The 72,089-nt window shown below is 38.2% G+C and overlaps 1 protein-coding gene and 1 long non-coding RNA gene across 8 annotated transcripts; one reads left to right on the forward strand and one right to left on the reverse strand.

The window, feature by feature from the left end:
• Window positions 1–1,571: 1,571 nt before the first annotated feature.
• LOC141566512 (uncharacterized) lies at window positions 1,572–33,163 on the forward strand. Of its 2 annotated transcripts, XR_012489339.1 has the most exons (6): window positions 1,572–1,640; window positions 12,409–12,494; window positions 13,703–13,825; window positions 30,828–30,922; window positions 31,485–31,547; window positions 31,927–33,163. It is a non-coding gene; the product is annotated as an uncharacterized LOC141566512 (long non-coding RNA). The 2 variants fall into 2 exon arrangements; XR_012489340.1 differs by lacking the exon at window positions 31,485–31,547 and having other exon boundaries at window positions 13,739–13,825.
• Window positions 11,342–44,527, reverse strand: BRPF3 (bromodomain and PHD finger containing 3). 6 transcript variants are annotated; one of them, XM_074311124.1, is made up of 14 exons: window positions 44,248–44,527; window positions 39,898–41,347; window positions 37,647–37,803; window positions 34,813–34,944; window positions 33,721–33,849; window positions 32,944–33,256; window positions 31,893–32,177; window positions 30,033–30,536; window positions 27,974–28,078; window positions 27,240–27,333; window positions 19,410–19,507; window positions 17,411–17,508; window positions 14,749–14,903; window positions 11,342–13,769 (listed from the first exon to the last, which is right to left on the reverse strand). In XM_074311124.1, the coding sequence occupies exons 2-14, from the start codon at window positions 41,301–41,303 to the stop codon at window positions 13,586–13,588; spliced, it is 3,660 nt and encodes a 1,219-aa protein (XP_074167225.1). In that variant the 5' UTR covers window positions 41,304–41,347; window positions 44,248–44,527; the 3' UTR covers window positions 11,342–13,585. The 6 variants fall into 6 exon arrangements, with proteins under 6 accessions (XP_074167225.1, XP_074167226.1, XP_074167230.1 ...); XM_074311125.1 differs by having other exon boundaries at window positions 30,033–30,533; window positions 44,248–44,526; XM_074311129.1 differs by lacking the exon at window positions 31,893–32,177 and having other exon boundaries at window positions 30,033–30,533; window positions 44,248–44,525.
• Between the last annotated feature and the right edge of the window lie 27,562 nt (window positions 44,528–72,089).

The raw sequence follows: 72,089 nt of genomic DNA on the forward strand, positions 1-72,089 counted from the left end.
CTAGGAGCAAAGTTCTCATCCTTGAAGTAGAAAAAGCAAGGGAGACTAGAGTGAGAGAAAGAAGGGCACAGACAATTTCACCCTTCTTTCTCCAGAGTGTTTTCAGGGGTTCTATGGAAGAGAAGCTTCAGGTCCTCTATGAGTTCACAGGAATATTCTGAAATGTCTAAAGGAGAAATAACAGGAGCAGCATTTTCAATCCTAGAAACACACGTCTAGTTGGGGAACCCTTCCAGTTTGACTGATGCTGGAGTGGCCAGAATGACTTTATATGGGCCTTTCCATTTTATACCCAGAGGGTCAGCACCTTGAGGTTGAGGTTTCCAAGATTTTAAGTATACCGTGTCCCTTGGATTTACAGAGGAAGCTTTCTCACATGATGTCACCTGACTGAGTGTTGTCAGGGAGCAGAGTGACAGGTTAAGGGTGTGACACACCAGAGAGTCAGGTCAGGGGTGTCCAGCAGGAGAGCCTGATATCTAGTAAGCTTCCCACTAGCAGCCACTGATGCCCTTTGGCTTCTAAAATGCTCTGAACCCAGAGCAGGGTAAAAACCTCCAATGGCTGCCTTAAGGTGGCTTTTGAGGCTTCTTCAATTAGAAGGGCCATAGCAGCCCCACTGCTCTAAGGTGAGAGGGCCAGCCTAGGGAAACTGAGTCAAGTTCCTTTGAAAAGTAGGCCACCAGACTGGGGTCCAGTCCAAGGGCTTGGTCCTGCCTTTCATCTACATTCAGAGTGAAAGGCTTTTCTAAATTAGGTAGAGCCAGGGCAGAGGCAGAAGCCAGTTTGGCTCTCAGGGTCTTAAAATGTAATGTTCTGGTTTGCTTTATGGAGGGCCTTCGGACCAGCCTTGGTCTCAGCAGAATAGCCAGGGATAAAGTCCAAATTCTTTATTATCTCCTTCACAGTGTCTCCTTGCCTGGGGCCCGGGCCAGCTTTCTGGAGGTCCTTCAGACGGGCCTTGGTCTCAGTGAAGAAATGAAGGAGAGCCACCAGGAGCCTGATCAAAGATGAAATGCCTCTCATCCAGTCCTTGGGGCTGCAGACCAAAATATCATCCACATATTGGATGAGACTGCTGTTAGCAGCTCCAAATACCTTAAATCTTTAGTCAATGCTAAAAGTTTGTGCTAAAGATATTTCTCAATCAGGGGTTGCCATCCTTCTCTAGCCTCTGGCTTTATTGGGTATTGGCCTTTATGGGGGAATACACTGGGGTCCCACAGCCTGACTAAGGCTGGGGTGGCGTGAGTGGTTCGCCCAGGAATTCCTTGGTCCTAGACAGAGGAATCTATTTTCTCCCACATTTCAGAGAGAATATGGGAGGGCTTTGAAAGAAGCACAAAAAAGGTCACCTGGAGATCTGAGAAGAGAGATTTGCCCAATTTCACCATTCAGTCATGCTCCAATAAGGGAGCAGGACAGGAAGGAATAATAAGAAAGGTGTTTTTAACAGCAGGTCACCAAACTGGCAAGGCAGAGGGAATGTCTTAAAAAGAATTCTTACGTTTCCCTTCAATCCCCATTATCTTATGGGGGGAAGGGCAACATTCCAGAATGTTGAAGTGAGACAGAAAGAGAGGTCCCCATAGCAAAAAGAAATTCAATGGTCTTACCAGCTGTATCTGAGGATAGTCAAGGTTTGTCTGTCATAGTGGATTAAGGGGAAGCATGGCCAAATCCCAAAATCCTGTTGGAGGGCAGGGCATGGGGAGGAGAGCAGCTTGTCCTCTCTGGGCAGACTCTCCTTCAGTGCTCCTACTGGTTGTACTTGGGTCAAGGACTGGAGAGGAAGGGTGGTTTCCTCTGAGAACAGTTTTGGCCTGATGACCCTGTCCATTATACCTGAAGCACAAACTCCTATGGTTCCCAGATATGGCAGCAGCTAAAATTTGGGACTGTTCTCCATTTCTCACTTTAACTTTGCAGTCTTCCTCCTTTGTTGTAGTTTGGTCCCTATTATTAAAGACTCCACAAGCTGTTTCTGAAAGCTGAGCTGGAAAAGTTTGAGGGCCTAAAACTGGCTTCTGCAGCTTCCTCCGTATATCTAGGGCAGCTCATTTAATGTTAACATCTTCCCAGGAAAGATCAAATTGGAGAGCCTTAAACCCCACAATATACTTAGTGAGGTCTTCAGAGTAATGACCAGGTTTTTCTTAATCTGGGAGAGATTTGACATTGAAAATGTCCTGAGTGTGCCTCCCTGAGAGTCAGTTGCTTCTCTCAGTGGGCAGAGGTTAGAAGGGGTCCCTGAGGATCCTGAGGAGGAGAAAAAGGAGTCCCATTCCTTGTATCAGAGGGATTGAGTAGTGGGGGGTAGGGAAGTCTCAGGATCTGGTTCAGAAGGCGAGGAGGACAGAGTTGAGGAAATATTATCAGACATAAAGACCAGACTTTGATAAGGAGATGATTCTGAAAGGGATTCACAGGTCTCCTGATAAGGACTACAAGGGGATGCAGAGGAGGGATCCTATGTTCCTAGAGGAGTGGAAAGGAGAGAGTTATTAAAAGATTAGTATCTAATTTTGATTTCCCTCTAGTGAATTTTAGCACCATCCTGCAGTGCCGTTTTAATTTAAGTTTTTTAGTTTTGAGATCTTTTTGGCCAAATTTGTCTCTGTTTTTTAAGAGGCAGCCTAAGGGAGAATCCTCAGGAATAGAGACAGAATTGGATTGTCCCATTTTTTGCCACAAATCTTAGATTTTCCAGATTCTATAGTGCCTCATCCTCTTAGGCATCCCTGAGAGGGAGAGGTGATAGAAGTTCCCCTGGTTAAGGGTACTTCTGCTAAAAGATGTAGGAATTCCTAGTCTAACTGTCCCTAGTCTGCTGAGCATAGAGCTCCCGACAGACCAAACCTTCCCAGGTGTTTGGGTGTCCCAGCTATAGAAGAGATAACAGAGGCAAGAGGAAGCTTACCTCTGCCAAAATTTCAGAGATTCCTGTAGTGGACCACCAAATATTGAGGGTGAGAGATGTGATGGGTATCTCTTACTCCTCATCTCTCACCCTCAATATCATCAATAGTGATGAGGGTCCCCCAGGCTGGTGTCACAGGTTTTTGCAAAAGAATTCTTAGTCCCAATCTCCAGGTGAGGTTTTTGGCAAAAAAAAAAAAAAAAATTATTACACTGAGAAACAACTTCCCCAGTGGGCCAGTTCCTGATAGGAATTAGCAAAAGTTTGGCTACAGAATCTTGTCTTTTATTAGCCTTTTATGGTTTGGGGCTAGGGAGCGATTAAGGGCTAATTTTCAAACCAATAAAGGGTGGCGATTGTTTCCTAGACCTGAGTGATTCCCAGATTAATTGGAAGTGGGAGATTTCCAGGGGAAACAGGTAGGAGGATGGGGATCACTTTTAGGAATTTCCCCAGATCAGGTGGCCCACTCTCCACAAAGATCAAGAAGATACAGTTCTATACATCAGAAGCATTCTCATTATTTTAAAAACTGGAACTAACCTAACATGTCCAGTAAATAAGGGAATAATTTAATTAATTGTGTAATGAAGTAAAATAATTGAATTAAGAATAATAAGCATGAGTAATATAAAGAAATTAGGAAATATTTTTAGATTGCAAATCATGCAAAGTAAAACAAGCAAGCAGAAGAACCCAGAGTACATATTTACTCTTTTATGAAAAGAAATGGGAATAAATTGAAGTTCTGATGCAATACATAACATCTTTTCAGTCCTCCTTCTGGGGACCAAGAAAGGACTAATTGAAAAAAATGTTATGCTGTTGAATACTTTGAAATCTATGTATTTAAACAGAATAGTTGGAAAGCAAGTTTAACTATTTTTGCCTATGCTTTAAATTATATATTTTTAATTTTAAAAAGGAGATAGTTGGTCAAAAAGATTAGGTATAGTAATGTAAGTATAGACTGAGCAAACAACAATTAAAAGGTCATTAGGGACTCTAGGGAAAGGTGTTTCAATAGAAAAATGGAGTAGGAAGCCAGATTGTAAATGGAAAGGAAATGAAGACAGTTTAAGAACAACTTTGAGAGACGAAGTCATTTTGACTATTATAAATATACAAAATAGAAATAAAGAACACATGAAAGATGCTATCTGAATCCAGGGATAAAACTGATAAATAGAAGTATATATAAAATAAATTTACATCTACATACCTATTTGTATCTAATGGTAGCCATCTCTAGGGTGGGAGAGGAGGGAGGAAGAAAAAAAATGAAGAAAAAAATTTAATTTACATAATAAATGTGTTATATCTTTGGAGAAAATAGCAAATTGTACATGGTAGATTTACATATTCATGTGCAATCATCTATTTTATTGCACTGCGTAATGGAAATACTTGTTTTATTCCATGAATTGACATTTTTTAAAAAAATTAAATTGTGGAGGGTCAGTGAGAACAAATAAAATGGATTTATTTATAGAGGAATATGCTTGTTGTGGAAAAAGAAGTAACCAATAAAGAAGGAAAGGTTAATAAAACAAAGAGAGAATGATAAATGAAACAAGGTATTGGAAGGGAGGTCAAAGGCATAAACCTTAGCAAAGAAAAGATTAACATTATCTGAGATGAGACAGGAGAGAAGAGATAAGGATTTATTTATGCTTAGACATGGAATCTCAGTGATGGTATAATTATTGTAGATAATAAGTACCATTTATATCATGTTTTAATTTATGATTTGCAAAGCATTTTAACTATAGCATTTCAGTATACACAATTCATTCACATACACATTACATTTATAACAGCCCTCCACGCCTCATATAAGTATTATAATATCTACAGGTGTGGAAATTGAGGATCAGAGGGGAGAAGAAGTTTTCTATGATCACATGACTAGCAATCAGTAGAAGTGATCTTTAAACCCAGGTCTTCATGATTCTTTAGACAGCTCTCTACCCATTATGTCCATAGAGAATCTGCTCAGTGCCCTAGAAGATTGATTCTGGGTCTTTTAATATTTTATGAATACCAGTTTTGACTTGGGCACCATGACTGATCCACTTTCTTTTCAGTTAACATGTCTTAGATGATGACTTTTACACCACTTGTCACAGACAATCATTGTTAATATTCTACAAACTATGTGTGTCCTCCATGGAACTCTCCATTGTCCTTTGAGTAGATCAAAGTAGATTCTTTGAGATATGTGGTGTTCTGAGTTACAGCTATGGGTCATCACCAGGAAAATACACCTTTTTATAAAAATAGACTTTTGTTACAAGAAACATTTTAGGATCATTGAAAGTGCTGACATCTTCCCTCCCCCTTCAAATAAGTCAGTCCAGTATCCTCCTGTTCTGCCCCTCTGAAATGACTTGTTTAAATTGTCATGCTTTAGGCACTCCATTTCAACTAAGCTGGCCTATGACTAATGGTTCCCCAAACCCTGTATAATTCCTATCTTCTGTCTGCCCACCTGTGCACAAATTTCCCCCTCAGCCTGAATGTACTCCCTACTCATCTTTGCCTCTTTGGCTCAGGATTTGGCTCAGGGTTTAGCTCAGGAGCTGCTTCCTATAGATAGCCCTTCCTATAGGGCTCTATGAGTGTTCTTTATCTCCTAAAATTTTCTTGTATTTACTTAAATGTTCACATCTTTTATGCTGCACAATTAAATATACCTTCTTTGAGGACAGGGACTATTTTGCTTTTTGTCTTTGTAATTAGCAGAAATGAAGATCAGAAAGAAGATATAAATTTAGATACACACATATACATACACAAATATCATAAAGGATAAAATTTATGTAGAAAAGATAATTTTAGATGTATATGTAATATGTATTATATATATAGATACAGATTATTACTAAAATATATGTGTTCATAATGTATATTTTAAATATATTTATGATACATATGGGGTAGTTGGTTAAATATGAGTCATATGGTCCCAGGCAATGTCTATTAAGTCATATGTAGTATTTCATACAATATGTATTTAAACTGAATACATACATATATATATATATATATATATATATATATATATATATATATATATATAGAGAGAGAGAGAGAGAGAGAGAGAGAGAGAGAGAGAGAGAGAGAGAGAGAGAGAGAGAGAGCAGGCATTTAGGTGATGCAGTGGATAGAACACTGGACTTGGAATCAGCTTCCTGATCTCAAATCGAGCCTCAGATACTTAATAACTATGTGATCCTGAACAAGTCACTTCACCCTGTTTGCCTCAGATTGCTCATCTTTAAAATGGGCTGGAAAAGGAAATGACAAATCACTCCAATATCTTTCTTAAGAAAACAAATGGGGTCATAGAGTCTGAAACAAATAAAAACAAAAAAACACCACTTAACAGCAACAATAATATAAAAGAAGTAAATTAAATACCACAAACATCTAATTCAAATAATAAACATTCCAAATACAAAGAAAATCCAGTAGTAAAAGCATGTTCTATCTCTATACACAAGAGGGTGCCTCTTCCCCACATAAAATGGATGAACTGAAGCCTCCTGGTTAACCTTGAGAATGAGCAAAGTTTTCCTCAGCTCATGGATAGTCTGGATGAGAAAACTATTAATAGCGTTCTCTAATTAGCATTATATACTAACATCAGGGGGAACTCAGGAGAAGATGATCAAAACCTGGGTTTAAGTTTACCCAGATTCTGCCCCAGGCTTCTTTTCCCTTGGCTTTGGCAACTAACTCCACTCTTATTTCCATTTCTAAATTCACCTACCTGTTAACTGCCCAGGGCTCTTTGAGCAGGATTCCATGATGACTGAGCCCAGTGGTCTCTTCATTTCCCCAACTATGTAAGTTCTTTTTCTTTCTTTCCCATCATTCATTAAACACCACTTTTTTTTAAACATCTACATCTTGTTGAATATATCTTTCCCAATACCAAAATTCTAATGTGGTGATATCACAATATTCTGCAATCAGATATACAACCTTTTAGACATTTAGTTCAGAGAACTTCCATCACATGATGTTCTCAAAGCCAATTGTGTGAGTGACCAATTGGCTCATTCATGCCCACTTTGTTTTTTTAAATTTTTAAAGCATTTTATTTTTCCAAATACATGCAAAAAATCATTTTTCCACATTCACCTTTGCAAAACCTTGTATTCCAATGTTTTCTCCCTCTCTCTCCCTTTCCTTCTCCTCAAGACAGCAACCAATCTGATACAGGTTAAACTTGCGCAATTCTTCTAAACATATTTTCATAATCATCAATTCATGCCCACTTTAACATGAATGTCAAATTAAAGTAGACAAAGCTTGTTTTCAGTGTCCCTGATCCTCCCTTCTACCTTTCAGAAAAGGGAAGAGACTCAGTGTTCACGAGGATCTCCCAAACCAGGAATAATTTTGTTTGTTCCTCTCACCTGTCCCATCAGAACCTCCCGACCTCCTGTATCTTACTAAGTAATTGGACTTGGTTAGATAAGAAAATTTTACTCCAAAGTATTGAGAGATGCTTGTGGATTCAGTTAAGAGTTATTACACCAGTGTTATCAATACCTATCCTTAATTATTACAACTTTTTAAAACTTAAGATTTAGAAAGCAAAGGGATATTACCCCTTCACTTTAGGAAAGCTGAAACTGAAGTTCAGATTTGGAAGATAATTGTCTTTCTTTCCCCCTCCCCCATAGTATTTTTTCCCAATTACATGTAAAGATAGTTTTCAACATTTACTTTTATATTTTGATTTTTTTCTCCCTCCCTCACTCCCTTCCCCCCATCGTCAGGACTGCAAGCATAGATTACATTTGTACAATCATTAATTATAAGGAAATGTGATTTTCTTAGGGCCATAAAATGAGACTGTTTTTATGAAGCTGCCTTTCTTGCTAGTTGGAGCGCCCTCATGTGTCACATACTGTAAGACTATTTTAGGTCTTGTAAAGGACATCCTATTACTTCTCATCATTGTATCAATATAGCTCATACTAGAATATTTTTTCTTTCCATGTTCTCCAGAACTGCATTTAGCCCTAAGAACACACTAGCCACTTGTAGCTTGATGATATATTTTCCTTGATAATATATTTTTAACGTATATTAAATGCTTTCCCCCAAGGACCCTAACAGTAGGAACTGCAGGAGCTATGATATCTTGAGTTGGAAGGAGTCTTTCCTGGTATCCTTCAACCTATTCCATGTATAGCCAAAAACTGAAAACAAAGTGGGTGCCCATCAATTGGGAAATGATTAAATAAAAACCTGGCTTTTTTGTTTGTTTGTTTTGTTTTTTATCTAATGGGATGTTATGATGGGATGAGAAATTATCAACATAAAGAATTCAGAAAAATATGGGAATCAAATATGGGAGACCAAGTGGAATAAGGAAAACCACAAGAACAACATTTTAGATTATGATAATATATGTGAAAATATGATTCAAAATGGACTTAAAAGGTAAGGGAACTCAGATTTATTGCAATTACAAATTTTGGTACCAGAGAATAGATGAAAACTTTTCTCCTCTCTCTATAGGATGAAAGAGCAAGGGGATTGCAGGTTGTAAAATGTTGCATACAAAGTCAAATTTAGTTCTTTTATTGGTTAGTTTGCCGAACTATTTTTTTCATGAGGGAAGGGCAAGGAATACATATGTAAAGAAATAATTGTGGAATAAAAAACACGTAATACTTTTTAAATAACCATATCATGTACACAGCTGCCAAATTCATCTAAGCAAAGTCAGTTGGTCAGGGATTTAAAAATAAAAATAAGAGAATGGGAAGGGGGGTTAGGGAATAGCTCTGTAGAGAAAGCTGTCTAATCAATCAAAGCCATTTTGACCTATGAGATTGCTTTCAATTGCTTTTGTCCTCTTCCCAAACCCAGAACCAATGACTGAGTATATAGGTCACAATCCTGGAGTGAGGGATACAAGGTAAGAAATCAAGGCCTGAGAGCCTTTGACTGTTCATCCTTATTGGTAATAAGAGTGTGCTATTGGAAGTAGAAATGGCACAAGGTTTGCCATCACTATGACTTTAAGCTAATCATTTTCCACTCATCACCCCCCCCTTGTTTAGATAAATAAGGATTTTAGCTATAATCCCATTTCCTTCTGGAATAGTGCATTACAAGTTCTCTGCTGTTTTAGAGTAATAGCTGCAAAAACATTGTGTTATTCTATTCCTTGGCACCTGATTTTTTTTTTTTCCTGGCTGCTTGCATTATTTTTTCTTTATCTGGAAGTTCTGAAATTTAGCTATGTTGTTCCTAGGAGTCTTCATTTGGGCATTTCTTTCTTTCTTTCTTTCTTTTTAATAGCTTTTTATTTACCAGATATATGCATGGGTAATTTTATAGTATTGACAATTGCCAAACCTTTTGTTCCAATTTTTCCCCTCCTTCCCCCCCCTCCCCCAAATGGCAGGTTGACCAATACATGTTAAATATGTTAAAGTATAAATTAAATACAATATATGTATACATGTCCAAACAGTTATTTTGCACACAAGAATTGGACAAAAAGAATCGGACTTTGAAATAGTGTACAATTATGGGCATTTCTTTCAAAAAGTAACCAGTGGCTTCTTTTTATTTCAACTCTGTCCTCTGGTTCTAAGCTATCTGGGCAGTTTTCTTTTAAGATTTCTTGAGATGGAATGTTTGGGCTCTTTTTTTCTTTTTGTCCCAAATTTCAGATAGTCCAATTATTTTTAAATTTTTCCTCCTTGATCTGCTTTCCAGGTCAGTTTTTTTTTAAGATTATTTTTTTCAGTCTTTTTGGCTTTGTTTTTAATGTTTCTTGTTGTGCTTCATGAAGTCATTAGCTTCTATTTGATCCATCCTAATTTAAATGGAATTTGTTGCTTGGATTTTAATTCCTTTCCAAGTCTTTCTTCCATAGCTTTCATTTCTTTTGTTTTACTTTTCCTCAAGCATTCCATTTATAAAAACATTTTAAAAATTTTACATTTTAAAAACATTTTAAAAACTCTTACTTCATTTCTTCCAAGAATTCTAATTTTTTTCCTCAAGCTGTTTTTTTGGGTTTTTTTTCCCTCAGAGGTATTGCTTGTAGATGGTTTGAAGTCATTTTCTTTTATCTGCATTTTTGTCTTGAGCATCCCTGCTACCATAATAGCTCATTATGACAGAATTCTTTTTCAGTTTGCCCATTCTTCAAGGGCTGTAAAGTTCTTTTGGAGAAGTCTAGGCCTGGTTCTATTGCTGCTTTTGGGGGATATTGAGTGTTATATTATTTTAAAATTTCAGAAAAAGGCTGGGGATTGTAAGCTTTCAGTACTGACAAAGGAGAGTGATTCAGGAAGTCTTGCTGTCCCACTGAAATAAGCTATGTAAGTTTCTGACCTCGGTTTGGATCTGATCAGGGACCAAGTTCTGCTAAACTCTGTCCCTAATTAACCAGATGGAAAGCTTTGTTAGTTTAAACTGGTAGAATTGTAGACTCATCTTTGATTTGGGATTCTTACTTGGTTATTCCTCTGCAGGTGGGACTAGATAATGAAAGAGAGACCCTTCTCTGATTTTGAAGTCTGAGCCACACCACTCCTGCTACTGGTTTCTGAACTTCCTCCTTTCTTGATGTACCATCTAGGTCTTCTACTCTTCCATTTTAGCTTTCAGAATGGTGGGACCATTTAATTCTAATTCCAACATTGCTCCAATGTACCTGATTTTCCCTACTCCCTCCAACATTTATCATTTCCCTTTGGTCATCTTTACTAATCTGATAGGTGGGAGGTGTAGAGTGGCCTTAATCTGTACTTCTCTAATTGTTAGTGATTTGAAACACTTTTTCATGGTTGTGGGTTGCTTGGGTTTTTTCTTTGAAGACTGTTCATGTATTTTGACTATTTTGTCTTCTCTAATTCTCTTTATTGTTTGTTTTGGTCATAAGTTGTACCTCTATTCACAGATATGAAAAATAATTTGTTCTTTGTTTCTCTAATTTGCTTATGATGTCACTAACATCCATTTGTTTTAATATAGTGGGAGATGTTGGTCTATTTTATTTCTAACTTTTTGCCAGACTTTTCTAGTCTTTTGAGCAATCCTAGTCAATGGGACCCTCCCATCTCATGGAGTATTTCCTGTCTCCTGGTTGTGAGTTCCACGAGACAACTCTCCCAACTCTATTTTATATTTACCACTTCTGGTGTCTATTGTATTTTTGTCATTTTATTTATTGTCATTTTGTCTTTTCTCCTAAATAAACCTACCTTTTGCCAAAGAATGGCCATTGTGAATTCTTCACATGACTGAACTCCAACCTTTGGTGCCTATAATCTCATCATTTGGTATTAAATCCCAAACACATCATTTGGAACGGGTAGTTGCTCTCCTAAATCACATCAGGGTAAAGCATCAATTGCAACAAGCACCACACAGGTATTGCTGTCCATTGGAACATTTATTTCTCAGGGAGAAAAAAAGTTTCAGACAGTCATATTATAGTAGGTAAAATTAACTTTTGTCTTCTTTACAAGCATAGATTTTTCTCTTTTTTTAATTACCTCTCTTATACCATCTGATATAAACAATTCTAGAAAGCAAATAAAGTCACTTTCTACAATAAATAGAGCATCGTGTGCTTCTTCACAGCAGACTCGACAGTGACGCACAGGCCCCAGTGCCACAGCAGGATCTGAGCCAATTCCCATTCTAAAATATCATTTTTAAAAAGAGATAGAGACAAAGAGACAGAGAAAAGGGGCAGGGGAGAAAACCCCAAGATCTTAAAACACAGGTTTAGACACAGGTCACAAAATCCACAGCAGATCAACTACCTGGGGGAATGCATTGGCTCCTTTCAATAAAATGGCACTCACTATGTGAGTTTAAAAGACCCAGCCACACAATTGGGGGTTAGGGAGGTGGATTGGGACAAGGGTGGGGTGGGGGAGGACTTTCAAGAAAAGAAACAATAGGCCTGAATAATTTAGAACAATATCTTACAACTATGTACATCACGTCCTTCCCTATCCACACGGCTCTAAGCATTATAATATTATTTTACAAAAAACCCAACCCCAGCCATCCTTTCAATGGCACAGACCTGTTCTGTTGGTTTACCCTTAAACTCTGGCTCATGTCCCAAATATATAAGTAGTGGTGGGTGGGTATTTTGTTTGTTTACTTCCCTTTTAAAAAGTTGACTGAGTAGAAATGGCAGTGATCTCCCCCAGGATTTCATTTCATCCAAAATTCCCCTATGAAAAAGTTAAAACAATTAAAAAGAACAACAGGTTAAAAAGCAACGCAGTGCTTGGTGATCTGCAACCAGGCCCTGTGACTTTGGTGCTAGAGTATAGAGGGAAAATGACTGAGGGTTGGGGATAGAGAACAGATATCAACACTTGTGGTTGACATTCCCAGTTCACAGTTTTTTAGGGGTTGGGCGGGGGGGTGAGGGAGACAGTGAAAATGTTTTTTTTGTTTTGTTTTGTTTTGTTTTGCAGGATTTTATCCTCCCCTTCACCTGAGGATTCTGCTGCAGGAGTAACAGGGAGGAACAAGGCTATGAAGATCAGAAGAGGAATAAGAGGTACTGCTGGCATAACTTGAGGGCCCAGCAAGCAAGGACCCTATCCACAATGGAGGAGGAAATTTGTGAATAGAGAGGAAAGAGGTGACTGAGAAAAGGAAAAGAGTATTAGGACAGATACAGCCAGAGAGTAACAAGAAAATTTAAAATGCTAGTGACATCCAGTGTCTACCAAGAGAACATTCTTCCCTATCGTGCTGTTCTTCAGCCATTAAGTTAGAAAGTGGAGAAGTCTATCACTGCAGCCTTGTGAGAACCTTGTGTAACCTTAGCTACCTCAGAGAAAAAACCTCACAGGATGCTAAGACACCTGTACACCTAGGGGTCAAAATAATGAAGTCTTTACCCAGAGACAATATGTCTATTTTCCTGATTCTAGGTTTTCCTGGAGATTAAGATTACAGATGTTTTGCTAGCTTCTATCCTGGTCTCCTTGATAATCTAACCTAGTGATCCTGCTCTTTATAGCAGCCAGATCTATATGGAAACTGGGACTTTAAAAATAATTTAGTTGGTGAGAATTTCTAACAATTTGGCACAAGAGTAAGCAAAGGAGCAAAAATGTGAGCAAGTGACAGAAGAAAGAGGGAGAAGAGGAAATCTTACAGAACAAGTGATAGCGAGCAGCAGAGGGGATGCACAAGCGGGGCTCAGCAAGATTCTCCATGGGACCCTGGTATATCTACAGCACCTCCGGGTTCAAGGTCAGGTCCTTGCCCAATCTGAGGTGTCAAGTGGGGGTAGTGATGGTAGCAACCCCTTGGGAATCGAGTCCAGGAGCCATCTTCCATAGCAGGTTTATCTCCCCAGCAGGGCCCACATCCCAGCTTCTGTCCCTGCCTCTAACTGGCTCTTCAGTAAAATATTCTCTGAAGGAGCTCAGCTAGGAATTTTTGGCACATGATAGGGCCGACCATGGGAGTCATGCTGTTGTCCACAACATGACTTTCCCTATGGACTCTTCAGGCTACAGCCCCCTATCCTCCACAGCACCAGGGAGAGGCTGTCTGCCATTCGTCCCATCATGGGGAGGGGTAGGGTTCCTCACTCCAAGATTAGAGGCAAAGGCAGGCAGGCCACATCCCATTCCTTTACAAGTAGCCAGAAGTGACAAAAGGATGGTGGCCCCGAACCCGGCTTAAGTGGATCATGGCACGGTCATAGGCCACTTGCACAGACTTGCGAATGCTTGTCTTGCGGCCCTCCAGCATCTTCAATTTGTCCACGGTATCTTCTACTCCGAGGGGGAGGACTTTATCCCGAGGAAGCCACTGCCTGAAACCCAAATACAAGACCAGCCCTGCTTACCAAGAAGCCCAGGTCATAAATAGGTACCTTGATATATATTACCTATGTATATATATTTAGCTATTTTTAATTTGGAAGGGCATCACTCTGAATTAGCTTTACCAGTACTCCCATGGCCATCAAAGCTTGGTCTTTTGAGTCATCTTCCTTTATATTTTTCATATCATTTCTAACTAGAACCTTAATACCAGGAAAACAGAACAGAGAAGTTAAGTCCCACAAAGCCAGTGGGAGAACAAAAGGATGAGGGACGGTAAGAGAGAGAACTTTGACTAAGATGGAGAACCCTGAAAGTTTTCAAAACCAAATAAAAACAAAGAAAAAACAGTCAGAGTATGAGCAATGTGTCCACTGGTATGAGGCTGGAGACAATAGAACCCAGCTTGTTCCCAGGACCTTTAGTGGATTAGATCTGCTTGAAGTTAATGCCCAGAATCGGAGACCCATCTAGCTAGGCCTAGCCAGCTGAAGAGACCCGGTTTTCCCCTAGTTCTGATAAGCAGAGCCATCCCAAGAACTTGGTCCTAGCAAGCAGGCTCCACAGCACTGCAGGAATCAGGTAACCAAAGCAACAAAGGAACTCTAAGGGTCAAAAGATCAGGAAGATGGCACTTCCAGCTAGCACCAAAAACAATCTAAGCTGCTCATACACAGTCAGTTCATAGCCCCTCTCCTGCTCTCCTAGTTACTAAGACAATGTGAATAGGAGAGACTGATTGCCCAGTTCATTATTACTAGGCCAGTTTCCAAAAGCTAAGAGAATAGGTCATCTAGGTCCATAACCAATACCCCATGGGAAGCCTCCAGACTTAATTTCAAACTGTCTAAGGCAGTTAGCTAGCTAATTTAGCAAGCTTATCTCTTTGGAAATCAAATGTCAGGGGGAAAAATGTAGGGAAAATTTGCTCAAGAAGGAAGAAATAGAAGGCTATGAATGGCCACTCACCAGGTGCGTTTGTTGTCAAAGAAGAGAACAAGGAAGAGTTTCTCTCCAGTCTCCACTTGCTTCTGCTCCCCCAGCTTTAGCACATCCAGGGGCGGGACAGGAATAGGCACACCATTGTGCAGAAGACCCTCACGGGGCATCTTGGGATCAATAATCTGAAGAAACAAAGAATAAATGCCACCCCAGTAAGAAGAGAAATGGAATCAGCAAGTCTTCTCATAGAAGGGATGAAGCTCTTAACTGTTCAATTCCAAAGCTGCCCTTCAAAGAGTCTAAACCTCTGTCCACATAACCACACTTACAAAGGCTTTAAGACTTTATATCTGCCCTGTTCCTCATTACCCTAGAGAGGAATTCTGAACAAATTCCCTTTTAGAATGTTCATTAATCTCCCTTGACCCTTGGGCACAAACATGCTCTCTGAGATATACATATAGTACAATTTGGGGAAATTGGGGAATCTGGGGAAATTTCTTAATGTGGAGGCTCATAACTGAATGAGACTGCTCTTGATGATATGAGGTAAACAAATTATGCTATTCATTTCTTATATTCATTTGGGAAAAGGGTCAGGATCAGTCTCTTTTGCTGTCCTTTTTTCCTCTTAAGCTATCACAATTCATTTCAGACGCATTCTGTGAATTGAGACATCTCAGACACATAAAGGTGTTGCAAAGGTGGGGGGACATGTGCCAGGAGATAAAGGGTTAATGCCATAATAGAGGTTACACTATCATGAGAAATGCATTTCATATAGTTACAACATAATTGCCTATATCTGTGTGTCCTAATTTTTCCTGTTAAGGGTCTCAATTGCTTTGACCTCAACAATCTTGGCCAGAATAATGTTATAGACAGAAGACATTTGGGGCTCCAAAAATGGATTTTATTTGCTCACACAGAAGGCCTCAGGATAAGAGGGCTAACAGAAAAACAGTTATTAATAAAAGAGTTAATGCGTAAAAATGAGTCTCTGGAAATCCCACCAACATAATATAATGCAAGATCCTCCTCAAGGATAGAGACTTTTTATTTTTGTTTTTATATCCCAATGTCTAACAAAGAGTCCTGAACATAAGAGATATCCTTCCCACCTCCCCATCAATGACACTCTTAAAAGTGATTCACTACTGTGATCCTAATCCTAATTCAAGTATCTTCATAGTAATAACCCTTTAGATTTGTTTGGTGTCTTTCCACTTCTCAAGGCTCTCTCACATGTATTGTGGTTTTTTTTTTTAATTTACTTTGAAACAGCTCCCCATTTAACAGATAAGCAAATGGAGACTCAGACAGCTAATGTGAGGTGATGAGGTTGTCATACAGCTAGTTAGTGACAGAACCAGACCTCCTAGACTCTTCCTTTCAAGCTGTTCTCACTCCACTTCCTCCTCACTCAATGTTCAGCTTCCAGAAACTGAAAACAGCTGGCCATTATTCTCTATATAATAAGCCCATAGGGACTTGAATAACCTGACTGAGAAAAACTCCAGAGACGAATATTTTCTTATAAATTGCTCCTCACTCAACTCTGGATTTTTGCCAACTTTATATTCTTCTTAAGATGAAGACCTGAAAACTGATAAAGCTTCCCATAAGAGGAAAAGGGCAATAATTACTCAGGAGGACTGGACATACACCTATTTGGGTGTTCATTCCAAGCCATGCTTTCCAGGCTACAGAGCCCCAACGTGTGCAGACCTCAAATGGCAGGACATAATTAAGATTACTGGTTTATATCAGAAGTCCTCACATATTTTGTCCTCATTAAATATCAGATGAGGTGTGTTCTGCACTCTTTGGTTTGCACACAAAAACAACAAGTTATTCTGATGGGACTTAACAGAACTTGAAAATGGTAACTCAAAAATCTGTCCCAAGTACATAAGTAAAGAAAAATCTGCTATTCTTATGTTGTCTTTTCAAGCTTTTAAAGAAGTAAAGCATTACACTAACTCTTTTTCATCTTCCATGAAGTCATTAGCCTTCAAGCCCATTTTTCAAATGTCACAAGTTGTGGAAACCTTATTTTAAGACCTTTGCCTCTGAGTTCTGTTCAGCCTTGCACATATTTCACCATCCTCCAACCCTGGATCCCCTAGGAGTCACAGGAGTAACAATAGATACAACATAATGATTCTGTTACCTGGCACAAATATCCTAAATATTCTTATTCCAGGCTTGGCTCTGTAGTCAGAGGAGTCTGGACTAGAAGTCAATCAATCGAACAACATTGGTTAAATGGCCCTAATATGTGTTAGACGCTAAGTGTTGGTATTAGAGATTTTGATCCTGCCTTGGCCAGTCTTGCTTTGAAATATTAAAAGTAGATCAAAGTAGATCTGAAAACACACCTGTTTCTTCATCAGCCCTATTTAATTCCCAGTATTATTGGTGCAGATCAACTCAGAACAACTGTTGTGGAAGAGCTTTGAATAGTGTAGAACATAGAAGAAGCTAGTATGTTGAGCAGGGAGCAGAGCACAGACAGTGAAACACAAAAGCCTCTGAGTTCGTTTCCTAGTGTCCCCAAATGGACACTTTAAGGGTATGAGGCTCTCCTGACTGGAGTACAAGTTTCTTTGGTGATCATGTGACCAAGTCACAGTTGTTTTTATGAGATAAAAACTCAAGGGTAGAAAGAGCCTGGCCAATGACTCACCAAGGCAGGGTAGGAAGGATAGCCTCGACATTTAGCCCACACCAGCTCCAGGGGCTCCAGATCTGTGTTATCTTCCAAGGGCATCAGAAGGCTTCTGCCTGGGGGGTGGGGTTAAAGAGAAGGGACAGAGACAACTGACTCAAAATGACATGTTCAGATTCTGTACTTACCATCCCATTTCCATCCCCTAAAGTGGCCATATAGCTTGGGAGTTTCCAAGTAAAATTTCTACCCTCCCCTGAAGTTCCTGACGAAAAGAAATTCCTTTAAAGTCTGAAACACAGCCAAATTTAGTAAACCACTCACAAAGGTGCCTCCATTGGCCAGGGAGGATTTAGTTATTTCACCATTGCAGGGAAAAGAAAAGGCTTGCTGGAAAAGTTAAAATAACCTTTCCATTCCCCCCATTCCATGATTCCAGTCTAGATCCCCATCAGCACATGGCTCAGCACCTCTTTATCTGCAAAGTATGCACAGCAGTGGCTGGGTGTTGCCAGGAGATAGCCTGTGTAGAAGGCACCAAAATGACTTGCAAAAGGACTCTTGGTTGGCAATACCCTGCCCATCTCCTGAGAGTAAAACCTATAGGTCAGGTGATGGCTGCAAGGTAGGGTCTGGCCAAGCAAGTCAGAGGTTAGTGTTTGTGTCTTTTTTTTTTTTTTTTTTTTTTTTTTTTGAGGCTGGGGTTAAGTGACTTGCCCAGGGTCACACAGCTAGGAAGTGTTAAGTCTCTGAGACCACATTTGAACTCAGATCCTCCTGAATTCAGGGCTGGTGCTTTATCCAACTGCGCCACCTAGCTGCCCCCTGTTTGTGTCTTTAGAGACAACCCTAAAGAACTTCTGCCAGGTCTTGCTGTACATTATTTGCATATACTGTCAATATAAACTGGCATCAGGCTGTTGGAATAGAAACCTAAAGAAAGCAAATGACTGCTTTGAGTAATATCCATTATGCTAGGACAATGCAGTACCATACTGGAAAGGACAGTTCCTTCTCACCTCCTATTTCTATGAGCAGTGCAGGTTCAAACTCAGTATAGAAATGGAACAAAGCTCCAGAGGATTTTTTTTTTTAACCTTTGTGGTATCTCTTCCTCACCTCTTGGGCTTTAGAGTAAGGGGGACATGCAAACCTAACCATTTTTATTCTTTTTGAGGGGCCTGCTTAAAAAGTTTTGACAGAATTAAAAACTGATGGAGTAGGAAGGACCTTAAGAATCAATGAAAGCAACCTTTCTCTAAAGCAATAGCTCTTGTGATAGGAACTACTTGCCAGAGCAATTCAGTCCTTTTAGGAACCACTAATTCTTAATAGGTACTTTCTATGTCAAACTAAAACCGGCTTTTCCTGCAATATCCACTTATTGGTCCTACTTCTGTTCTTTGGGACCAAGTAGATTAATTTAAGTCTTTGATGTGACAAATCATCAAATATTTGAACACTACAAACTGTAATCCCCACTTAAGGCTTATCTTTTCCAAGTTAAACATCAGTTCATTCAACTTCCCATAGTTTTCAGAACCCTCAGCATCTTGGTTTTCCTTCTTTGAAGAGCTCTACCTTGTCAAAGGTTCCTCTTAAAATGGTACCCAGAGGTAGGTGGCGCAGTGGATAGAGCACCGGCCCTGAAGTCAGGAGGACTTGAGTTCAAATCTGTCCTCAGACACTTAATACTTCTTGGCTGTGTGACCCTGGGCAAGTCACTTAACCCATATTGCCTCAGCAAAAAAAAAAAAGAAGAAGAAGAAAAATGATGTGGCACTTAAGAGAGACCTAAGGATAAGGAAGAAGTTGAAACCACTGTCTAAAATTTAATTTGGAGAGAATGACATAAATCATGAAAATCTAGAGAGTTGGTGTACTGCAGTGAACTGGAACTAAAGGTACTTTTCTCCAAAATGGATAAAGAATAAAGTTCAGGTGGCTGATTTTCTTCAGAAAAGCTCACTACCACAGCAGCTGATTCCTCAGAGCTAGTTCAAACCATTAGTCTCACCTGAGCTGCTGTAGTCTGAATCTCCATTCACACCTTCCAGAAAAGGGACTCGAGAAAGAGCTGGTTTCCCACGGCTTCTTTTTGGAGGAGTCAAACCACTGTGCAGATGAAAACAAGAGCAAACAAAACCATGACAAACCAACAATTGAGGTGAAATTCCTTAATATATTTCAATCTTCCATACTTCCATACACACTGAAATGCAAAAAAATTGCTAGATGGCTAATATGCCTAAAAGTCATGAAAATCCAAAACAAGAAGCTCTGTACCTGGAAGGGACTTCAAAAAGTAATTGTGTTCATTCCTCAGTCTCTAGACAAGCCACACAGAAAACCTTTCCCAAATAAATGAAAAGGTGATGATTCCATAGCCTCCTCTAGTTTCCCATTCTAAAGTCTCATTGTTCTTACAGACTAATTGGAATTGTTACTATTCAAATTATTTTCGATTCAACAATGGATGAAAATAAAAGTATAGGTAAGTTTTTAGATCTCAAAAAAGAAAGTAAAGAGACATTCTGGTTTAATAAACAAAGGAAAGATGGCTCTTTTAAAGTTAAAAAAGCAGGTCAACAAAATAGATAAAAGGAGGCAACTAGGTGGTACAGTTGATAGAGGACCAGCCCTGAAGGCAGGAGGACCTGAGTTCAAATCTGTCTCAGACACTTAATACTTCCTAGCTGTGTGACCCTGGGCAAGTCACTTAACCCCAATTGCCTCAGCAAAAAAAAAAAAAAAAAAAAAAGAAAAAGAAAAGAAAAAAAAGATAAAAATAAAAGTTTCTTGGGGAAATGCTAAGTACCAATTTACCCAGAATGGCTGAATAATAATTAAGAGGCAATATGGAATGATTTTTAAAAAAGCACTGGATTTTGAGTCAAGAGAAGATCTGAGGATTCAAATCCCATGCCAACCACTTTCCGTTAGCTATATGACTTAAGCAAATCATTTTCCATTTTTAGGCCAGTTGTCTGATTTGTACAAATGAGAGCTTTAATATTCCTAACATCTAAGATTCTTTTCAGCTCTTGACATTAATTGCTCTATGATTTTAAGTAAGATATTTAAGCAATAACAAAGTAAATGCATTGTGGATAAGTGGTGTAGCAGAGATCTGATGGATCTGGAATATGAAAGCCCTGAGTTCAAGTTCTGTCCCATACACTTGTGTGATCCTGGCCAAGTCATTTGATCTGCCTACCTCAATTTCTTACTTCATCTGTCAAATGAGGATAATAATAGCATCTACCTTCCCAGGGTTATTGTGTGGATTAAAAAGAGGTAATATTTGCAAAATGCTTTGTAAATCTTAAAATTTTATATAAATGCTCACTCACTATATTATTTATTAAAATGAATCAGAAACCCTCAAGGAGTAGGATTTGTTGTTTTGATTAAAACTAAGGCCAATTAGCTTCTTATGCCAAAAAACTTCTGTCACATAATCAGACTGCGTCTTTATAATCACCTTACAAATAGAACCAAGTAAAATGATAGTCCACTAAAAACCCATCCAGAAAGACAAATAAAACATCCATTCTAAACACCAAAACCCTCTTTATCACTTTCACATGCTTCATTTATCAGAAGAGGACAACTTAGATATTGTGACTGATCTGTGATCTCTTTATATAGATCTACAAAGACACAACTTATTCTTGCTAACCCATCCTATGTTATTTTTAGATACATTCTATTCCAAGTCATCTGGAGAGTCCATTCAACAAACCTGGCATCTTGCCTTATATCTCTGATATCATGCGGATACCAACTGAGTATATAAGTCACTTATCAGTTAATGTTATCCTTTATGGCACTTCTCTTGCACATTTCTTCACTGGTAATGAAGTACATAAATTATACCCCACAGTCATACAAACAATGATGGTTATGCTGTGCTTCAACTTGGATTCTTCAATTTGTGGTATAATCTGACCCACAGACATACCTTATCATTGAAAGAATACTGGGATTAAAAAGATGGGCCTTGTTTTCAGGGAGAGCCTTGAATCATTTAAAAAAAAAAAAAAAAAAATTTGCAATTCCCCAAAGGCAATTTTCTTCAACTTGGACCCAACTCATTTTCCAAGTACAGTGTCTATCCAACACATACATACATATGTTCACACACACAGGAAATTTTGCATATATACATATTTTATATGTATATAAAATGTGCACAGATTTGCTTCTTAAGATTTTTGGTTAAGATTTCAAACATTTATCACACACAAAAAATTAACTATTCTTATAAGTTTCACATTTGTTATGTCCTCTAAACAAGGAAAACATATTAAATAGATTTTCAGAATGAAAAAATAAAATATGAGCTGGTTCCAAACATTTCACACAGTAACCCAGTATTGCAGAACTTCTGTGAATTGTGTATCTCCCCTAGGAATCTATATTTTATATGGAAAAAAGATCTCTTTCTTTCTTTAATTTACTCCAGATTTTTTTTTTTTCCATAACCTATGTTCATGGCTTTCCTTAAGGCACAAAAGTATTATAGCAGTATTATAGCAGCACTTGCAAGAATGAAGCTACTACTAATAAAGATAAACGGAAAAAAATCATTCTCTAAGTGGAAAGGTGAAAATAATCAATTCAGGAATAAGATTTAAGGATAGGAAAAATGCAATTTAAGAAATATACATAAGAGCACACAAGGCAAGAGCCTGTAGGTAGCAGAATCTGAATGGCAAGAGAAGAGAAAGCTTAATGACCAACAAGATAAAGGTAAAGTCACTTCAGCCACAACTGCTGACTATCCCATCAACAAAGGTATACAAAGCAAAGAAAATTGGGTACCCAGCATCTCCATAGATCCTACTGGGAAGGCAACTCTGAGGAAGACACCAGCCATCTCTATCAAGGGTCAACCAACTGTCACACAAAATGTAGGCATATGAACGTAGCTAAAATAACAAGGCAACTGAAAGAGATACAGGAGGCAGATGGGCCAGGCAGGTCAATTCACCTTCTCCCCTCAAACCCTAATGGAGTTGATCCAGGAATCTGATCTCAAGAACCTTGGAAATGTCAATGCTATTTGGGCACTAATGGCTCAGTGCTCAAAGTCATGCTAGGAAGACATTCCTTTGGAGATGCAATCTAGCAACTGCTCTTGGAAGATCCAAAAAGAAAGTTCTGTCACTAAAGTCTTTAGCACCATCAAATGATTCAACAGCAACACTTCATGATTTTATAACAAAATCACATTAAAGAAAAGGCAACACCATCTGCTTTGCTGCTGCATCCTCAAGTATGGAACTTTTCCAACTGACTTGTACCTGAAACTTCCATGAGTCGTTTCCCCATTAGAATATGAGCTCCTGGAAATTTTATATTTGTGTCCCCCATGCTAAACAATGTTTTGCAAATAGTAATAAATGTTTAATTCATTCATTAGAATGTTACTCTCATTGAGAGGTTCTGACAAAAGAGGCTTAAGATCAAAACTATAAAGTGAGGTCTTTAAGAACAAATGCTGAAGAAAGTAAACAGATGTCCCAGAACTTCTGGAGGTCTTTGATAGGAAGATGAGTTGCATGATGTTCATCATCGATTCTCTAAACTGAGAACAGTTGTAATCTAGGTTCTCGGTATTTAGTTTTGCTAATCCATTTGTTAAAGAACAGGAAGAGGAAGTACAACTTGTCTGCATGTTTGTTTGTTTTTTTAAAAAAAGACTTAAAAACTGTTGTGTTTTCAAATCAAATATAATGCTCATTAATTTCTATCCAGAATAGAAAATTGTTTTTCATGTGTCTTATGGACAGAAAATACCCTGCATGAGGAATAAATAACTAGGTCTACCTCACAGTTTATGCAATTAGTTCAGGGACATTTAAGTCTTTCTTAAGGGCTATCACCACCATAGAAACAAAAAGAATTTTCTAATCCAAATATTTATATTCTAAAAATTTTGTTATTTCATTTTCCTAAATGAAACTGAGATTAGGATTCCTAATCCCATTTAATAAATATCATGGAGGTGATTTCTGATTGAACTAGTCCAGTGGGTATCTATACATATAAAATATAATTAAAATCTTTGTGAAATATATACTTTTCTTTCTTTTTTTTTTTTTCCTGAGGCTGGGGTTAAGTGACTTGCCCAGGGTCACACAGTTAGAAAGTGTTAAGTGTCTGAGACCAAATTTGAACTCGGGTCTTCCTGAATTCAAGGCTGGCGCTCTATCCACTGTGCCACCTAGCTGCCACGAAATATATACTTTTCATTAAAATGTTTACAAAGGTAAAAAAATAAAGTTTTCATTATTCATTAATTTTTTTTGGGTCAAACCATGATTCCAGAGCACTTATAACAAAAGATGTCATCTCTATCTTTTAACAAAGAGATAATGGACTCATGGTATAGAATAAGAAATATATTTCTGGATATTGGCAATACAGAAATTTGTTTTGCTTAATTATGCATATAATATACATACAGCATAGAATAGTAGTTTCATTTCTTTTTTTTCCCCAATAAAGAGATGTGGAGGAAAGATTTTTGTTAATTGAAAAAATTAAAAATAAACTTCAAAAATATTTTCCTGGTCACCTTACTTTTGACAATAAGGTCCAATTTCCTCCCCAAAAAAATTTTGGTACCCTCCCCTCTTTCAGTGGTTGAAAATTCACTTCTTCAAAATTGTGGCATCTTAAGAAAAAACCTTCCCTGAATACAACTTACTCTAGTACAACTGTGTTTTCCATTTTTGCTTTCTTTAGTGCTATTTCATGTATCACATGAAGACTGCAATGTTGAGGCCAAATATGGTAGTTCTAACTGTTACTAATGGAGAAAAGCTTAAAATCTTTCAAGAGCTTTCCCATTTTTCATCTGTTTGTTGCCCTTCCAGTTTCATCCTCATATGGCTTTTAAGTGATTGAAACTAATTTGGTCTCTTTATTTTTGTTACTAAACTTTTTGAAAAGTTGTTTACTCCCCTAATTCTTCCTTTTTATAAACTGATATTTTTAATAAATTTACTGTCCTTTCCTCTATTAAATTTTACAAATGAATTTATAAATTGGTGATATCGCTTTCCATTTATGGAGGCAAAAGTAATTAAAGTAAGGCTGATATAATTTATAAGGCTCTTTTGGGTCTCTAAGATGTCAATGTCTGTTCTTTTATGTATTTCCCATTTCTTGATGTCAATTTAAGTAGGTCATGTTAGATTTGAATCAATGGCATACCATATCTTATTTTTATTCCTTTTTTTAGTTTGGTACCTGTTTTGAACTTTACAAGTTGCTAGTCTAATTACAGAGACAACAGATTTGAAACACGGAAATTTCAAATAAGCAACCAAGTGCTTAACTGATTTTTTCATTTTTTGTAAGGTTATTTTGTATATACACCATGTCCAGAATCTCCCATTTCTCTCTCTTCATACGCATGAGGTTTCTATCAACAAAATCTTTGGACTCTTTGTTTTATTCCTTGAACTAATTTTTTCCCCAATTATTTTTCACCATGCTCCTCCTGATTGCACTGAAATCACAAAATATTCAGAAAGAATGTCTCTAAAGTTTCAATGAAATTTTTAGCTACTAAAGATTAAAAATCTTTGGGAATACCCTGGATATGTTTATTTAATTGGCTGGCTTACCTAAGCTACAATTAGTTATATGATGACTTTTTTCCAAATGCTTTTCATGGACAATGCAATGAGATGACCAAATTTTCTAAAAAAATTTATAATTTTTGTAGCCCTTAGATACACAATAAAACCAATTTTCCCATAATTGCCTTAACAATTTATTTGCCTCTCCAAGAAGAGACTATGAGTCAGCCTCATAGGTAAACTCCTTTATGGACTACCTACTTTTTGTATCTGTTTCCTTAGTACCTAGTATAATGCCTAGTGCATAGAAGATACCTTAAAAAATACTTGCTAATTAAGCCTTCCATTTAGCTGTTAACTTCTTTTTTGCCTTTGGGTTTCATTATAACTGGAATGGCAAGCTTGATAAATCTGGAATTATGGTCTATTTTGTGGTCCTTAAATAAGCTTCACACTTAAAATACAAATAGTTAACATTTACAGTTAAGCTAAAATTTATGACACTTAGAATCTTCTGCCTCTTTTAATGGCACATTGTCAGTATCCCATAGAAAGTAGAATAATGCACCACATGAATGAGAGTCATTTTGTGTTCTTTAGGTCTTTTTTTTGCTGTGGTCAATGAATTCCTCATTAAGTGGTCACATCACTAGTGATAATTTTCTTGATACTTAGTTTAGTAAGAGGACCATAGTGTTAAAACTAGTCAAAGCCTCTCATTTTAAAGAAAACTGAGGCCCAGGGAAGGGAAGTAGCTTTTCAAGGTCACACAGGCAATAAATGATAGAACTGGAATTGTAAAAATCACTCATCCCAAAAATTTCCATGGGGATTAACAAACATCTGTCCAGTGTAGTTTAAAATTTTGCCTGCCAATTCACTTGTTTCTTTGCAAAGTCTAGGTTTATGCTATTTTAAAGTGCATTCTAAGGCTTTCTTTATATGCAGTGTTGTTCATTTTTTATTCATGTCTGACTCTTCATGACCCCATTTGAGTTTTTCTTGGCAGAGATACTGGAGTGATTCGCCATTTTCTTCTCCAGCTCAGTTTACAGATGAGGAAACTGAGGCAGAATGAAGTGACTGGCCAGGGTCACATTGCTCATAAATGTCTCAGGCCAGATCCGAACTCAGAGTAAATGTTCCTGACTCCAGGCCCAGCACTCAACTCACTCCACCACCTAGCGGCCCTTTAATGAACTTCAGCTAGCCTAAAAAAATCCACTGTGGAAGGAAGCCCAATAGTCCATGCAGTTCTTAGTTTCAAAGGGAACCCTGGCTGAAAACAAGGAAGGTGGCCTCTTCCTTAATGCCTCAAACACAGGATTTTGTTATCTATGTACCACTCTGCAGCCAAAGGGAGAAATGATGAGATTAATTCTGCTAGTTCCTTCCTGATCTTATATTCTTCCCTACTTCCCTTTCTCCCAGTGCTTTGTTCAGCACCAGTTATACAGCAGATATTTAATCAAGACCTAGAGAAACCCAGAGTTAGAAAATACTTTGAAACCTTAGTGACTAGTATTAAGAGTTCTTTCCATCATGAAAAATATCCACCATTTCTATTTATACTTTGAGCACTGGATTTAGAATCAGAAGGTCTATACCTAACTGGATTATTTATTGATTATTTTCATGTTGGTTATTTATTACCTATGTAAACCTGGAAAAAAATTAATTTCATTTCTCTGAGTCCAAGAACTACATAATATCTAATAGGGTTTTCAAGTTTAGTAAAAACAAACCAAAACAAAACAAAAAACGAAGAAGCTTGAGACCTTTGAAAGACAGTTCAAAAGTCCTTATAAGCATCCTTTCTGACTAACATCTTTCATCCTTCAAAGACCATCACCCTTCTGCCAGAAGGTGGGGAGAAGGAAAGAAGCCACCTTCCAGGCAATCCAGCTTTCTGTTTTGAATGTGTGTCCTCCATTTGGGCCTTTGGCTGAAATGTTATTTTGTCCACTTGGCTCTTGGTCTGTTATTATTACCATACTTTTCTACTTTCCCTTGCCAGAAAAGTGGCCTGAAGCCAAGAGGACCAAAGTCTTTAAGACCATGGATACACCCATGAAGTTACAATCTTCTTGCCCCTAAAAATAAGAGCCAAGGGGAAAAGAAAGCAAAACCAAACAAACAAATAAAACAAATGAGAACCATAATGGAAAATCAATCTGTTATTGCACAGAAGCTGAAGGGAAGGGGCAAGAATAGACAAAAGATGAGGATTTAGGAATTGAAATCCTTACCTGCAAGTTTCAAATGCCAGGCCACCACCAAGACCAGAACTACATTCTGAATCAGACCCACTTTCTGTGTGCTTCCCAAAGCCGTTGGTGACTCCTGCCAAGGACGGACACACACACACATACACACACAAACACACAGTGAGCTATGGTGCATAAATTAAAATTCCCAACACACACCACTAGCTTAGGGCAGAGTGGAGGGAGATGGTAGCAGCTATTCAAGTGAGCTTACTGGCCAGGACTATACTATGTCAGTGACTGACTATATCTTGGAAAGGTGAGGAAAATTTTTTTAAAAGACTAATGGGTTTTGACCAATAAAAAAGAATTCTCATTTCTTCCCCTGAAATATTTACCTACATACATTTCACTTTAAAGAGATGAACACACTCTATATAGGCCAACATTTGAATGCAAAGACAAAAAAACTGAAGCCTTCCCACCCTCATAATTTTCACATGAGTCCCAAGTTTTGCTTCTCATTTAAAGATTAGATGCTCATCAGAGAGCTTTCTCTGTCCTTCTGGGACCCCATCTTCCTTGTTCCAGATAAACATTCACACTCCTATACAAATATATGAAATAGGCAGGTGTCTTTCTTTTGGGAGAAGGGCAATCAGGAATTAGAAAGAAACTAAAAAAAGAACAGCCCTGAAATATGCACCAAAGTTAGAAAGACATAGAAAGGTGTCAACAACAAAAACTAAATGTCTCATACTAAACTTATAATGCACCTGTGCTGGAATGAAAGCCAGAATTTCCAAGTTCTAATCCCATTTCTGGCAACTCATATGATGGTTGAGTCCCTTCCCCTCTTCTCTCAATCTTGGCTCCCCCATCTGTGAAACAGAAAGAATACCTTATCTTGTAGGAATCTGATTAATTACAAATGAGAAGAGGTCTATTTATAGCAGGGAACTCTTTAGAAGGAATTGAAAACTTTCTCAGGTCATACCAGATCAGGAAAGTAATCTTCATCTCAGTGGCTCAATTGTCTGATAACAGAGCCCCAAAGTAAATTCAGGGATTATGCAATGAACAGGCATCCCCACTTACGTTCTTGTAGACATACATTATCCATACCTCAATTTGTGGGTAAAATCACGATCAAGGAGTTAGACTGTTATTTTGTATCTGGCAATAACTGTCACCTTAGTGAGGTTCTTTAATAACTGTGATTCTGTGTCTAGTCTATTAAATGGGCCTATTGTACACATTGGTAGTACCCATTTCACAAAATTGCAGTGAGGATCAAGTAGCTCTAATTCAAATATAAAGCATTATTATTCTACACACTACTCACTGGCCTAAATGAGGCTAGGAAATGAGCAGATTCTAAATATACCTATCACCAATATGCACCCCCCCAATGTCTCTCAGAATAGACATTAAATTTAATAGCTAATCCCCTAAAGCAAAATCTAATTCTACAGACTATGTACATATATAGTTCTGGACAAAAGTACTTTTGGAAGAGGAAGAAAACAGGTGAAGGATACACCATCTGGCTGATGGGAAAATGGTGGGAGGGGACCCAAGCCACCTCTTGAAGGATTTAAGAGCATCTTCCACTCTTCCCACCTCTCAAAATCCCAGGTTCCCCCAAACACCATCATGACTCAACTCCTCAATTTGGTTTTCAGGGCTTTCTTGGCTTTTGAATCTCAGACCCAAGATTGAGGATAACATTTGTACTACACTATGTCAAGGGGAAGTGAGGAAAATGCTTGAACCTGAAGGTCCATTACATCAAAGCATCTTAAACTGTAATTTGCCACCCTATAGGATAATGTAACTGAATGTGGGGTTTGCAAAATTATGATTTATTATCAGTAAATGTTTGATAGGCACACCTATTTTATATATCTGAAGACTCAGGAGAAAAGGGATTATAAGTGGAAATAGTTTAAGATGCCTGGCATTTTATGCCCCTAAGTTAAAAAGGGAGCTAGATGTGGTGGCAGTGTGGCTGATTAAATCTGCAGAGAAAAAGTCCTTCCCCACCCAATAGCAAAGAAAGAGATAAGACCAAGAAAGGATTTAACTCCGTCCCTATCTAAAAAGATAGGAAAGGGACAGAAAAGAGTAAGAACCTGCCAATCAACTCTACACTACAAGCAACCCCACCTCCCCATACAAATACAAATTAACACCACTATTCAAGATTTATTTCTATTCATTCACTCTCTTTGGAAATATTCCCCAGCAGCCTATATTCAAGTTGGCCCAATTTCATCACTACCTTCAGCATTCAATCATGCTCATTCTCATTCAGAGAAAACTAAAACATTCTACCCAGGCAAATGCTACTCACTTTTGGAGGCCCAGTTCCTCCTCAACTAAGTGTTCCCTAACTATTCAATGCGACCCGTCTCTTTTCATCAAACGTAGCTGGCACTCATCTGGCAATAAATACACTGCTTTATGGCACCAACATCTTAATGCCCATACATCTTGGCTACCAACAAGCTATTAGATTCAACCGCCTAGATTGTAAAGGTGTATTTCTCTGATGTTTAAATCAGCATTAGACAAACATTAGGAAATGAAGATGAAACTGCTGGTTGACTGAATCTCTTGATTATTTGTAGCATGTAAAACCAGTTTGAGTTACCTGACCCTCAAACAACTAGCTTCCACAGGGTTTATTAAGGAGTAAGTGTCTACTAGAGTGTTCTGAATCTGCCCCCAAGGATAGTATAACTGGCCAGCTGGCAAGCAGAAGCAAACATTAAGCCACTCCTTATTCCCTGAAGCACAAGCAGCAGCAAGCGGAGCCACAGGTTAGGTCACCTGTCTCTTCCACCTGCTGAGGAGACTTCTCCCCATCACTCTCGCTGCAACTCCTGCTCTGTGGTCGCTTCCGAGCTTGCCTCTCATCTTCGGTACTGGCTGGGGAGGCGGGCAGGTCCATCAGACTGTGGTCCTCTCCATTTTCAAGTGCCCCATCGGGACTTTGAAGTTTGATCCCATTCTTGGCCTTTTTGAAGAGGACAGAGGTACGGCGGCCCACACTACCAAGTTGGGACATAGTGGACATCTCAAGGACTGGAAGGGAGAATCTGTTAAAGCCATTGTCATTCAGCAGATGCTGGAAGGGCTGGCTTCCTCGCTGTAATGGCACCATGTCCAAAAATTCATCCTCCATCTTCCCATATTTTGAAAGCCGAATTGGGATTTTGCTCTCACTAATGGGTTTCAAGGTTGGAGGGTCCTGGAGGGAATCCAGATCAGACAGGGAAGGTGCTGGCCCTGTAGGTTCCAGAGTTGGGGGATGAGGAGGCTTGGTATCATCTGCTAGAAAGAAAAAGAATCTGCTTGAACATTATAGAGTGAGTCATGTCCCCCCGCCCACCACAAAAACAAAAAACAAACAAAAGGAAAAAACCCAGGATTTCTTAGCCCAAAGGAATGAAAGCACATGATTTCCTAGGACTTATCAAGCCTCAGAAATCATCCTAAAATATACATTTAGGGGGAATGAAAAAGCTTTTAAGTTTATCAACTAAGCTGGTTGTAGTACTGATAGTACATTTTTCCTTTGACTTGACCAAGTGCTTTCTTTTTTGTGATTCCTTTTTGCTTCAGACCACCCACGTGAGGGAAGGAGGAGGAGCATTAAAGAACCCTGGTTTACAGATGCTGAAACACATTTAAGTGGCTCATCCAGACTCACAAAGAAAGTCAGTGAAATAAACTGAAGTCTCTTGACTTCTAAGTCCAAAGCTATATCTATCTATCTATCTCTCAGTAAACTTCAGGCTATCTGTCCCTATCATTCTCTCTGCCACATCTCAGACCTAATGGGACCTTCTCCATAAGTTTGAACCCTGCTCATGTGAATCAGCACCAAATCCCAAAGAAACTAATATTCGTCATACCAATTCATCCAATTTCTGAGTGACACACAGTCTCAAAACCCAATTTCAGACCAAATCCCCAGTTGTGCCACCAAGATACCTCTCCCACTGGGTAAAAGAAATGAAAAGCAATTCTTTTCACTAAATACCTAAAGTCTCTAAGTGCGTTCTTCCTGGAAGCAACTTGCAAATTAGACTCTTCTGGATAGGGCCCATAGAGTATTACATTTCAAAGGGAACTTGGAGACAGACAATCTAGTGCAGCTCCCAGAGCAGGTCAGTGGCACAGCCAGGACTAGAATTCAGGTGTCCTGCCTTAGAAATCGGAGGATTATAGGTTTGAAACTTCATAGGATCATCTAGTTCAGCCTTTACATTTTTACAGATGAGAAAACTGAGGTCAAAAGAGAGACTTATCCAAGATCACACCAACTTCTAAGCAGCAGAGGTGAGATTGGAGCCCGTTCCTCTGACACTGAATCCAGTACGCTTCCTGACCCAGGCTCTCTGTACTGTGCTAAACTTCCTCACAAATCTCTCATCTCCAGATCAAAACCTGTTCTCAGATCCTCCATGCACACTGAGGTACAAGTAACTGTTAACAGCTTCAGGTATTACTGTACCAGGGATCCTGGCAATTCAACTGGTGCTAGAGCCTTAAGATATTAAAATGAGGCTCTGGTGGTGGACTCACAGGCATCCACGCACCAGCTGGGAATCAGCAGGGAGTTGTCTGGGCCTTCCCTCTCAGAAACTTTAACAACACTTGGCCCTGCCTGTGCACACCTCTCACCTTTCTCCCCATCCTCCTCTTCCTCTCCATGCAGGGCCTTTTCCACCACGTCCAACTCCTCCCGGGGCCCTGGTGGCAACTCCCCATTGGGCACCATCTTGTTTGGCTGCTGCTGTGCCAGCTTTTGACGGAGGGTGTTGATCTCCCGCCGCAGCAGGCGAACACGGCGGGTCCGAGCCCCACTGGATCGCATCGTGCTCACCAGGTCCAGCTTCTCCAGAAGTTCCTTCAGCTGCACCTCCAGGGATAGGTGAGCCCGGTTCTCTGGAAGGAGGATGTTGTCCACTGCCAGGGAGAAGGGAGGACAGAGGGGGCTGAAGGACCAGCACAGCCGAGGGCAAGGGAAAGGAGCTGAGTCCTCTGGATGAAATACACTCTCCTGAAATGCCTGGGACCGGAGCTTCTAGCAGAGTCACTGTAGAGCCTCAGCCCTGGCAATACCACTGCACAGAGGGGAGCCAATTGGGCAAGATCAGAATGTGGGAAGCATCTGCAGGAAGCAGCTCACAATCAAGATTGGGCTTCTTGGAAGGGGTCAGAGGCAGAAATTTCTTTGCCTGGTTGACTGTCTGGCTTCTACAGCAGAGCTGAAAGCCCTGAGGATCAATGCTCTGAGCTCAGTCTTTCTGTTACCAACCTACTCACCCCCAAAGAGACTGACAGACACCAGCATGCAAGCCCCATAATACCAACCACACAAGGAAGGGGAAGCCCAGGAGGAGAAGCCTTATGAGAAGCTCCAGCTCCCTAAGCCAGTTTTCCAAAGTGCTCCTGCTGTCCCTGTACCTTTTGAAATGAGCTAAGTGCACTGAGCTTTCGGTCTTGAAGAAGTTCCTGTTCTGCAAAGGGCAAGCCCTAGCCAGGGCCCTCCCCACCCTGAAACCAAGACACACAGTGTATATAACCAGTCCTGTTTCCCACATATGTCCCATCACCCTACCAGCTTTTACTGTCCAAACGAATTTTCTCTGGCCCTCTAGCTCTGCCAGTAGTAGCCCAGCCCAGACCAGCTGCTTGGCCAATAGTTTCCCCACCACCCCAAGCTTCTCACCGTCCTCCCAGGAGAAGCGATAAAAGTCCTCCATTTTGGGTGACTCGGGTAGGTGGGTTCCCACCTCATGGTCATAGCCGATATTCTCTGCTTGCCGCCGGGCATGCCGCAGGACAGCCCCTCCCAGGTCCCTCAAGCGGACAGCTGCTCGGTGGAAAATTGTGTCTTTAGCATTGTACTTCATACAGTTGGTAACTATAAGATTAAAGTCTTCCTCAAATTCCTCCAGGGTGTGGTACAGATGGGCCTCCAACTTCAGCCTCATGGTGGAAAAATCCATTGGCTTGGATATGAATTCCAGGTAATCTGGAACCTAAACATATAAAACCTGTACAATTACAAAAACCATTTACTAGCCAAACAGAGTGCACCCTTCAACGGCACTCTTAACTGCCCCTTCCAACTGGTCCTGCTAAGCTTACTAGCAACTCCTTGCCCCTACTCTTCTAAAATTTGCCCTTTCCCCCACCATCACCTCTGGGCCTCCATTATTCAACCCATCCCACTTTCAGCTATCTAATCTGTGTGGCCATTTACCAGGGTACCAACTCTTTATCCCCTTGGAAAAAGAGTTCTGGTTCCAATAAAAAAAAAAAAAAGAATCCTGATTCCCTAAACCTACTCCTTTTCCACCTAATCTTATACCTAAGACCCCTTTAAAACTATATCTGGTCTGGAAGCTCTCTTAAATATTCCATTTCTGTCCCAGCAGTGCCAATACCATAGACAAGTTGACAGGGGCAGTTTGATGGTGATGATGGTGAGGAAAAAACTTGCCTCACTCAGGTTGACAGGTTTAGCAAAGATTTGGGCAGAATCTTTCTCTTGTAGAAGCTGCAGAGTTGTGCGCAACAAGAAATTAAAAGGAGTCAGCTCCAATTCCATTGCAGCCTGCTGCACCTTGACCTAAAGAGTCCAGAAGAAGGGGGAAAGGTGATGAGTGAGAATCTGCATGTTTTCTCCTATCCCCCAACCCATTCCACCATTACAAACACTTACTTTTGTTAAGATGGCTAACTATACCACCCATGTAAAACTGGTAAGTGCTGACAAGAGCCTGCAGCAGGGATGGCAAAATTGCCAGCCCTCAACACACAACAGTGAAAGGGCAGGCAAAGCACAGGACAGCTTGGAAATGAAAGCTTCTTGTCCTGCTGCCCATGCCAAAGGAGGACTGCTTCCTGCTCACCACTTAAAGCAGTGTTGACGGATGGTTGAGTATGCACCAGAAATCTCATGAAGGGTTAGCACAGCTGGTGCAGACCCAATGGTCAAAGTCCTAAGTTGTTCCTCCTGGCTCCAGAAATTGAGCCTAGGCTATGCTGCCTGGTCTACAAGGTATAAACTTGGTACTACAGCTTTCAGTCATGGGCCAGAGGCAACCCTGAGAAAGTTCTAACTGCTCCTCTGGGTCCTGCTGAGCCCCTGTGGTTATGAAACTGGTCTAAACATGACTTCACAGAAAGAAAAGAAAATATACCTACTCTGCTCAACAAGGCCACTTGCCTTGCTTCTATAATCAAAGAGACAAGATTTGGACCATCATGTTTTATCCAGATGTTAACAAAACATCTAAACACCTAGGGATTATAGATTAGAATAAAACAGTTCATACCATCAGGATGTGAATCTCACTGGGCAATTAAGATATGCACATGGAGCTTTAAGTAATAAACAATGAACTGCCAAGCGAATAACATAAGATAGTGCAATAGAAATCTAGATGGACCCCAGAATGGGGCCAAGGCTAGATTGTCACCTGTTAGATAGTCATAGAACAGATTTTGACAACACTCAATGACATTTGGGGATTCAGTTATTGGGTTTTCCCTTATTTGACCAAGAGTTTTAGGGGAAGGAAGTTCTTACCTGTTCCCTCTTGAGCTTCTCTCTCTTTCGGATCAGCTCAATCAGCAGTCGTGCCCTCTCCAGGTCATGGCGTAGCTTCTGCCAGTATTTAAGCTCTTTCTTTACAGCACTGGTTTTCTCGTCCTGTTCCTTCTAGGAAGCAAAGGGAGGAGCTGGGGGGGATGTGGGAAACACGCACCTTCTGTAGATGTCAGCCACCTCCCTAAGCCTTGGCAAAAAAAAAAAAAAAAAAAAAAAAAAAATTCCCTTTTCCCTTCCTTTCCATTCACTAATTGTAGTTATGAATGTTTTACTGCCACATAACTGCCAACTATGAAAAGGCATACAGGAATTGAGACCACCAAAGGAAAACTATCCTTAATGTGAACAGGGGGAAAGGGGAGATTATTTCCCCAAATAAGGATTAACCTAGGCCTTTTTCCTACATCAGTTATTAAGCACATTGGGATTTTTCTAGAAGGGAAGGGGAAGGTGTGTAGGATGCTATAAAAGAATCATCAGAGAAGGTTGGGATTCATCAAGGTTTCCTAAACCCAATGATGGAAGACTGTGAATATCAGATTGAGGTGTTAGTGTAGAGTAGAAGAAAAAGCACTGAACTTGAATCAAAAGTTCTGATCATAGAATTCATCATAGAAATGATCAAATCATTTCCCTTCTCTGGATCTTATGAGATGATCTTGAAGATCCCCTTCAGCTTTGACATTCCAGAATATTCTGACATGCAACTAGCTTTGATAGATTCTGAGCAGGAATGGATAAAAATGATTTCTAAATAAATACATAGAAGCTTTGTTTAAGACTCCTCTGAAGTAGCAAAGAACTTGAAATAAAGAGACTAGTAAGAAACCACCACAGTAATGATAATAAGACCTTAGAATAAAATGGAGACTGAAAGAACATAGTAGACAAACATAGTAGATGTTATAAAGGAATTAGTTAGATTTAGCGATTGATTGGTATAGAGAAATCATGCAAAAAAAAATAATGGGAGGGAAAAAAAGCCAAGTGGAAAGGCATTGATTGGTGTAGGGGGAATGACAGGCATTGGTCAGGAGTTCAAATTTCAATTCTGATTCTTACAGCCTGTGTGATCTTTTAAGGATCTGAGTTTTCTAATCTGTAAAATGAGATTTCTCTAAGTGATCTTAAAGGCACTTCCAACTGTAGATGTATCATCTGATACTCTAATATGAGATTTCAATATCCTGAATGGGGCCTTGATGGGGACAGAAGAGTTGAGAGAAGGTGCTGAATCACTGGAAAAGGGGGACAATAGTGAGGATTTCAAATTTCAAAAATTCTATAGGAATCTAGCAATAGAAAAATCCTATAGTTGGGAAATGAGTGTAAACTGTTATTTTTACTTTCTGAATCTAATTCTTCCTGTGCAACAAGAAATTCGGTTCTACACACATATATTGTATCTAGAATATATTATAACATATTTAACATGTATAAGACTGCCTGCCATCTGGGGGAGGAGGTTGGGGAAGGAAGGGAAAAAATCTGAACAGAAGTAAGTGCAAGGGATAATGTTGTAAAAAATTACCCATGCATATGTACTGTCAAAAAAAAGTTATAATTATAAAATAAAATTTAAAAAAAAAATCCTATAATAAACTGGCAATAATGGGACAAAAAAATGAACAGAAGGTCGGGGTTGGTAATGTGGCAGAATTTGAAGTCCAAAACATATTATGCAAATGACTGTTAAGCCAAAAGGGATTAAAAGGAATAAAGAAGAAACCAATGAATATAGTTAAAAAGAAGAATCATCACTAAAGGGAGTTATCAAGGAGGTGGGAGAATCAGAAGATAGAGTTAAGCTAAGCTAAGAAGCTAAGGGAAAATATGGCAAATATATCAAATATAGTTCAATCAAATAGTATCAAATAAAGTTCAAAAAGAATGAGAACTGGATTATCAAAAGGGATCACTGTGACCTATGGAAAGCAATATCACCAGTTTCAGTAAAATGAAGGTAAGTAAGTAAGGTTAGACTGAAAGGTCCTCAAGGAGAGCTTGAAGGCAGAGAAGTGTGGTTACAAATGAAAACAAATAAATAAGCCAACTGGAGGGGGTAGCAGAGTCAATGAAAGTTTTTTCATCTTAGGAGATAGATATGAATATATAAAGGCTTAAAGAAGGAATGCTCAAATTCTTTGAGAGCCCATACTCTTACCTTTTTAGTAAACATTCCTCTACTCATCCCGATGTAATATAAATGCAAAAAAAGTCTAGTTTTCCATATATGTCCACATGAAAACATAAATTTTAAATGATTACTCTTTCCTGTCCTGTGGCATATCAAAAATTGTTTAACTTCATTCATTGGCAATGATTTGGAGTTTTTAAAATGTTGAAATAGAATAATAGTTATTTGCCAAACACTACCTGTTTCTTTGCCTGAGAGCATACATATCATTTAGGTCTAGGGGAAGAAATAAGTAAAAAGGGAAAAATTATGATATTGAGAAGGAATGACCACAAGATTACATTCAAATCTGTTTTATTTCTTCCCTCCTCCCAAAGTTTCCAAGCTCAATATCCCATTTTTCTATGTTTCTGCTGCCTTAACTAGCCTACTGAGCTAAGTCTTGGTGTTATTCTTGAAATTTATCTCCCAAACCTGCCATAGCCCTGGAAGTGGTTGTCTTAAAGAATCACAAAGCAAACTGCCAAGCTTCATAATTACTGGTCATAAGTGCCTCAGGCAAGAACAATCTAGCATGTAAGCTGCCACATTTCAGCAGTAAGGGGCCAGCCACACATGCCACCCCTCACCATGTCTCTGGGTATGTTTCCATTCTTCCCCGTAGCTGCTCACCCACCTGCTCAGCATTTCTTTGGGACTGAAGGTGTGAGTGTAGGCGCCGGATGAGTGGAACACCATTCCTCGCTTGTCGTTTCAGCAGCCAGTAGTTATGAAGTCGCTGCATGAATTGGTTCTTCTTCTGCAGGGAGAGGCCACTACAGATCTTGTTCAACCTTGGGAAAATGAGGGACAGGGAGCAAGACAGTTATGTATTCAGAGTCAGAGGGAAGTCTGGGTCATGGAGCCCACATCCCTATCCTGACTTTAGTCTTCTACTAGATCTGGTGAAGTAGGGACAAAAAAAGAGCTGTAGAGTTTCCAAACAAAGTCCAGAGAAAGATTTAAATGATAACAGCAAAATCAGGTATCCAAAATTCAGCATCTTGAATTTTTACTACCAACCTTCAACCTAACCTCTTCCCAATGTCACACACTGGAAACACAATGGAAGCATTCCCATTGTCAGTTTTTCAACGTCTTACAGAAAACAGGGCAAAAGGGAGGATTTGTACACATAGTGTCTAACAATTATGAGATGCTTCATAAACGCTCGCTGAGTACCTAAAATATGTGCATATCCCTACATCCTTGAAGAATGTAGGCAAAAGAAATAAGAGGTAGAATAAGCTGTAAGAAAGTATCACTATTATTTCCTTCTCCCTACTGTTAATAACTTCTCATATCTATATGACAATTTAGGTTTAAGAAAGAACAACCATATGAGATAGGTCCCCAAGACAATAATGGATTAAAGAGGTTATATGATGTATGCATGTATCTAAATGGATTTGAACCCACATCTCCTGATTCCAAATCCAGCAATCTTTCTCCAAAACTATGATATCTCATAAGAAAGGTAAACTGGAAGTTCTGTACCAGGAGTACTATCATTTAGGTCATGTATAGCTCCCTTAGAGATATCCTAATATTTGGGACTCTTTTTGAAAACACTGAAGTCACAAGAATTTTTTCCAACTTTGATCCAGTGAAAATATCTGAGGTCTAAAAGCATATGTGTATGACTTTAGAAAGCTCATCAAGGTCCTCTATTTTTATACAAAAAGAAAAGCTAATAAAGCTCAGGATAGAGCAATCCAGGCCTCCATAAATAAGATGGACTGTTTTTAAAAGGTGGCAACTAGGATAAGGGGAGAAAAGCAGCTCTAAAAAAGTGCAAAGAACTTTCATCCAGTCTTTTCCTCTACTCTTTAAGCAAAACCTAACATGGTACCCCCCCCAAAAAAATTGATATTTAACAGACACTAATTCATATTCAGATCACTCCAATCCTGAAAATTGCAGCAAGTTTCATTCTTATTCCCACTGTTTCTGAACCAGTTTGCCCACAAGGAACCCAAAGGAATTCAGGGATTGGGTGGTGAAAACTATGCTCAAAAAAAAGATTTAATATAACAAGTCTACAAATATGGACTAAATTCTGTGCCTGCTCACCCAGTACTGATTCCAACCCAAAGCAGATGTGGGCCAAAAAGGAATATTCTGTTAGAATATATAATAATAGAATATATAATATAAACCTTTAAATTATATTAATATAATATAATATAAATAGAATATATATAATAAACCTTGAATGAGTCCCTTCTCGCCAGTTACACTCTCCTAGGCATATGTTCTATTCCAGCATATGTTATTAGCAAACTCCTTAAATGACTTAATTCTTTCTTCTTCCCATCTTCATATTCTTCCTATACTTTTCTATGAAAAATAGGATGTACTAAATAGACTAGATGACAAGAATTAGAAGACCTAGATCTTAGTAGTATTAGTAACTCAGCCACCAAATGAGTATTGGTCTTGAGCAAGCCACTCCACTCCCTATCTTTAGGGTATGTAACTCAGATCTAAAACAAAGGGATGAGCCTAAAGGATTTCTAAGACTCTTCTTGATTATGAAATTCTAAAAGTCTGTGAAAATATTCTTTCTTGAGACTGACCTTCTCTAACTCATCACCCTCTCTCCAAAACTACATTTCTCCTTATCAGTCCAAGAACATTCTCATTACCAAGGACAGTTCTCTGCCTGATTACTCAGTGCATATTAGATTATGTCTAATTTAATGGAACTGGAGGTATGTGAAGTCAGATAACTGCATATCCAGAGACCTTTCCTTTTTTTCAAGGTCTTAAGTCCAAGGAAGGGTGTGTCTCCTTTTTTCTCTAACTCTCCAAGGTGACTGAATAAGAGTTCCCAGAGACCCCATACTTCGTCAATGTTCCTGCCTGGCTTGGTGGCTAGGGCTCACCTGCAGGATGGGATCTGTGTTATAGTCACTAGGGGTGCTGTTGCAGGTGAATCCTTTGATGAATCCTCCGATTCTTTCTTGATCTTCTGCTTTACTTTCATTTTGTTCTTCTTTACAGTAGTCTTCAGGGCACTACTTACTAGAACCTTGCTTTCTTCTTCTTCTCCTCCATCCTTTACCTCATCTTCTTCCCCATCTTCAATGGAGATCACAGGGAGGACATCCTTCTTCACAGTGCCTGGGGGAGAGTGGGCTTCACAATAGGCTGTTTTGCGCACTGTGAAAGTGGTACCATTTAGGCTGGTTTCTCTCATGGGCTCTATCTTCATAAACAACCCAGCCCGCTGGGCACATGTCACATGAAAGGCTGTGTAACAATTCACCTTGTGGCATTGAATAGCAGCACCTAGACCCTTCTGCTTACAAATATAGCAGGTCAGTTTCCATCGAGCTGGTGGGATATTGTCAATACCCTCAATAGGCTCCAGAAACACGGTATTAGCAAAACAGACCTCAGGGATCCAGATGGCACACACCACATGAGCCCAGTGCCCATCACTGGTTTGCTTGAAGGCCCCACCCTTGTTGGGGCAAAGAACACAGTCCACAGGACGGGAAGGGGACTGTAAGCAGCATCGGCAAAGCCACTGTCCCTCTGGAATATAGGGGACCCCATAGCACTCCTGGTGCACAGCCAGGTTGCAAATATCACAGAAGAGGATGACATTGCTGTTGTGACACTCATCATCCATGCAGACACAGCAGAAAGCATCTTCATCGATAAGGGTCTGCTGAGCCCCACTACTTCGGCTCTCTAAATAGGATTCTTTTTCCAGTCTATCCACCAGCAATTCAAATGTATCAGCGGAGATGGTCCCATGGCCATCCACCAGTCTCTTCTCATTTACCATGTCTAACCAGGCCAGATCTTCCTCATCCATGTCATATTCAACATCTGCATCCAAGTCCTCTGGTGGCTTCTCAATGTATCTATAATAAGCAGCAGGGAGGGGTGGTGCATCCGGCTGGCTGCAGGACTCAACCACTCGGAAGCTAGGCTGAGGCAGATGGAAGGAAGTACCTGGGGCGTGCTTGGAACAGGACTCCTTTTTCTTGCCTTTTGAAGAAGGTTTCTTGGACTTGCCAGGAAATAGAGGCTGCTCACTGTTTTCTTTGTTGCTATTACATTCAGTGATGTCCTGAGCTGTCAGCTCATCCTCAGTGATGATTTTTAGAGGGTCATAGATGCTGATTCGATGCAGTCTTCCATCAATGTCCACCTCCACAATCCGCTGTGCCTGGGCATAAGTTAGTGTCTCTCGAGTTGGGGAGCACTTGAGGCTATAGGGGGATGGAGAACGCCTGCCTTCGGCATTCTGCCGTGATCTCCTTCGAGGCTTCCTCATATTACTTGCAGTCCAAATAAATGGAGTCTGAGAGTGAAAAAAGTCTAGGAGAAAAAAATTAAGAAAAATATAAGCTGGTAGACAGAGCACAAATAGCATATAGTAGCTAATCCCAATATATAATAAGAATATTCCTTTGAGAAACCAAAAAGAACATGTTGGCTTCATGGATCCCCATTAAGCATTAAAATATTTAACATTAAAATTGTGGGTTTACATTCTTATTATTTTATTTTGGATCAAATCTGTGATTTAACTGCCACAGGGAACTCTCAGTGATTTAAAAAAAAAAAAAAAATCCATACTAATGCAAATCAATACCCTCAGTGAAATTTACAATCTTAGAGTTAGTAGCCAGAAACATTAGTCAAGTCACTTGTTCATTGAGGTCAATTTAGGATCAGGACTTAACCTGAAGCTTTCCTTACTCCTAAGGCCAGCTCTCTATCCCCCAGGTACTTTTAATATTTCTACAAACATTTTGAGATTTACAAAATATTTTTCTCACAATAACTCCTGCAAGGCAGGTAGTTCAAGAATTATTATCTTATTTTACAGAAGAGGAAACATATCTAGAGTTCAATCAAAATCCATCCTCTCTACATTCAACGCGTAATCTCTTACAGATACCTAAGCCACAGTGACCCCCAAGACCAAGAATAGCATCACACTTCTAATTAAATATACATCCCTTCTTGGTTCAGACTTCAAACTGCACACACACGGTATTTGAGCTTTGTAAAAATTCTTGAATAGAAACCCTGAAAATTATAGGACTGCCCTTAGTAAAAGAATGAGGAAAATAATCTAGTGTAATCTCTAGAATGCTTTAAATCAGACATGTCTGGAAGCCTTGGAAACTCAAAGAAATTCCTATTCAGAATCACAAACCAACAACCTATTAAAACGCCCTTCCTACACGTTATAACCTCCTAAGATGATCCCTTACAAAACACACTGTTCTATCCATACAGTGCTGAGAACTAGTGCATGCAATGGTTCTGAAGTTTTCCATTAGAAGTTTTGGAGGAAGGAGCTACAGTTGCTGATAAGGAAGTTCTTGGCTCTTCCACTAGTACAAGCAACTTTCCTGGAAAGTGGAGCCTAGAAGACAAGTTGGCCTGAGCTGACAGTAGACAGACAGTGGGGTAACAGGTGCTTCTACCTGAAGGGGGGGGAATAAGATGATGCATATAAAGTACTTTGCATATGTTAATGCACTATCATAAGCATCTATTATAATTCCACAAAGGCAGGTAAATTATCCACCTCTGGGAAGTGGGGATGCCACTATCAAATTACAAGTAGTCTGAAAGCCTCCAGAAGCCATTCTTCTGGAAAGGGAATGGGACAAACAGTCAAAAACGCCTTAACTTTTTGGACGCTCTGCTTCATTAATTTATCATCTGAACGCGCACAAGGGACTTTTCCTCTTTGTGCCTCAGTTTCTTCTTTTAAGATGTAATCACACCTCCCTCTCTCATGCTACTATGAAGAACAAAGGAGATAATGCATGTAAAATTGCCTTGAAAAGTACAAAATGCCAGTAAAATATCTGTTTATTACCCTTAATAAGGTGTAATTACTATCGTGCTTACTACTAACACCACCTATCCCAACAGCGGCCTGAGCCTGACACAAGTGACCACCTCATCATTCTGGCAACAAGTATCCAGGGAACATCCACAGGAGAGGGAAGCTGAAGGAAGTCATCTGCCTTAAAACTGCCACCCGCCTCGGGGGCACCCTGCGCCCGTGAAGCTGCTGCCGCCTGCCTGCCTGAGGCCGGGCCGGATGCTTGGAAGTCCTGCTTTTTTTATTCCCCTCCCAAAGAAACCACTGCTTTCTCACCTACTTGAGGGATGGGGTGGGGGGTGGGGGGGTCTAATTCCCTCCCCGACTTCTCCCATTAACTAGCCTGGCCCGGCTCAGTGGAAATCGGGAGTAGAACCCCAAGTCTGAAGACGCGGATTCCACACATAACTTCTGCCAATTAAGTGACATCACTTAAGCTCCAATGGCCTCAGTTTCCTCTTCTGTAGAATGAGGACAGAAGTAGAGTCCCTTAGATTCCTTCCGCTGTGGAAGTCTCCTCCTAGGAACGTGGGGAGCAGGGACTAGAGTGACCATCTCCCTACCCTCAACAAGCTTACATCTTAGTTACAATTTAGACAGAAAAAACCTAACCCGGCGTTCTTCCATGCTCCTTCCGCTCGGAACCCCTAGGATAGGCGGAGAGTGGGGGGGAGGGGAAGTACCCCCACAGTGAGGCCGCCCATTCCACCTGCCCCTGCAAGGCTTTGCACACAGTAGGTGCAGCTTCTGAGACCTGGCACTTTCATCAAGTAGGTCAAGTCTCTAGCTGAGCCCTGCCCCGTTAGGAGGGCACTTCTTTAATCCTTTTGGGGAGGCGGAGAAAAGTCGAAAGGGAAACACTATCTCCCCCTGAAAAACTGGGGGAGGAGAGAGACGTAGAGACAGACAGACAGAAGAAACACAGATAAAGCGAGGGAGAGGAGTCGCAGCTCTATTGGCCATTTGACCTGCCAATCCCGGAAGCCCGGGGCCAAGGGCCGCGGAGAGGCGGGGTCACACTCCACAACTTCCAATCGGTGAGCGCTGAGGGGGCGGGGCTAGCGCGGCGGGGGCAGGGCTCTCCCGCTCAGCCGCCAGGGCCAGGGGAGACAAGATGGCGGCGGCGGCGGGAGGGGGGTCCCGCTCCTCAGCTTTGCCTGCCTTACCCTCGGCCCACTCGGGCCTCCGCCGCCTCCGCCCCTAGAGAGGAGTCGCGCGGTTCTGCTGCTGCCGCTGCCGCTGCCGCCACCAACGCGGCGGCCCGGAGCGGGAAGCCTCCTCCCTCCCCGGGGCCCCTCCCCTCTCCCCTCCTCCGGTCGCCCGGGCTCCGCAGGCCCCATGCCCCCGCCCCCGCCCGGGCCCCCGTTACCTCAGCCCGGCCTGGCCGCTCGGGGGCCCCTTGGCAGGAGAGAGGCGGCCTCCTGCTCCCCCACCTCTGCGTCCTTCGCGCTGGCCCCCGCGGCGGCAGCTTGTCCCCGGGGGAGGGGAGGGGAAAGGGAAGGGAAGGGGAGGAGAGGGACGGGAGTCGGAGCCGCCGCCGCTGCTGCCGCCACGGAGCCCGGCCAGGGGAGGCAGCGCGGGGGGAGGGATCAGCCCCCAGGCAGGACCCGCCCCTCCGGCCTCCCCCCGCCGCTGCCGCCGCCGCCCCTGCTCCCGCTCCCTCCCTCCTTTACTCCCCGCCCGCGCCTCCGCCGAAAAAGCGGAAAAAAAAAGCCACTCTCGCCCTCCTGGGAGAGAGGGAGCCGGGCCACTGGAGCGGAGCCGGAGCAGCCCCGTCAGTGTCGCCGCCGCCACGGGGGCACGGTCCTCCCCTCAGCCTCACGGTGGCGGTGCGGACACCATAGCGGGGAAGGGAGGGGGCGGCCTGCGCGCCTCTGGGCCTCCCTCGCCCGCCCCTCCCTCCGCGCTGTGGGGAGCCCGGGGTGGCTGCTGGGGGGGGGGGGCGGTGTGGAGGCTGGCGAGGGGCTCAGCTCCGCCTCCCGCGCCTCCAGCAGGTGGAGGTGGTCGCCGGCATGGAGCCTAGTCCTGGGTGACCTTGGGCATGTCGCTTACCCCTCTATGGGGCCTCAGTTTCTTCATCTGTGAAAGGAGTGGATAGGGCTAGATAACCTGTAGATCCCTGTCAGCTCTCTAGGAGGGTAAAATGATCAAGCAATGCCGAGAAGGGAGGATGAAGATAAATGTAGAAAGACCGCAGGACTTTGCAGTCTGGAACCGGGCTCAGATTCCAGCATTACCTGTGCAAAAGTGTTTCGGCCCCTCTGGGCCTCAGATCCTTCTTAATGTAAAATAAAAGGGTTGGACTGCGTCATGATCAGCTCTATAGCAAGGATCCTGAGTTAATTTATGTAGCCTACTAAGTGCCAGTCACCCTCTTTATGCACGTGAGATACAAAGAAAGATGACCCCCCCCCAAGAAAAAAAAAATTTAGCATCTTCTCAAAGATCTGATTATTCTCTGGAATAGTCCAGATTATTTCCTCTTCCTTTTGAAAACAACTGGAACACGTCTACCTATGTTTTGTACAAGTGAAACCAACTGGTTGTCCTAATTAAACTAGTCATTGGACTCGATAGGATTTTTTAAATGAAGTGCTAGGTGATGTAGGGATAAAAAAAAAAAAGTTCCTGTTCCTAAATTACATTTCAGTAGTTAGCTTGTTTTCCATATTTAAATATGTCAAGTGTCAGTCTTAAATAACCGCAAAAAATATCTTGTTAATTTTTTGTAAATAGGAAAGTAGGATTGATGGCAGAAAAGAAAAATCAATTTAAATAGAAGTCAATGGGAAAGTAAAATTTGACTTGCTGTCATTACCAAACTGTAAAATACCTTGGGGGCTTAAAGGGGAGGGGGGAACTGCTTAAGAATGGTATCTATTTAATTTCATTTTTCTTTGAAAAATTCAAAATATTGGGGGCGACTAGGTGGTGCAGTGGATAGAGCCTTGAATTCAGGAGGACCGGAGTTCAAATCTGGTCTCAGACATTTAACACTTAGCTGTGTGACCCCGGGCAAGTCACTTAACCCCAGCCTCAAAACAAAACAAAAAAATATATAGTTGGAAATCCATACCATTGTGGGTTTTTTTTTTCTCTTGTCAAAGCTTCTCAGTCATTATCTAGGTGATACTTATTCCAATGGGAATTTTCAAAATGGGTGAATGAACACCTAAAACATTGGGTTCTGTCTTGTAACAAGTGAAAAATATTTGTGCAATGAGAATATATTGCAAGATAATTTGTTTTGCAAATTTTCTTCATTAAAACTTTTCACATAAGTTTATTCAGCCTGAAATTTTTCTTCTTTGATTTTCAGCTTCCATTTTTAGTTAATACTTTAAGACCTTTACTCACATTAAATTTTGACCTTTAACATTGGTTTCTTATTACAAAGTAACCACATAACAGGTTCTTCACGATGTAGCCTTATAGTGTAACCAATGGAACAATTATGCCATTAAAAACAAATTTGGAACATGTATCAAATCCAAGAGGCCCTAAATTTAATTCACTACTCCCAAGCAATTAATGTGTTTTAAGTTCAGCAATTCACCAGCTCTTCCATTAAGATGACTATCTTAATGCAATTAGTCAACAAATGTGAATTTTTTAATAAAGTTTTTTGTTGTTGTAATCTATGTGAGTAGAAACAATATATCTGAAATAAAATGAAAACTCTATTAACTCTTTTATAGCTGGAATGAAAGTGAATAAAAAGTTAATTTTATACCAGTAAGCATGGTCTTGAACAGAGGAGTCAAACGGGCTGTACTGGCCCAAACCAGATTATAATTGGGAAAATGTAATAAATTAAAATGTAACAAAACATAGGTAACATTACATTTTGAGTTTGACACTAAAATAGTCTCTTTGGTAGTTCTTGTGGTTATATCTAAGAAAATTATACACTGTTTGTATTATAAACAAGAATGGAGAAAGCTTTGTGGTTCTGACATTGTTACCCCCATGCTGCTTTCATGGAAAAATTCATTTATGTTCCCAAAGTACCCACCTAAATAATATAGTGTCCTATGAAATTAAGATCTCAGGAGAAAAAAGGGTAAAAGTGTGTATATGTTTTCCATTTTTCACTACAATGTTCAGTGTAAATTTTCAATAAATTCCCTTTAGAAATGCTGCAGAAAAGTCTTTGGTTTAGAGTGAAGTGAAAACACTGGCACAGGATTCTGAGTCAAAGCTTTATTTCAACAAAGCGGGTGAGCTAAATAGTATAGGTAATTAATTGACAATTAGATTGGGGGAAGAAAGCTTATATACCATAATTTTGGCTCAAGACATGTTAGGAATACTAAGGCTGCTAAAAGTCTTTTTCAGACAATAGCCTAGCCACAAGGGATGTTAAATACAGTCAAAATGGCAACTTGGTTGCCTTGTTCAAGGAACAGTTTACTGGGCAGGTGTTTCTTCTCTGGGCCCAACAATTCTAAACATACTTGTATTAGTGATTTTAGAAAATGTATGTTAGCAATTTTCATAATCCAGTCTCAAGCCCAGGGCTAGGATCCAGCATGTCTTCTACTGAAAGGCTGGATGTTATATCAATTTAATCTTTAGCTCTTATAAATTGGGAGTATAATTTCTTTGCTCATTATGTAAAATTATAAAGCAATTTTGGTTTATATAGAGTTCATTGTTGTCTGTGTTAGGAAACAAGACTAAACCAACTTTTTTCTAAGTTGTATTTTTTTCAAACTTTTATGTGTTAAATGATGAACAATATGATTGGACCTAAAATCAGAGTGGGTTAAATTTAAATCATTAGATTGCTTCAATCTTTGGCAAAGTGGGTGTTCTTTTTTAAAATAGCTTTTATTTTCAAAATATATGCAAAGATTTCAACATTCATCCTTGCAAACGTTGTGTTCCAAATTTGTTTCCCTTTTGCCACCCCCCCAGACAGCAAGTAATTCAATATATTAAACATGTTAAATTCTACTGTGTTGTGATTCACATTCAGTCCCAACAGTCTTCTTTCTGGATACAGACGGTTTTTTTCATTACAAGTCTATTGGAACTGGCCTGAATCACTTCATTGTTGAAAAAAGTCATGTCTATCTAATCATCACATAATCTTGTTGCTGTGTACAATGTTCTCTTAGCTCTACTCACTTCATTTAACATCAGTTCATGTAGGTCTTTCCAGGCCTTTCTGAAATCATCCTGCTGATTCTTATAGAATAATATTCCATAACATTCATATATCATAACTTATTCAGCCACTTTCCTATTGATGGGCATCCACTAAATTTCCAGTTCCTTGCCAATGCAAAAAGGGCTTCCACAGATATTTTTGTACATGTAGATCTTTTTCATTTTTTTTATGATCTCTTTGGGATACAGACCCAGTAGACACTCTGCTAGATCAAAGGGTAATGCAGAGTTTGATAGCCCTTTGGGTATAGTTCCATATTCTCCAGAATAGTTGGATCAGTTCACAACTCTACCAACAATGTATGTGACCCAGTTTTTCCATATCCTCTCCAACATTTATCATCTTTTCCTATTAGTCAATCTGAGAAGTGTGTAGTAGCACCTCAGAGTTGTCTTAATTTGAATTTCTCTAATAGTGATTTAGGACATTTTTTCATATGACTAAAAATGGTTTTAATTTTCATCTGAAAATTGTCTATTCATATCCTTTAATTGGAGAATGACTTAACATTCTTATACATTTGAATCAATTCTCTATGTATTTTAGAAATAAGGCTTTATTAATCCTTAGATGTAAAAATTTTTTCCCAGTTTTCTTTTTCCCTCCTAATCTTGACTGCATTGATTTTGTTTGTACAAAAACTTTTTAATATAGTCAAAATTATCCATTTTTAATTTCATAATCTCTAGTTTTTTGGACATATATTATTTCTCCACAGAGCTGAGAGGTGGACTATCCCTTGTTCTCCTAATTTGCTCACCCTTTATGTCTTAAGTCATGAACCCATTTCAATCTTATTTTGGTATAGGATGTTAGGTGTTGATCACTGCCCAGTTTCTGCCATGCTTATTTTCCAATTTTTGTCAAATTGTTCTTAACCCAGAAGCTGGAGTCTTGATTTATCCACCATTAGATTATTATAGTCATTGATAATTATTGTGTCTTATTAGCCTAGTCTATTCCACTGATCAATTACTCTTATTTCTTAGCCAATACCAAATGGTTTTGATGATCATTGCTTTACAACATAGTTTACATCTGGTACAGCTAGTCCACCTTTGTTTATATATTTTTTTTCATTAATTGAGGGTATTTTATGCCTCAATGTCACAAGAGGTCATTTTATTGCTTCAAAGCCATGCAAACTGGGACCACTACAGATTTATGTTACTTAATCTCAACTGAGTATTCACCACAGAAAAGTAATCATTTCAAACCTCCCTAATGGATTCATTGTCCCACAATAACTTTTCAAAATCTTTTCAATCCTCCCATGGTACTTCTGCCTTTACCCTCTCATATAATAACCCTGCATTGTAATTCAATGAAAAAATTCTAATAGCTTTTTTTCTCCTTACTCAAATCACTCAAATGCTGTACATTAATATCTTCATCCTGACACATGAAAAAGTGATCCTTCTTGCCTATGTAAACTCCTCTATATGCACAAATAATTCCATGATGTCTTCGTCAACAAATTGCCATTTCTATTTCCACTCTTACTAATATACTGTCTCTCCCTGTCTAGTGGCAGCTTCCATACTGTCCTTAAACATGCCTATGTCTCCTGTATTCTTAACCCTCATTATATCCTCTTCTTCCACAACCACTACCACCAATGCCGTTAGCATTTCATGGCTAAACTCCTTGAGAAAGGAGCCTCCAAATGATATCTCAGTTAACAAGTTCAAGTGCTTGTATTTTAAAGGTAGAGTACAGTATAGTATTGAACTGGGTCACCAAGGTGTCAAGATAAGGAAGGGAAAAGAGGGTAAATTACAGGGATAAAATCCTCTGACAACTAATTTCTATCCTCTTCATTCAATTGGAGTTGCTCTCTCAAAAGTTTCCAGTATTCTAATTTCCAAGTACATTTTTTTCTCTCATCTTTATTGTCCTCTCCTCAACTTACTATATTGTGTAAGAGTGTATCCTTTCCTGAAAACTCTCTTTGGGATTTTCATTGCATTGCCTTTTGAAATTGCTCTTTCTCAGTCTTTAGTCTTAGTTGTTTGGTCTTCATGTCTTGTTCACTTATCATGATTATCCCCCAAGACTCTGTTCTTGGTGCTTTTCTTACCAGAAGTGTCAAACTCACTATTTCTGGCTCTTTGCAGGGATCCCTTTCTATTTGACATCACTATACTATGCTCTCCACTTTTTTTGAAGATCTTATCAGCTTCTTTAGCTTAAATATCTCTGGGCAAATGATTCTCATCTATCCAGCTCTAAACTCTCTTGCCCTTCAATCTCACAATCACCAACTAAGTATTAGGAATCTCAAATTCATCATTTCCAAAATAAGTTATCTTTCCCCGGCAAATCCTTCTTTTATTCTTGTTTCCCTATTTCTATCAAGAGCATCACTATACTCCTAGTCATCCAGAAATGCAACATCAGTGTCAGCAATTCACTTGCACTTATCTCACATACTCTGTCACTAAATCTTGCCTCTACCCTCACAATCTCTCAAATATATCCACTTCTCAGATAGAGCACCAGCCTTAAATTCAGGAGGAACCGAGTTCAAATTTGATCTCAAACACTTAACACTTCCTAGCTGTGTGACCCTGCCTCAGGGGGGAAAAAAATTATATATATATGTATATATATATATATATATATATACATATAGTCCACTTCTCTACTCACACAGTTGATACCTCAGTACAGGTGCTTATCATTTTTACACTTAGATTGTGGCTATAATCTCCCTGGATGGCATCTCTGTTTCAAGTCTCTCCCATTCACATCCATAATCCACTAAATTGCAAAAGTGCCTAACCATATGACATATTTAGTCAGGAAACTCCAGTTGTTCCTTATTTCTAGAATCAGATACAACATTCCATTTGGCTCTAAAAGTACTTTATAACTAAACATTTGCCTTTCCTCAGTCTTCTTACCTTATAATCCCCTCCACCCATCCTTGTGACTATGGTCTTCTTGCTATTCCTCATGCATAACATTCCATTTCCCTACTCCATGTGTTTTCACTAGCTGGTTCCCATGGCCTAGAATGCCCTTTCTCCTTGTCTTTGACTTGGTTTCCCTGGCTAGAGGACTCAGCTAAAATCCCACTTTTTGCAAGATGCCTTACAAGTAGATTATTATTCTAACTTCTAGTGTTTTACCTCAGTTTATACATAGTTACTTTCAGTGTTTCTCTCCCATCAGAATGTGATCTCCTTAAGGGTAGGGACTAGAAGTGTGTTTATCTTGATGTCTCTGGCACTTAGGGTTGTGCCTTGCAAATAGCAAATACCTAATAAACTTCTCCAGAGCACTAATGTTCTTACCCCCTCAATTTCCTATAATCCTTAGCGCCTAAATGCTAAAATATTTTTTGAATGAAATAGTCTTAGTATCACCAAATAATTCTGGTCACTTTAAAATTGTGATGAATGACAAGATAATTCTTTGTTATTGGGAATATTTTCCTAGATACAAATCTAGGAAAAATGGAAAATCTAGGTGATGGAAAAACAAAAGATTTTTAAGATGCTAGGAAATACCTATTAATAAACTTTGTGTAGTTTTTCTTACCTTTGGAGATCTGTTAAGGATTTAAGATTATTAAACCAGGTTGAAATGTGATAAAAATGGCATTTAAGAAATCCTGGCAACTGAGCAACAGATTGACTGGAATGAGTTAACAATGCAGTCCATAAGACTACAAAGATGATTGTAGTTTAATTAATGCTGGAGAAACTGAGCAAGTTGGAGATTAGAGAGCAATTTTAATAATTTATTAAATGGGAGAGATTTACTGGGACTAAATGGATCCATGATTTGGTCCAAGAGGTAGGTGGATGGGGATAACCTAATGGGGGAAGGAACCTAGGATGAGGATGACATAATGGAGGGAGATACAGGAGAAGCTCCTAATATTCTAATGATGTCTAAGATAGATAAAAACCTTTATCCCATCAAACAGAGGGAATGATTATAGCCTAAGGTCTAAGATTTAAGACCTCTATCCAAACATTAAGAGGGAATGGTTATAACCTGAGGCAGAGTAACTGAATAGGACAATTAGGGAAACTGGGTCAAGGACATTAAAAGGGAACTATGGCACAACAGTAGTAAATTAGGCCTGAGATAATGAGAACCAGAATTAAGAAGTAGTATGGAAGAAAGTCAAATCATACTTTGTAGAAGACTGGCTATTGACTAATTGAATATGGGAAGGAAAAGAGAAAGGAGTGAAAATCAGTTCCAGGTTTTCAAGCTTGACCGATTGAAAAGTAGTATAGTTGATAATGAGATTAATTTGCTCAATACACATTTATTAAGTTTATTCTTTCTTCATGGAGCTCATAGTTCAGAGGGATATACACATAAAATTATAATGTTTTGTGAAGAAGGTGGTATTGGAATTAAATATGAGTTCAATTTCAGACATTTTGAGTTGTTTGAAATCAGCCTTGGAAACATTTATTATCATGACTTTGAAGTCCATGAATCCATGACATGAATAATTATGAATAGTCTTTTTGTTTGCTAGCCTGGAAGTGCTAAACCATGAATATGAACGGAATTAGTATGTGACAAGTATAAATTCAATGGAATACAGTGTATTTTCATCCTTTAATATTTTCACTAAATTGTATCTCTTGATGATGTAGGAAGTCATAGTCTAAAATATACTTTTCAGGTTCTTAGTAGTAATTAAGTGTGCTTGTACATGTGTGTGTGTGTGTGTGTGTGTGTGTGTGTATTGAATGATTTCCTACCTTTAGCATTTTTTATAACTTTAAGTTTAGCCTTTTGATATAATTTCTTTTATGGGTATTCTCTTAATTAAGAGACAAAGCTTTTAATGGAAAGATCAACGGAAGACTCAGAATTGCTAGGTTCTAAACTCAGTTTTATTACTAACTATCTGAACTTAGGTCATTTAATCTTTCTGGACTTCAATATTTCAATGGTCTATGTATACTCCCTTTCATAGTAAAGAAAGTAAAGAAGTAAAGAAAAAAATTTTCTATGTCTTTTTACCTTGTGATTCTTGTCCCTTTCTTAAAGTAGAAAACTGACCCAATAACTATTGACCTGATATTTTTGATATTTAATTGATATCAATGGAACACATAATCTATCTGTTATTCCTTATTCTAGTTTCTTGGCTGGCCCACATTTTCTATTCATATGTGCCTCTAATGTCTTTTGAACTATTCACATAGAAGGCGTCATTAGTAATATGCAATAGCTTGCTTGTATCCCAAATATGATGCTGCCTATTTTCTTCTTCCAGATTGATTCTAAACCTAGTTTACTATTTGTCTGTAGTATCTGTTTCTTACATGTATAGCAATAGACTAATCAATAGGTTGCCCATGGGTTGGTTAATAATCATCCTTTCTTTTATTTATTGGATTGATCTCTTAGGAATCACCATGGATTTCAATAAGGAGATCTCTGTCATTGACAGTAATGAATTAGAGAATGCATTGAGTACATCTTGTAGGGGGAGAGAGAGTCAATGCAAATCAACAAAATATCACCCACCAACCATCTAGAGATAATTCATTTGGACTTTGTTTAATCCCTAACAATGGCAAATTTGTATCTTCCTGTTTTGTACCTTACTTATTTGGATAATCAGATGATTGTTGAACATAATTCTTATTGTCTGCATCTACCAAGGAATCTGGAACGATATATCTGAATGGGAGTCATAATATTAGAAGAGGGCTTTTAAGGTTGTTGGGTTCTATCAAAAAGTGTTTTACTAGATAGTAATGTGTGGTACGGAAATGGTGAGGGGTCACCATTTAATAAAAAAAGCTGGAGAGAGCTCTAGAGAAAAGCAAAGTTTATTGTAGACTATCGAAGAGAGGAAGGGCCTCCTGTGGGCAGGACAGCACCTTAATCCCTAATGCAAAACGCCCCCCTCCCACCACTGACCCTCATCCTCATTGGCTGAGAGTCTTACATTCTAAACGCGAGATCTACCCATGAAATTGAACTTGACCAATAAGTATATAGTTGCCCATATTTGGATGAAATAGGGAGATGTCATAGGAGGGGAAGGCAATGCCCTTCAGAGTCCTTCAGGCCTACTCGAACTCTGAAGTAGATGAAGCCTTACTCGATTTTCACAACTATCTTGAAAGATCTCACCTCATCTCATTCAGTAATAAAGGATAAACATAGCAAGAGTTTGTCTTCTATATATTTGAGTCAATTTTGTGAGGCAAGGTGGCATAATGGATAAAGAGCCTTGGAGTCAGATTTGGGTTCATGTCCTGCTTTGAGTATGTGTTTATGTATATGTATGCTTTCCAATCCTCAACAAGTCATTTAACCTGTTAGTGACTCAGGCAACTCACTTAAGACTTGTTAAGGTGACATTAAAAAAAAAAAAAAAAGTTCCTCAACTGAACTCCCTATACTAATAAAAATCAGCAGTTCCAGTTCATGTCCTGGTATATTATAGAGAATCACTTAGGAAAGATTTGCCTAATCTGGAATCTCTTTGATATTCTTATGGGACTCAAACTATGTTTCTTTTGCAATAATGCTATTCAGGATATTTTTTTTTCTTTTGAAATTTACTGAATGGTATTTTAGGTATTGAGTCTAAATATGGTTCTACTGTCATCAATGATGACACTACAAGTATTGATAAATATATTCCATTTGACATCTATTTGTCTTTCCAGTTTCACCCATAGTTCCAGCTGCAAACTTTTCTATATGCTTTTTCCTGGACTGCTTTTCACTGTTTTTTGAGTCACTACTGTTCATAATCTTTCATCCTCTTCCTAATGTTTTGCAAATAATGAATTCTAAACTGGTTTAGGTTTTTACTTCCATGTCTCTCTGTTTGGCCAAACATCAAATGTTTAATAGCTAATGTGATTTATAGACTATTTGAACCACCTCTGTGTGGCAATTGTTTTATATCAGTTAAACTTCTCCAAGAAATAATAAACAAAGGCAGCGTCTTTTATCCATTTCCCATTTTTCAGAGTCAACATCTGATTTGAGTGGGTTGAGTTGGAGTTGTAATTATACACAGTGGAGTAATTTCAGTAGGAATGAAAATAAAATCTAAAAATCTTAGTTTTCCTTTCTTCAAGTAGAAAGTTATTATCACATGAATTTTAAAAAAAACACCTCTCATAGCAATTTGTATTTATATGGTCATAAAAAGTGGCAAGCCTTTTTTTTTTTTTTTTTTTTTTTTTTTAAGGAAAGGAGATTTCTTAATCCTTATGTGGCTCAGGGACCCACAAACTAGGTTTAATAATTTTCTTATTTAGTTCATTACCTCTACCTGGAGTCACACTAAGAAAATGTAGTATCACATGTCTAGTCAATACGCATTTAGTAAGCACCTAATATGGATGTGCTAGATACCATGCTAAGTACTGGGAGTACAAAGAAAGGGAAAAAATAATTTCTGACATTAAGTTCAAAATCTAATGAGATACTATATTAAAAAGTTGTATATAAATAAGCTATATACCAGATAAATAGGAAATAATCAACAAAAGGAAGGCAATAGAATCAAAACATATTGGAAAAAGCTTCCTATAAAAAGTGAAATTTTAGTTAGGGCTTAAAAGAAGTCAAGTGAAAGAGGTGAGGATGAGAATTACAGCCATTGGGTATAGTCAGTGCAAATGCACAGAGTTGGGGGAAAGAATGTTTTGTTCAAGGAACAGAAAAGAGTGCATGATAGTGTATAGGGTAAGATGACTAGAAATGTAGGGTGGATATAAAGATCCTTTTAAAAGGAAGGTACTAAGTAATAAGAGTTTGAAGAAAATTGAGGTAATAGAAATGAAAGAAGGGGCAATCTGCTGAAGAATGTTAAATGAAATGGGATGAATTGGGCATATAGAAGGATTAACCTCAGCAAGGAGTAAGACTGTCTCTTCATAATGAGATATAGGTAAAAGCTGAAAGTTTGGCTGAAAGCCTCTGAGAGAAATGAAAAAGAAAAAAAGGGAGCTCCTAGAGAATGGCCAGATTTTTTCAGTAAAATGTGAGAGAAGTTTCTCATCTGAGAGGATAAGAAGGTGGAAAAAGAAAACAGCTCCTATAGAGGATAAGAAGGGAGCTATGGAGAATTTAAGAAGAAATGAAAAAGTTTGAAAAATCTTTTATAGTGAGTCAGTTAGGGAGGCATAAAAAGATCTCCTTGAAACAGTTGAAAGTATATAATGTAAATTTGTCATGGACACAGTCAGTAAATGTCATAATTTTCTCCAGTTTCATCTAGCAACAGGTGAACAAGAGGGAAAGTACCAGATGGTGGGATTAATCCAGGGCTAAGGTTTAGCAAAGCAAGATCAGCAATAAATTAAGTGGTAAGGTACTCAAAAGGACAGCATAGAGTTGAACTGGTTCATTAAGTATCGAGATGGAGAAGGAAGATGGCCTGGAAGAGAACCAAGGGGTCAAAATATTGACAATCATGGTGAGAATGAAGAATATTATTCTTCAGATTGCAGTGTAAATGAAGAGATGGAATGATTGTGATCAGTTAAAGGAATTCAGAATTTATGAAAATGGAAGAATATTTGTGGATAATCTCAAGATAAAAAGTATGGTCATCTCTGTGTTAACTGAGATAAAGTGAAGGAGCAGGCCTAAGTTCCCAAAAATGGAGGTGAAAGGGTTCCTATGCAACTAGTCATGGTAATAATATGAATATTGAATATGAAGTAATCTTTATTTTTTCCTACAGGAAATAAAAAAAAAATGTAGTAGTTAATATTTATATGGTACTTTAAGGTTTGCAAAACACTTTATTTGATCCTCACAATAACTCTATGAGAAAGATACTTGTTGGGATTGCTGGGTGAGGACTGGGGTTGTCTGGATGGTGACAAGGTGAGAATTCAGGTTTTCTGGACGGTTGCAAGGTGGGAACTCAGGTTGACTTGATGGAGGGGGCAAGCTCATTGGCTGGGGTGGTTCTTCCCGGAAGCCCTTGCATTATCCCACGCCCATTCTCTGGGAGAATAAAAGAGAGAGCACTGGGCGCAGAGAGCAGATCGGCCTGGAGAAGGATAAGAGCTGGAGGAGATTCAGAGCCAGGATACAAGAAGAAGACTCTGCATTGCATCAGGCTTGACGGGGCTCTCTGCAGGAAGGGAAGTCACTTCTAAGGACAAGAGTTAACAGCAACTGCCTGGAGACAACGGTTCACTACAGGAAGAAGAATCTGTCTGAAAGATTTGAGTAGACACAGCAGATCTCTTCCCAGAGAGTGATCCGGCAGCTTCTGGAGACGACAGCTCGTTACAGATACTATTATTCCTATTTTGTAGGTAAGTGCATTGTATTTTGGGCAGGACTTGAAATCAAATCTCTTTGGCTTCAAGCCTGGCTTTGTATTTATGGTATAACAGATGCACAGGACTCCCATGATCCCTTAAGTATAGGGAGGGGGCAGAAGGAAGTATTCTTCTCAATATTTTCCTTCTAGAAGGAAACTATAGTTAGAGTGTTTTCCCAGAGCAACCAGAGAATAGTACAAGTTTGAGGGGACAGGGATGGGAACTATTTAGACTCCCCTGGAAAACAATCATAATTTGAAAACCACTAAGCAATCAATTACCTGCCCTTCAGAATTTTGCTGCTCAAATAATTCATTGGCTTTGTTCACCAAATTGCCACTCAAAAACACTGTTCAATATTCATCCTTCTCCAAGGAGTATGCTGTATCAGGAAATCTTCTTTCTCTTAAACAGTACTTCTTAACTGTCTTTTGTGGCATGACAGTCTGCTGAAATCTATGTTCCCTTCTCAGAATGTTTTGTTTTAATTCATAATTGAAGGAAATACTAAATTTCAGTTAGAGATCAGTGAAAAGATGGAATTTCCCCTCCATGTAGGTTCTCAGACTTTCCCCTAAGAAAAGGTCTATGGACCTCAAGTTAAGAATTTCTGTTTTAAAAACTGGGGAAATTTTTTTACAACTAGTATTTCTGATAAATATATTTTATTTTATTTTAAAACTGAGTCAAATTTATAAGAATACAAGTCATTCCCCAATTGATAAATGATCAAAGGCTATGAACAATTTTCAGATGAAGAAATGAAAGCCATACATAGTCCTATGAAAACATGCTCTAAATCACTACTGATTAGAGAAATACAAATTAAAACAATTCTGAGATACCACCTCACACCACTCAGATTGACTAAGATGACAGGAAAAGATAATGAAAAATGTTGAAGAGGATGTGGTAAAACCAGAATACTAATACATTGTTGGGAGTTGTGAAGTAACCCAAACCATTTTGGAAAGCAATTTGGAACTATGCCCAAAGGGCTATAACACTGTGCATACTCTTTGATCCATAAGTGCCACTTACAGGTCTGTATCTCAAAGAAATCATAAAAGAAGAAAAAAGACACACATGCAAAAATGTTTGTAGCAGTTCTTTTTGTGGTGGCACAGAATTGGAAAAGGAGTAGATGCCCATCAACTGGGCATGGGAAATGGCTGAATAAGTTATGGTATATGAAAGTAATGGAATATTATTGTTCTATAAAAAAGTGATGAACAGGCTGATTTTAGAAAGACCTGGAGAGAGTTACAGGGATTGATGCTGAGTGAAACAAAGGGAACCAGAAACACATCATACACAGCAATAGCTAGATTGTGTTATGATCAACTATGATAGACTTGAATGTTTGTAGTGGTTCAGTGATTCAAGGCAATCCTAACAGACTTTGGATGGAAAACACCATCTGTATCCAGGGAGAGAACTGTGGAGACTGAATATAAATGTTATGTTCACTTTTTTTTTTTCTCTCGTTTTTCCTCTTTTGTCCTGATTTTTCTTTCCCAATATGGTTCATAAGACAATATGTAAGAAAAAATAAATGTATATGTATAATCCCCTCAAAAAATTCTGCTTTAAAAGGTACTATTCCCACTCTAGAATTTGAGAAGCCTCATCTAGGATTTTAGCTGCAGGAGCCATGTTGTTGTTTTTCTTATTTCTCCTTTATAAAGCTGGATGAAAATATATGCACTCAATCATGGAACTCTTTTGAAGGAACTCTAGCAAAGCCCAGCTCTGCACTTGGTTACTGCCATGTCTTACACTGTGAAGGAATTCTTCACCAGTACATCTATTTCAGTCCTGAGTGAAAGAGAAAAGCTTCACTTCTTCATTCATCAAGAACAGGGCTATTTGCTGATCTTTCCTGAAAATGAAAAGTCCAAGAGAAAGATCAATGTAGTCTGTCATACCCTATGTCACCTGAGGAGTGACATCCTCAAAATTACTCAGAATTCTTTGTCCTTGAGAAAGAATCACTGGACATGCCTGAACTACATGGAGATATCCCTTGGATAGCTTCACCATCCTATCTCCTATAGCCTCTTTTACTGGATTGCAAGATTTTAAAAAATGATCAGTTCCTTCACAGGCTAATTGTACACTATTTCAAAGTCTGATTGTTTTTGTAGCAAAACAACTGTTTGGTCATCTATACATATATTGTATTTAATTTATACTCTAACATATTTAACATGTATTGGTCGACCTGCCATCTGGGGGGGAGGGGGAAGGAGGGGAAAAATTGGAACAAAAGGTTTGGCAATTGTCAATGCTGTAAAATTACCCATGCATATATCTGGTAAATAAAAACTATTAATTTAAAAAAAAAATGATCAGGGACTTCTTTAACCTATCTCGTTTACATTTATATTTGTATGATTAGGTGTAGCTTCTCAGAACCTTTTCAACTCTTAAAAAAATTAGATATCATATTGTACAAACTAATGAAATGAGAGAGTGGATAATCCAGAATAAGGATGATTCAAACATGTTTATTTTTTTAAATGTATTCAAAGATAAAAGTTTCTATATTTTCTTCCTTTACTCAGTGGTATCAGTGATCCAGAATATAACTAAACAGTAAAATATATGTAATCAATAAGGCAGAAAATTCACCCATGGGTAACCAAAAATTAACCATACTGACACTGCATCTTCTAAAGAACTAAAAGTGCTTTCCTGGCTTTTGTCCTGTGTCTTCTCTACATTCTCCTGAGGAAGAAAGAGCTGGCAATTACCCTCATTTCACAAGTAAGGAAACAAATACAAAGATGTTAAGTTCAAACAGCAAATTAGAATAGTAACTGCACTGGGATGTGGGGTTTTTCATCAATAAGCAGCAAAAGTTCTTCCCATAAGAATATAAGAAATACCCAAAGAGGAATTTATTCTGATACCTAATGCTCACTCTGCAATTACCTAAAGGTTGCACATCAGAGGATATGGTTGTTTCTTGTAATATCATCTCAAAATATACTTTTCAAATATCCTAATAAGTGAGATAGCAAAACCAAGTCCCTAGTTAAGCAGTTCTTCTGATGGCACAATTTTTCACTATGATATGCCTTTAAACAAGAATATTACTTTGGGATTTTCTTAGGCAAAATAATCCCAGAGATTCTGTGGCCAACTGTTTAAAAAAACAACAACACTTTTCTAGACAAATATAATAACCTGTTCCAACATGAGGAACAACAGATCAGGCAATAAACAGCATCCATGTTAAAGAGGTTGAGAATTGCAATCTTGATCAGTTGATAATTAAAGCAAAAATGTAAAATTCTGGAATTTGGAACTGTTTAATTCATTCATTATATACTTTTATTTTAAAAAATCTCTAGAGCATTCCTATTACTCATCCTGCATTTATTAAGTACTTACTATGTGTCAGGTACTTTGCAAAGGATTGGGGACACACAGAAAGGTAACCCTGTCCTCAAGAAGGTCCCATTCTAATGAAAAAGACAACTTGTAAATAACCAAGTACATGAAAAATTTTATATAGAGAGAGAGAAAGAGGGGGGCGGGTAGAGGGGAGATGGAAAATAATCTCAGGAAAAGATATTAGCTGCTGTTTGAGGATATTTACATGGTTTTTAAATTAAACTTTTCCTGTTCTCAATTACCAAATAAGTTGAACTTCTTCCTTGGTAATATATCTAACATTTTATAAGAAATTTCTGAGAAATACCATCCCGATATTATAGACTAATGTCTATATGTACCCATAAGAGTTGCTGGGTCCTAAAAGGTCTGTGTGCCTGTTACACCCTTGTTTGACCAGACTAGTTATATTTCAGAAAGATTCATCACTACAAGGCTGACTCCTGTTAGGAATTTAGGGAGAACCATAGTATCAGTGATTAAGTCTATAACAATCTAAACCATCTGCCATGACATAGGAATCAACTCCACTGAATGTTCAGAAAAAATTGGCCTTCTTTGCCTGAAACAGACCTTTGAAAGCAAAATTCTTATCCTCCAGTCTTTTCTAAGGTACCAGTAGTTGAAAAAGGGGGGAGGAGGAGAGAGAGGGGCAAGAGGAAGAAAATGAGTATTTTTTAAGATTTTATTTAAAAAAACAATTAGAAAAAAGAAAAATAGAAAAGGAATACAAAACAAAATAAAAGAGAGCATTGTCATGTGCCCAGCAGAATATTAGGGAGGATTCAAAATATATAACAACAAATTACCAGTTCAAGAAAACATGTACATATATGTATATAATATATATATATATATATATATATATATATATATATATATATATATATATATATATATATATATATATATATATATATATATATATATATATATATATATATATATTCTACATATATATGAAGAAAAAATTAATATTCATGAGTATCCATCTTTACTTCCTTGTAAATGGTTCTTTTGTTCTCTGCTGCACATCTTTTTTACTTTATTTTTTTCCCTCCTTTTATACTTTTATACTTAAGTAGGCTATATAGTGAAGAAAGGCTATATTTATGTATACATATGTAGATATATACATGCATATATCACCCCCTTCACATACATATTTATGTGTATATGCTTGCTGACCCTTCGCTTTAATTCTGCTCCTTAATTTCCCCCAACCCATGGATCTCTCCTTTGTCTTGTTCCATCACCCTTTGCTTCCTCATCCACTTATCCCTTTTCCCTTAATTCTTTGTAGATTTTAGACAGTGCTATACCCTTCATGGTATATATGTAGTGTTACCTATTTAATCCATTTTCAATGTGAGTAGTGAAAATCTGCAAGTTAATTGAATGTTCATTTTTTCTCATTCAGTATTATAGTTTTGCTGGATATATTTTCAGATATAAGCCTTCTTCTTTTGATTGTTGCTGGATTTGATTCCAGGATCTGCAGTTTTTTATTGTGGCTGCTGATAAGTCCTATATAATTCTACTTGTAACTCCAATATATTTAATTTATTTTTTCTCCTTCCTTGCAAAATTTTGTAGATCAAAGGATTTAGTTTGTTTTTTGTTTTATTTTGGATTTTGTTTTTTGTTTTATTTTGGATTTTTTTTTTTTTTGAGGCAATTGGGATTAGGGGGCTTGCCCAGTGTCACACAGCTAGGAAATGTTAAATGTCTGAGGATGAATTTGAACTCTGATCCTCCTGAATTCAGGGCCAGTGCTCTATCTACTGCACCATCAAGCTGCCTTTTCACTTTGATCTGAGGATTTTGAAATTTGGCAATAATATTCCTTTGTATTTTCCACAAAGGATCTAGTTGAGTGGTGATCAGTGGATTTCTTCTATTTTTACTTTCCCCTCATGTTCTATCACTCCAGGACAATTTTTTTGGATTATTTCTTGCATTATCGTATCAAGGTTCTTTTTTTGGTCACAATTTTTAGGCAGTCCAATTATTATATTTTATCTTCTTGAACTATTCTCCAGATCTGTCATTCTTCTTATAAGGTGTTTCACATTCTATTCTATTTTTCCATTCTTTATAATCTGTTTTGTTATTTCTTGATTTCTCATAACTTTACTGGCTTCCCCTTGCCCAATTCTAATTTTCAAAGAGTTATTTTCATCTTCAAACTCTATCTCCTTTTTTATTTGGTTAACTTTTTTTTCTCATAATTTTCTTGTTTTTCTTAGATGGTTTTTGTTTCTATTTTAAAATTTTTTTAGTTTTCCACAACTCCACCAACAATGCATCAGTGTCCCAGTTTTCCCACATCCCCTCCAACATTCATCATTTTTTCCTGTCATCTTAGCCAATCTGACAGGTGTGTAATGGTATCTCAGAGTTGTCTTAATTTGCATTTCTGTGTTCAATAGTGATTTGGAACACTCATGAGTGGAAATAGAAATAGAAATAGAAAGAATCCAACCATTCTAGAGAGCAATCTGGAATTATGCCCAAAAAGTTATCAAACTGTGCATACCCTTTGATCCAGCAGTGCTACTACTGGGCTTATTTCCCAAAGAAATACTGAAAAAGGGAAAGGGACCTGTATGTGCCAAAATGTTTGTGGCAGCCCCTTTTGTAGTGGCTAGAAACTGGAAAATGAATGGATGCCCATCAATTGGAGAATAGTTGGGCAAATTATGGTATATGAATGTTATGGAATATGATTGTTCTGTAAGAAATGACCAACAGGATGAATACAGAGAGGCTTGGAGAGACTTACACGAACTGATGCTGAGTGAAATTAGCAGAACTAGGAGATTATTATACACTTCAACAACAATACTGTATGAGGATGTATTCTGATGGAAGTGGATATCTTCGACAAAGAGAAGATCTAATTCAGTTCCAATTGATCAATAATGGACAGCATCAGCTACACCCAGAGAAAAAACACTTGGAAATGATTGTAAACTGTTTGCATTTTTGTTTTTCTTCCCAGGCTATCTTTACCTTCTGATTGCCTGCCATCTAGGGAAGGGGGTGGAGGGAAGGAGGTGAAAATTTGGAACAGAAGTGAGTGCAAGGGATAATGTTGTAAAAAATTACCCATGCATATGTACTGTCCAAAAAAAAAAAAAAAAAGTTATAATTATAAAATTAATTTTAAAAAAAGAAAGTAAATTTTTTTTTAGTTTTTCTTCAATGTCTCTCATTTGATTTTTAAATTCTTTTTTGAGTTCTATAAATTCTCTCTGGGCAGGGAGCTATTTCATGTTACTTTCTACTCACATTTTTAAAGTTTAATTTATCTAAATATTTTCACAAATCTAGATATTCAACAAAACAATAAATCAAATTTGTATCAAGTGTTTGAGAATTAAACAATTCACTCCAAAACAGGGTCTTTCCTTCTGAAAAAGGTCTGAGTGAATTCTTCTTTGCCTTTAAGTTGAAGATTATCTCTTCTGAATTCCTTTTTTTTTTTTTCCCTTAAATATTGAGAGCTTTGCAGATTACTGTCTCGACTGATTTTAATTAGATTTTTGAGTTGAAACTGAATAAATTACTTATCAAGTCTTCTTACAGAGGCAAATTTATTCTGAAATGCAGTCAACAGTAGCATTCAGATCCATCTAACTTGGGACAAAAATAGCCATGAACATCAGACTCTATAATGCCATGCTTAGTATTTCCATTTTATCCAAAATAGTCAGGATAATGATTCCTCTCAGAAGGCCCTTGTCTAATTAGACTCTTTCTATGACCATTGATGATGATAAAGTTTAAAGGGGACATATCTATCATCTTCCCATATTTAAATGTATTTTATGTTTGTTTAGTCATTTATTTTTATTCTATTTGCCTTTTTATGTTTCTCTTAACTCTTGTGTTTGACTACAAAGTTTCTATCTAGCTCTTTTTATCAGAAATGCTTCCAAGATACTCTTGGATGTATGCCTTTATTTTTTGCCTTTTGGAATATTGTGCTCTAAGTTCTTCACTCCTTTATAGTGTTGGCAGCTAAATCATTTGTGATGCTGACTATAACTTTTCAGTACTTGAATTCTTCCTTTCTGAATTTGTGTAATAATTTTTTTTTCTTTTACCTGGAAGTTCTGGGTTTTGATCATAATGTTCCAACAAGTTTTATTTTAAGGTTTTTGTTAGGAGGTGATCAGTGAATTATATTTTTACTTTGCGCTCTAGTTCTAAGATATCTGGGCAGTTATTAGAATTTTGTGAAATATGTTATCTGGGCCTTTTTTTGTCATGGTATTTAGATAATCGATTGTGTCTTAATTTTTTTCTTCAAATTTTTTCCAAGTCAGTTGTTTTTGCTATGAGATACGTTATATTCTTTTTCCCCCCTGTCTTCTGACTGATATTTCTTGATATCTTATGTAGTCATTGACTTTTATTTGGCCCATTTTACTCTTCAGGGAATTTGTTGTTTGTGAAAGATTTTATATATTTTGTGCCAAACTGTTGATTTCCTTTTCAACTTTGCCCTCACAATTCTCATTTCTTTTTCATTTTTTTCCTCTAGTACTCTTATTTCAATTATAAAACTTTAAAAACTGTTTTGAAAATTCTTCACCTTTTCTAGGTCACTTTATGCATAATCTTTGAATGTTTTTCTTGAAGTTTTACTTACAGATATGTTTGGTTTGTGTCTTGAGTATTACTGAAATCTATAAAAGCTTTTTGTGATAGGATTCTTTTTGTTGGCTCATTTTTCATATAACTCATCTCAGAATTGGGACAGGCTCTAAGAATTTCTGGAAGGAAGATCTGAACTAGTCTTGTTGCTGCTTTCTTTTTACTCCTACATGCCATCCCTGATCTCTCTTCAGAGAACCATTTCTGGTCCTCTCTTCAATTCTACCCTGTATTTGTGCCCTGGAAGTAGAGAATGGATAACAAAGCTTCTTTGCTGACACTTGTTCCTCCATACTATATGCTGTTCCATAGAGCTTGCTCAGAAAAAGAGCCTCTCTCTGCACTGGAGTACTACACATACAGATGATATTGATATGTCTTGATGATTTTAAGAGAAAAATGGAAAGAAAGAGGAAGAGGAGTACACTGGGATAAAAAGAAAGTTAGAAAAATTATCTCATACAATAAAAAATGTACAAATAGATATCTGTTGTGGCTTGTCCTTTTTTCTTGAAGAGGACTATGACATTAGGGGAAATGATGCAAGTGAATTAGATTTAAGTGAAGGAAAACTATGCAAGGTCACCTGCCTCACTTTCTCTTCCTCAGCCATCTGAGTCCAGTGACCAGATGTAGATCAGAACAACTGGAGAAGCCCTGGATGCAGTGGGAGATCTTGGCTTTTTTAAACTAAAGTCTTTAATAAGTCTCAGTTTGACTGAGGCTACACCCATTCAGTGATTAAAATTGGATAAAAAAGAGCTCAGTAAATGACCAAGTTTTTCAGTGAAATACAAGGCAAGGCTCTCATTTGAGAGGGTGTAAAAAAAGAGAGGGAGGTAAGATTTGAGGGAAAAGTCTGAAAAAGGCATTGTGGTGAGATAGTGATTTAACTAGGGAGGTATAAAAAGATTGCCTTGTCACAGTGCAGGCCCATTTGAGAGTAAACTTGTAATAGTCCTGGAAAAAGTAGGTTTTTGTGATTTTTCTCCAGCCTCATTCATCACCATGTAAGGAGCAAAAGCAGCAAACAATGGGAGAAAGACAAAGCTTGGCTGGGCAGGACAAGATAAATGAAGATAGTATTTTTTATAAAAAAAGAGAGAATCAAATAAGTTCATCATCATGTCAAAATGGGAAGGGAGGAAAACAGTCAAAACAAGGGTGATAGCCTTGAAAGGAATTGAGAGGTCAAGGGATTCAAATTCTGATGAGGAAGAACAGGGTTAAAACAGAGTAAGAGAGGAGGAATGATGAGAAACTGATCTATTAAGGGAATTTCAAAGTTCATGAACATGGAAATGAATTAATAGAAAAATCAAAGATATGTCCTTTCCATGCATAACTGTGGAGGAGTAGATCTTGGGAAATAAGTAAGTTGATGAACTGAGAGGTTAAAATGTTTGAGGGAGCAACAACAGGTATATTGAAAGTCTATATTGTGAGGGCAGGAGTGAGAGAAGAGAGAAAGATTGCTTTTCTTTATATTCCTAGCCTGTAGCAGAGTGCCCAGCACATAGTAAGTGTCCAATAAATAATTGTTTTATTGTGTTCAAATCTTTTAAAAAATTATTAGCTGAAAGATGACAGGAAAAGATAATGATAAATGTTGGAGGGGATGTGGGAAAAGTGGGACATTAATGCATTGTTGGTGTAGTGAACTGATCTAACCATTCTGAGCAGACCCTTTGATCCAGTAGTGTCTCTACTGGGTCTGTATCCCAAAAAGATCATAAAAAAGGGAAATGGACCCACATGTGCAAAAAACATTTGTAGCAGCCCTTTTTGTATTGGCAAGAAACTTGAAATTGAATGGATGACCATCAATTGGAGAATGATTGAATAACTTATGGTACATGAATATTATAGAATATAGTTTTATAAGACATGATGAGCAGGTTGATTTCAGAAAAGTTTGGAGAGACTTACATGAACTGATGCTAAATGAAGTGAATAGAACCAAGAGAACAAGATTATGTGATGATTAATTCTGAAGGACATGACTCTTTTCAATGAGATGATTCAGACCTTTCTCTCACTTTTTTCTCTTTTTGATCTGATTTTTCTTGTGCCACATGACAATTGTGGAAATATATATAGTAGAAAAACAAAGAAAAATAAGCAAACAACAAAAAAATTTAAAAGAAATGTTAATTTAAGAAGAAAAAATAATAAAATTATAAGCTGAATATTGTCTCATGTAGAATAAATAAGGGAATCAGCATGATACATACAAAATAAAAAATTTTAGGTTGTTTTTTTTTATAGTAAATTTAGCCCAAGCATGGCACCTAATGTGAAATCTGTTTACTCTGCTCCTTTTCTTTCTTATCTGACTCACTTCTCAATCTGCTTTTCTGCTGTCAGGTCTAGAGAGGTTTATTCAGAGTAGAACATCTGACCACAGTCATGACCACACTTTTTCACAGTTTTATGAGTAACCTTAGTGAAGCAGGGAGTAGAAGGAAATATTCTCATATTCAGTCTTTTGACTCCTCAGCTCCCACCTGTGTGTTTGCATCAAAATATTTTCTAAACCCAAAAGAAAAAGAAAAAACATTCATAATATTTAATCAATAGAAGGCAAAAGCGTGCACGTTCTATTTTGCCTAGCCCCTAAACCTAGTCACCTTCCCACCAATAAACAGAATATTAATAACAGAAAATGGGCACAACTAGAATTCTTAAAAAAAAAAAAAATCTCTCCTTCCTGCCTGCCCCCTCCCATACCCATTGAGAAGACAAGTAATATTATGTCAATTATATATATAAAATCATGCTAGGCATATTTCCATATTAGTCATATTTTTAAAAAAGAAAAAGTGAAAAAAGTACATTTCAAATAAAATTAGTATATTCCAGTTTCCATTCAGAGCTCATCAATTCTCTCTCTGGAGGTGGAAAACATTTTTTTCCTTATGTGATCCTTTGGATCATTGTATTGATTAGAGTAGATAAGTTTTTCACAGTTGATCATCATTACAATATGGTTATTATTGTGCACAAAGATCTTCCGATTCTTCTCACTTCACTGCATCAATATGTGAAGGTCTTGCAATGTTTTTTGTTTTGTTTTTTTTTTTTCTGAAATCACATTCCTCATCATTTTCTACAATACAATAGGTACTCCATCACAATCATACACTACAACATGTTCAGATATTCTCCAATTGATGAACATCCTCTCAATTTCCAATTCTTTGCTATCACAAGAGGAGCTATTATAAATATCTATTTACATGTAGATTCTTTCCTCTTTTTTTGATCTCTTTGGAAAACAACTATTAGTGATATTGCTACTTCAAGGGATATGCATAGTTTTAAATCCCTTTGGGCCCGGTTCCAAATTGTTCTCTAGAATGGTTGGGTGAGTTCACTATTGATGTTCATTAATGTGCCTATTTTTTCCTCATCTCCTCCAGAATTTCCCCATTCTATCTTTCCCTTCCCCTTTCTCCTATTGCATCTCTCTTCCTCACCACTTTAAAAAAAAAAAAATTTTGGGGGGGAGAACATTTCAATACAATCAAAACACATCCATGCCTTTGTCATTTGTCATTTCTGATAGGTATAAGCAGTACCTTAAAGTTGTTTTAATTTGCCTTTTTCTAATTACTAATGATTAAAAATAAGAGGGGAATCATATGTGTAAATCACTTAGTGCAGCACCTGACACATAGTGATATATAAATGCTTATTCTTTCCCTTTCCTTGACCCTCATCCCTAACTTACCATGTGAAACCTTTAAAAAAATTTTCCTTTATTTCAAGTAGGACCCCAATGATCCTTATGTAACCAATCCACAGTCCCCATACATTAATAGGACTTACAATTTCTCAGTTATATTCTTCAAAACTCTGAAATCATTTGTAAAAGATTTTGACCAATACTGTATGAGGATGTATTCTGATGGAAGTGGATATCTTCAACATAGAGAAGAGCTAATCCAATTCCAATTGATCAATGATGGACAGAATCAGCTACACCCAGAGAAGGAACACTGGGAAATGAGTGTAAACTGTTCCAATTCTTCCTTTGCAACAACAACAACAACGAAATTCAATTCTGCACATATATATTGTATCTAGGATGTACTATAACATATTTAATATGTATGGGAATGCCTGCCATCTAGGGGAGGGGATGGAGGGAAGGAGGGGAAAATTTGGAACAGAAGGGAGTACAAGAGATAATATTGTAAAAGAATTACCCATGTATATGTACTGTCAAAAATGTTATAATGATAATCCAGTCCTGTTACAACAAGCACCACAGGTGTTTAATAAATGCTTTTTGCCTGGCTGATTGAGCTTTGTGGTTGAGTCAATTCAGTAGTGTTCTGGTCTTCTTAACCCCATTTGGAGTCTTCTTGACAAGACACTAGAGTGTTGCCATTTACTTCTCCAGCTCATTTTACAGATGAGGAAAATGAACCTTTTCATGTTCAAATCTGAGACTGAATTTCAACTTAGGAAGCAAGATCTTTCGGACTCTAGGCATTCTATCCACTGAGCCTCATAATAATGATACTCATAATAATACTAACATTTTAATTTCTAAAAATGGTAGATAATGATAATTTATATAACTCACATAAACAAAGCCTCTTTGGAGGATCCTTGGTAATTTAAGATTATAAAAGAGTCCGAAGACCAAGATCTGGAGAAAGGGAAAAGAATACAGTTTCTGGAGTAAGATCTAAGATAGAGTTTTAGATTTATCATTTATTAGCTGTGTGACCTGGGCAAATAAATTGCTTCAACCTCTATCAAAAGCAGATTCTTCATCTGTAACCTTCGATCTTCAACTTCCATTTTAGCTCTGACATTATGGAATCATTCAGATAAACTCCTAGGAGCTTTTTAAGGAACAAGAAGCCTCAGTTAATTTCTTAAATGAAATTAAGGAGAATTAAAAGAAGTTCAAAAAAATCAAGCATCAGTTGGGAAATTTGCCTTTAAAAGTTTTTCTAAGCTGCCTGGAGCTAACAGTGCTATTATAGACAATATGTTGAACACCCTTAAAGCCTACAAAAATCACTGTAAGAAGTGAAGCAAGTGAATGGCTGAATAAATTGTGGTATATGAATGTTATGGATTATTATTGTTCTGTAAGAAATGACCAACAGGATGATTTCAGAAAGGCCTGGAGAGACTTACATGAACTGATGCTGAGTGAAATGAGCAGAAACAGGAGATTGTTGTATACTTCAACAACAGTACTGTGTGATGATCAATTCTGATGGACGAAGCCATCTTCAACAATGAAATGAACCAAATCAGTTTCAATAGAGCAGTAATGAACTGAACCAGCTACACTCAGAGAAAGAACTCTGGGAGATGACTATGAACCACTACATAGAATTTCCAATCCCTCTATTTTTGTCCGCCTGCATTTTGGATTTCCTTCACAGGCTAATTGTACACTGTTTCAAAGTCTGATTCTTTTTGTACAGCAAAACACTGTTTGGACATGTATACATATATTGTATTTAACTTATACTTTAACATATTTAACATGTATTGGTCAACCTGCCATCTGGGGGAGCGGGTGGGGGGAAGGAGGGGAAAAATTGGAACAAAAGGTTTTGCAATTGTCAATGCTGAAAAATTACCTATGCATATATCTAGTAAATAAAAAGCTAAAAAAAAAAAAGAAAAAAAAAGAAGTGAGGCAAGTGCCAGTCTCACGAAGTAACATAATTTAAGAGACAAGGACTCCCTGTAACTTGGAGGGTGGGAGATGGGAGATAATCACTAGAATTTTGAGAGTATCTATGGTGATTAAAAGATGGCAATTTTCTGAAGAAAAGCCAAGAACACAAAGATTATACTGAGGCTCCAATATTTTGGATCCAAATGCAGCTCTACCAGGCTGCTAGCCATCAAGATATATATCTTGAAATGGGAAAAGACCAGAAGGGAAAAGACCAAAGCCATTAAAATGTTCAAACTTAATGTGTTAACCACCACAAAATACATACCATATAAATGATGTAGCATTCATAATTTTTGGTTTCATCTTTGCTGTTTGAAGAGGGAAAGACCTGTAGTAAATCATTAAACTATAGCATATGAGCCTTTTCCCATGCAGGAAGATGTGGGTGAGTATGAGTAACGTGTAGCTGGCTACAAAGTTCAGTGGCATGTGTGGGGTGTTCAGGGAGCACTAGTACATCTGGTATAAGGCTTGCCCATCTCTTTTCAGGGCTGCTTAGCCACATATGGTGTCTACCTGATTCATCCAACTCTCACCTGTAGCTCCAAGAAACTGAAGCATAAATAATGTCCATGCCCCAGTAAAATCATCTTGGCAGATGAGCTAAAGCAGGTCAAGTGTCTCAAACCATTTGGTGAGTTAGGGGGAGGTTTCCTCCAAATAGATTTAGACTTTCCCTTGTGGAACAGGCAAATGAAAACATTTTTTCCAAGTCATGAAGATAGCTAAAGAAAATATTGTGGAGTACTTAGAGCTTGGAAAAATATCAAAAATGCCAAGGTTATCCACTGCATCCTGGGCATCACTCATCATTTTGATTTTTCGTCTTGCCACTGGACATAGAGAACTCTGGAAGAAAAAGTGAAGTTGATGATTTTATACAATTCTGTCTCACTTGAATCCAATTGACTTCATGATGTCAATGATCTTCTTCCAAAAAAAAAAAAAAA

The sequence above is a fragment of the Sminthopsis crassicaudata genome, chromosome 4 (assembly GCF_048593235.1).
Source record: "Sminthopsis crassicaudata isolate SCR6 chromosome 4, ASM4859323v1, whole genome shotgun sequence".
Lineage (NCBI taxonomy): Eukaryota > Metazoa > Chordata > Mammalia > Dasyuromorphia > Dasyuridae > Sminthopsis > Sminthopsis crassicaudata.

What these genes read in the sequence shown, in the direction of transcription:
- BRPF3 (XM_074311124.1), bottom strand. Translation starts at nt 41,303, where the DNA reads ATGAGGAAGCCTCGAAGGAGATCACGGCAGAATGCCGAAGGCAGGCGT. An exon ending in TCAGCAGGTGGAAGAGACAG is followed by an intron (nt 28,079 to 30,032) that starts GTGACCTAACCT and finishes TCTGTTTCACAG; the next exon opens with ATGGGGGAGCCAAGATTGAG. An exon ending in ATCCTTCCTACCCTGCCTTG is followed by an intron (nt 14,904 to 17,410) that starts GTGAGTCATTGG and finishes TTGTTTCTTCAG; the next exon opens with ATTATTGATCCCAAGATGCC.